General features: G+C 33.2%; 9 protein-coding genes, 1 non-coding gene and 1 pseudogene across 16 annotated transcripts; 7 read left to right on the top strand and 4 right to left on the bottom strand.

Moving 5' to 3' along the window:
- The first annotated feature begins 10,980 nt into the window (after positions 1–10,980).
- Positions 10,981–14,924, top strand: LOC111892519 (protein NDL1). The gene is made up of 11 exons (XM_023888564.3): positions 10,981–11,242; positions 12,458–12,557; positions 12,837–12,934; positions 13,048–13,136; positions 13,219–13,279; positions 13,368–13,454; positions 13,541–13,618; positions 13,715–13,771; positions 13,990–14,045; positions 14,177–14,312; positions 14,407–14,924. The coding sequence occupies exons 1-11, from the start codon at positions 11,183–11,185 to the stop codon at positions 14,632–14,634; spliced, it is 1,050 nt and encodes a 349-aa protein (XP_023744332.1). The 5' UTR covers positions 10,981–11,182; the 3' UTR covers positions 14,635–14,924.
- A 339-nt stretch (positions 14,925–15,263) lies between these two features.
- Positions 15,264–20,001, bottom strand: LOC111892520 (putative germin-like protein 2-1). 7 transcript variants are annotated; one of them, XM_042895419.2, is made up of 4 exons: positions 19,668–20,001; positions 19,308–19,368; positions 16,089–16,570; positions 15,264–15,911 (listed from the first exon to the last, which is right to left on the bottom strand). In XM_042895419.2, the coding sequence occupies exons 3-4, from the start codon at positions 16,204–16,206 to the stop codon at positions 15,376–15,378; spliced, it is 654 nt and encodes a 217-aa protein (XP_042751353.1). In that variant the 5' UTR covers positions 16,207–16,570; positions 19,308–19,368; positions 19,668–20,001; the 3' UTR covers positions 15,264–15,375. The 7 variants fall into 7 exon arrangements, with proteins under 7 accessions (XP_042751353.1, XP_042751352.1, XP_052627774.1 ...); XM_042895418.2 differs by having other exon boundaries at positions 19,314–19,368; XM_052771814.1 differs by having other exon boundaries at positions 16,089–16,517; positions 19,314–19,368.
- Positions 20,002–23,879: 3,878 nt separating this feature from the next.
- Positions 23,880–25,494, top strand: LOC111892576 (3-oxoacyl-[acyl-carrier-protein] synthase I, chloroplastic-like; annotated as a pseudogene).
- Positions 25,495–25,589: 95 nt separating this feature from the next.
- LOC128126051 (uncharacterized) lies at positions 25,590–31,853 on the top strand. The gene is made up of 6 exons (XM_052763774.1): positions 25,590–25,652; positions 25,733–25,812; positions 26,762–26,882; positions 27,003–27,011; positions 27,253–27,306; positions 31,353–31,853. Exons 1-6 carry the CDS (start codon positions 25,590–25,592, stop codon positions 31,851–31,853), a joined length of 828 nt encoding a protein of 275 aa, XP_052619734.1.
- Positions 31,854–34,544: 2,691 nt separating this feature from the next.
- Positions 34,545–35,075, top strand: LOC111892577 (uncharacterized). Its single transcript, XM_023888632.1, has 2 exons — positions 34,545–34,550; positions 34,653–35,075. Exons 1-2 carry the CDS (start codon positions 34,545–34,547, stop codon positions 35,073–35,075), a joined length of 429 nt encoding a protein of 142 aa, XP_023744400.1.
- Positions 35,076–37,222: 2,147 nt separating this feature from the next.
- LOC111892578 (uncharacterized) lies at positions 37,223–37,752 on the top strand. Its single transcript, XM_023888633.1, has 2 exons — positions 37,223–37,228; positions 37,330–37,752. Exons 1-2 carry the CDS (start codon positions 37,223–37,225, stop codon positions 37,750–37,752), a joined length of 429 nt encoding a protein of 142 aa, XP_023744401.1.
- Positions 37,753–41,474: 3,722 nt separating this feature from the next.
- On the top strand, positions 41,475–44,040 carry LOC111892636 (mitochondrial carrier protein CoAc2). The gene is made up of 7 exons (XM_023888694.3): positions 41,475–41,815; positions 42,437–42,519; positions 42,637–42,844; positions 42,968–43,094; positions 43,166–43,350; positions 43,444–43,563; positions 43,646–44,040. Exons 1-7 carry the CDS (start codon positions 41,636–41,638, stop codon positions 43,787–43,789), a joined length of 1,047 nt encoding a protein of 348 aa, XP_023744462.1. The 5' UTR covers positions 41,475–41,635; the 3' UTR covers positions 43,790–44,040.
- Positions 44,041–44,076: 36 nt separating this feature from the next.
- On the bottom strand, positions 44,077–45,574 carry LOC111892637 (pentatricopeptide repeat-containing protein At2g15690, mitochondrial). The gene has a single exon (XM_023888695.2). It carries the CDS (start codon positions 45,500–45,502, stop codon positions 44,168–44,170), a length of 1,335 nt encoding a protein of 444 aa, XP_023744463.1. The 5' UTR covers positions 45,503–45,574; the 3' UTR covers positions 44,077–44,167.
- Positions 45,575–47,055: 1,481 nt separating this feature from the next.
- Positions 47,056–49,904, bottom strand: LOC111892647 (serine acetyltransferase 5). The gene is made up of 2 exons (XM_023888704.3): positions 49,435–49,904; positions 47,056–47,792 (listed from the first exon to the last, which is right to left on the bottom strand). Exons 1-2 carry the CDS (start codon positions 49,804–49,806, stop codon positions 47,304–47,306), a joined length of 861 nt encoding a protein of 286 aa, XP_023744472.1. The 5' UTR covers positions 49,807–49,904; the 3' UTR covers positions 47,056–47,303.
- TRNAL-UAA (transfer RNA leucine (anticodon UAA)) lies at positions 49,117–49,199 on the top strand. The gene has a single exon. It is a non-coding gene; the product is annotated as a tRNA-Leu (tRNA).
- Positions 49,905–56,166: 6,262 nt separating the features above from the next.
- On the bottom strand, positions 56,167–58,361 carry LOC111892646 (protein EFFECTOR OF TRANSCRIPTION 2). The gene is made up of 3 exons (XM_023888703.3): positions 58,131–58,361; positions 57,261–57,617; positions 56,167–57,127 (listed from the first exon to the last, which is right to left on the bottom strand). The coding sequence occupies exons 1-3, from the start codon at positions 58,227–58,229 to the stop codon at positions 56,351–56,353; spliced, it is 1,233 nt and encodes a 410-aa protein (XP_023744471.1). The 5' UTR covers positions 58,230–58,361; the 3' UTR covers positions 56,167–56,350.
- Between the last annotated feature and the right edge of the window lie 13,728 nt (positions 58,362–72,089).

Raw genomic sequence — 72,089 nt, 5'->3', positions numbered from 1 at the left:
GAGATATGAGTTGTTACTATGAGTTGGTTGTACATTGATTGCACGAAAACGCATTCGGTAACTCGGTGTTATAAAACGTGCCTTTGTGTATGATTCAAAAAGTAGTAGAACAAGCCATGTGAGTCGAAGTTTATCCATTCCTTTTACCTTCAGGATAAAAGCGATATTTGTGGGCCCCTCGATGATTTGATGATGACAAATGGTAGTGCTCGGCCGGGCCAGGACTGATTTGATTTGTTCAATTAGTCAGTCGTCATAAATCGGAAATCGGGAAACAACAAATGGACAGAGAGAATGATTATAATCCATGTCTCAGTCCATATGATATCTAGAATGGAGGAATATATGATCCCTTATCTAATGGACAAGTCATTGACAAAGGTCAGAGTTCATCGACAAGGTTAGAGTTCGACAGAAGCTTTTGAGAGCTACGATTGCCAGTCGGTTCCTGAAGTCATACGCAATAATAGTTTTAGACTTATCCAAGTGGGAGACTGTTGGATTAATGTCTAAGTCCATAACTATAATTGGTAAGACTTGACCCGACCCGGCATGGTCCATTTGGGTTACATGGCATCATGCACTTGGATAGACTAAAATGAGAGAAATAAGACACTTATGGTTATTAATATATTATAAGTTCTAGTATATTAATAATAAGAAGAATAAGATTATTTAATTAGTATTGATCAAGAATTAATCTAGGATTAATTAAGTGGTCAAAAGAAGACTAATTAAATATATGGGTTAAACCATGGATAATCAAGTTGGGTTAAACCCATAGGGTGCTCCATGGAGGTTACATAACCCATGGGTCATGGAAATGAAAGGTCATGACAATTAGGGTTTACATGGTGTAACCCTAATTGTAACACACTATATAAGCATCATATTATTCACCGAAATCAGTCACTAGTGAGGGTAATAGAAGGGCTAGCCGATTTCATGAAGTGTAGATTTCTCTCAAGTTATTCCATGTGTATTTGGTGTTGTGTGAACCATTTGAGGTGTCACACTTGAGGCACTTGGCACTCAAGCTTCATGAAGACTTTTCTACATGGAAGAGGTATGTATTCTATCTTGTTATATTCATTATTTTGTATGCTAGATTAGGATAATACCTTGGATGTTCATATTTGCATGTATAATAGAGAAAACATAGATCCAAGGTATTTAGGGTTGCATGTACATTTAGGAGTGTTAGAATGCTCAAAACCCAACAAATTCGTGGTGCTATTGAGTTGAAAGGTCGATGATCGGCTTGGAGTAGTGGTAAGGATTCCACGTGAGAATAAACCATTTTAAGATAAATGCAGAAGTACGAGTTGTAAGAGCATGAGTTGATTGAGAAGTCAGAGTCTGCAGTGCAAGGGGTTTGTTCTGAGGCGTATACTGCAGTAGGCTTCGAGGACGAAGCCTAACTTAAGTGGGGGTGGGGGGGAGTTGTAACACCCTAAATTTCAAATTTTCAATGAAGGGCCAAAAGTGTAAATTTAGGAAAGGGACTCGACGAGTAGGTTCGCTTACTCGCCGAGTCGGAGCGGGATTCTGTCGTGGTCTAAGTGGCCAACTCGCCGAGTCGGCGGCTTGGACTCGACGAGTTGGTGCTGAAGAAAGAAAACCCTAATCCCGAGGGTTGCACCCTATTTAAAGGACTTTATGTCCTTCTCCCAGCCTCCTAATCCCCCTGAGAGTTCCAGAAACCCTAATTTTCGTGTGAGGCTTCATTATTGAGGAGATTGGAGCTTGGAAGAGGAATTTGGTGGAAAGAGCTTGAGGAATTAGAGGCTAGCATCAAGGGGCTTGTGTAGATCTAGGATCTACATCTGTTTTGGGCACATTTTAGAGGTAAGAAGCCATAATCTTAAGCTAATTTCCTTTTTGGTTCATCCTTGGTGTTTGATGTTGAGTTCCTTAGCTTGTTTGAGATCTATTTCGGGTTGGAGTGTAGATCTGAGGTTGCTACTCCAGATCTAGACTTATGATGGCCTATAATGTCATAAAGTTTCAGTCATTGAGTTGTTGGTGAAGCCCCTTTGTCTAAAACCCAAGCCCTAGTGTGTTTTGGGCTTATATCTCCTTGGTTTCATGTAAAGTTTGCAACTTTATGTGAGGGTTAGACTATAGAAGAGTGGATCCATGGATTTGAGCCCCTGCATGGCTCGGAAAGCCTCTGTATGGATTGAGAACCGGAGAGACTCGGCGAGTCACATGGGTGTACTCGACGAGTTATATGAACATGTGCATGGACTTGGCGAGTTGGAAGAACAACTCGACGAGTCTGTTAAAGATTGCCTTGGACTCGGCGAGTGTGTTCTTAGACTCGGCGAGTCTGGTCGCAGAACCCAACCTCTTTTGGTTAAAGCTTTGGATTAGTGAGTCGGTTGGCGACTCAGTGAGTTGGACAGGATGGAATTCCGAGATCCTTCAACTAGACGGGTCTTGGGGCGACTCGGCGAGTTGAGTCGTGTTGTGGGAGTTTTCTGTGTATAAGAACTCGACGAGTCAACGGGTTGACTCGATGAGTATAATCAAACAGGAAGGTTGACTTTGACTGAGGACCAAGAGTTGTCCAGTTTGATTTATACGGGTATTTTGGTAATTTTGGTATTTATGGAATTGGTTCTTTGGTAGTGTTTTGTGGTGGAGTTCGTGTTGACGGTCGGAGCAGCTTGGTCTTATCTCTTCAGTCGGCAATTGCAGGTGAGTTCTCCTCACTATATCGACAGGGTCTACGACACTAAGGCCGACCCTTTATCGGATGGAAACCCGGGTGTTGTTTGTTATGTTATTGCTCTGCTAGATCTGTATCCTGATATTTAGGATGGTGTTATGTTAGTGACTTGGTTAAGGTCAGTACCCGATATTTAGGGTAATGCTATGTTAGTGACCTGGTTAAGGTCGATACCCGGTATATAGGGTAATGTTATGCTAGTGACCGGTTAGGTCGGAATCCTGGTTAGGATGTTGATATGCTATGTGATCTGTTAGACTGTTTGTCTGGTTAAGGACAAACATGTCTATTTATCTGTGTTTTCATCTAACTCAGTTGAAAACATGTCTATTTGTGTCATATCACATATCACACATATTAATTACGTGTCTTGGTCGTGTTTGATACCTAAGATACGTTTTACAATTTGTGTCATGTTCGTGTTTGCCAAATTCGTGTCTGACGTGTATAAACGAAATGAAAACACCGATTGTCAGGTATAACTTTAAAGAAGTTATATCTTAATAGAAACTATTTGATGAATGATTAGTGTTGTATTAATAATAGTAACCTAGTTTGTTATGATATTAGTGGTATTTACTAACTTTGTTATGATAGTAGTCATATTTAAGTTTGTAAAATTTAACGAATTTACAATTAAAGGTCTCCGATTAATCGTCGTTTATGTCAATTAATCTCTTAACCTCATTCGACCAATTAGCTACCACCTAAAGTTTTTTACACAACTGAAAAAAACATCTCCCATAACATCTATTTGTTCGTCGTTTCCTTGTTAAAAGGTGGCCGCCAGAGTTGATTTGAAGAATGAGAAGTTAGAAATCGACGTTATACTATAAAGTTTGATAAATAGAGAAACCTATAAAAAAATTATAAATTGACAAAACATGAAAATAAGGAAAAGATGATGAGTAAGATTTTCTTATATATTCACTAGGTGTAAGACTCGTGTATTACACAGGTTGATTTAAAAAAAGATTAAACATTAAAGTGTAAAAAGAAAATATATTTTAATCTATAACTTTAGAATAAAAAAAGAATAAACGTTTTTATTGCAATTTAATATCATATATATTATATTTAATACTTTACATATATAAGTATATGTGACTTTAATTTTAAAAATGAAACAAACCAAAAATTAACAAGTGAATAATATTTATTTCAAAAATACCACAAAATGACAAGTATCAAAACTCATAAGAGATTGACATGTGACAAAACAACCTTCATTTATTAAGAAGGATTTAAGGGTATTAGACAAAAGGAACGAACCGCAAATATTATTAGTGTAGCATTTTCCAATGTTGTCCATAAAATGAGACTTTTAGAAATAGTAGTAACTAATTTTACAATTTTGTATAAAAACAATTAACCGTGTCAATAAATATCATTAAACATAAATATATGACTCACAAAAATATTAATTAGCTATTTAATAGTAAATAATTTGTCAACGTAATTTTCATTTGCTCTAATGCAGTGGACATAATATATGAATCAAAACTTTGTCTTTATCGTGTATTCAATATTAGTTTCTTAATACGAATAATATCATCGAACTTAATAACCTTTATATGTATATCATTTGAATATGACACACTAAATCTATTCAACTCATCAGGTGATCTTCAGTAGTGTTAGAAACATGATAACTTCATAGATTAGTTTCAAATCTGATCAGCTAAGGCAGTTCAAATCTGATCTTCAGTCTTCAACATCTGAACTTTAGTGTTTGGTAGAGCTATAACATATATCTTGAATATAAGTATTCAAAATCATCAACATATCTTCAGATAAACTAAATAAACAAACTCTGACATATCAGCTTGTTTAAGTTGTATTATTTACACTTGCTGTAACATCTGGCCCCTTGTGGTATGAAAAATTGAAGTAAAATATGATTTTTGGGTGGGACACGATGTGAGGGAAGCACCGTCACGTTGTGACATGGCCGTAATAAACGGGAATGATCATTTAGGTGTCACGACGTGACACTATGTTGGTCATGACATGACACCTGAGGGGAAAACCCTCATTTTTGGACTTGGACCCTATTTAAAAGAAGTGAGGGCTAGGGTTTCCATCACCCTCAGCCTCCATCACCCCTAAAACCCTCTTGAGAATTTTTTGAGACCGTTTGATGCTTTAGATTTCTTTTGAAAGAAGAAGAAGGCCTTGGAAGTATTGAGAGCATCCTGGCAAGCTTGAGACTTCATTTTGGGCATCTTTGGACCTTTGTAAGTCTCCAGGATCCAAACTTTATGCTTCTATGTTGCTAGATCTAAGTCCTTATCCCTTTATCTTCAAGCTTGAGTAAGTTGAAGTGATAGATTCCAAAAAGTTGGCAACTTTATGGATCCTTGAAGCCATTTGAGTGTTATATGGTTGAGATCTGGAATTTGATTGTGTATTGCACCTATGCATGAGATATTCGATAATATTTCTCCATGTTTGACCTATTTTGAGCCTTAGACTCATAATAAGCATGCGTGGCAAAAAATCATCGATCTTTAGATGATATTGGACATTAGGAAGTCTTTTGGGAAGATTAGATGGATGCCTTAATGGATTGAGAGTTGAATCCATTAAGCTGAGAAAGCTCGTCCTCAAAACGTGACGACCGAAGATTTCCTGATTATTTTGGACTGTTTATGGCTTAATGGATTGAGAGCTAAATCTATTTAGGTGTTTATTTTTTCTTGAAGAAAAAACTACTTTCAAGAATGTATTTCAAAAAAAATCATTGAAAGGGAAAACAAAATCAAAAAGAAAACCAAGATGCCAAACTGGCAATCACCTCTTTAAGACTTTAGTTATATAAATTCATATGATGTAAGTGTTAGGAAAATATAACACTTTAATCTGCATGAAAGAATAAATTGTTAATTTATACTAGACATATGTTTAACATAGTAACTCATAAAGAATTAAAGAGCCTAATTAGTGAACCAAACCAAATTGACTCGCATTTTCACCCCCTTCCTTGTGCGTACAAGAGAGAACCTTTGTGCCATTAAACTTACAAAACTAAGAGCTTTTGTAGTTATAAAGCTATTTTCTTTTCATCTTCCCACCTATGTGAGATAAAACAAAAACCCATTAAACCACTTATTTAATTTCTTCTAAACACCTTATTTTAACATGTAATTTCTCATTCATCTATAATCCATTTTGCACATATGATATATCAAAACGAAGGTATCACGAAGGAGAACACATACATACAATCATTTGATTGTTTTGATTTTATTTAGGGTTTGAAATTTGTGCTCAAAAAATAGTAAAAATCCATTTTTGAAAATTGGTAAACCAGTTTTTCCAACGTTTAAGTATTATAACTAGATAAAAGATCATGTTAATAAATAAAAAGTCAGATACTAACAACTCGATTTGATATTAATGATAAAAAAACATTTTCAAAATATATTCAACTATAATCACATTTCTTCATACAATTTATTTAAACGATATCACATTCTTCATACGCACTGCTACTAATTTGAACGTAATTTTTGTTAATTTCTTTATTATAGTATGCATCAATCTCTATGTTTACAAGTCAAAGCAACCTATTTTTTTAAGAAAAATGCTTTCAAATAACAAATGGAAATATAACCCAAAAAATGCAAAAAATGTGTAATTTATTCCAATAACCATCTTACAAAAAGGGAAGCTTTTTTTAATTTAGATCAAACATCTCGTATTCGTGTTAAGATGTAGAACCCATTATTTTATACGTATTTAACTAATATAATATAATAGCTTAATTTAGTATTAAGTAACAATAACAAACAAGCATAAGTATGTTTTTATATTAACTTTTTTTTTTCTAATCTAGAAATATTCAGATAAAAGTGCATGGATGTTAATCATTTTTTTAAACGACTAACACACGCATCTATTATATTACTTTTAAATAATCATTTTTTTAAACGACTAACACACATCTACTATATTACTTTTAAATCTATACATTTCATTCACCATTAGACTTAAACCCTCTACCTTTGGTTCTGTCAACTCCTTCCATACTGCTAGGCCAAATACCATTCGATAAGATGTTAAAAACTATTTATTTGCAAATCAATTATGCAAGTCGTATACATAAAAGGGTTAATGTCATAAAAACCATTAAGTTTTTAGGGTTTTGTCGGTTTTGCCTAAAGTTGAAATTTATGTCCGTTTTTACCCAAACATTTTCGAAAAAAATGTTCGGTTTTACCCTTTTATCGGTGATAACAAGTTTTCCAGGTTACCATTATATTAAATTCGCAAAAAAAAACCCTTAAGTTTACCATTTTTTTTTACGTTTTTACACTTAAGTTTATAATTTTTTTTACACTTTTACCCTAAGTATATTTTTTTTTTCATAATATACATATTCATATGATTTTTCTGCTTGAATACGTATAATATGAAAAAAAATACATAAGGTAAAAGTGTAAAAAAAAATTATTAACTTAAGGGTAAAAACGTAAAAAAAACTGTAAACTTAAGGGATTTTTGCGAAGTTAATATAATGGTAACCTGTTATCACAGGTAAAAGGGTAAAACCGAATATTTTTTGGAAAATATTAGGGTAAAAACGGACATAAAATTCAACTTTAGACAAAATCGACAAAACCCTAAAAACTTGAGGGTTTTTATAACATTAGCCCAACATAAAACTCAAAAGATCAAAAGGATCTATTTATGCTCTTCGTTGTTATGGCATCATAAAGCACATTGGCCAAGCATAATCACCTATCCTAGGATCGTGGACAAGTCGTTTAATAAATATTGTCATACACATTCTTTATCAACTTACCATGTTGGAAGATTTGATGCTAACTTATTGTGGTTTGTGGACTGCATTATTTGTGCTTAAAACTTGGGATATTCTTTCATATTTGATTCATTATTTTTCTTGGCATATGTTGTTTAATAATTGACATAAAATATGTTACAAGTGACTTGAAAAAGATCAGTAGGTTGGTTTTACAACAATTATCATATTAAATTTGTTGATGACATAAATACAACTTTCGCAGCTCACAAACAAATAGTAAACAAATATTTTTGATCAGCCTTGCCCCTTTTCATGGTTGACATTAATAACTTTAAAATAACAAATACTCTATAATGTTTTGACTAGACATAAAAGTTCATTAAATATTATATTAAAAGAAAAAAAAAAGATGAAAAAAAAATCGTGATAATAAAACTTTGTTGACATATATTTGGTAAATCACATAAAGTAACTATTATATTTGTTCAATGTTCATTTTAGGCGGTTTACTTTTATATAAAAAATATCATAATAATAATAACATGTTTCTTATGATTTCTTCCCAATAAAAAGTTAAGAACTAGAAGCGTTATGCTTTTTTTTATTCAAAGTTTCAAACTACCGAACTTTTTGACGTGTTCGGCAAAACTAGTTGGTAGCAGGTAGCGGGTAGCTTGTAGCTTGTAGCGTTTTGTTAAACGCTACATGAAGTAGCTTTTGGATTTGGAGCGTTTTGTTTAAACTAAACGCTAGAAGCTTGTAGTGCCAAACAAGACTTTCTATTCAAAACGGAGTGTTTTGTCCAACACTAGAAACTAGAAGCTCTCAAACGCTTCGTGCCAAACATGCCATTTATAAATCAGGGGTATGAGGAATAAAAACATTATAAGAAATAAATAATAAGGGCCAAATTTTGTAACAAACTAACCTATGACATAGTTTTAACTTGGGACTGTCTATGCAAAATCTAAAACAAACCACCATAAGCAATTTAAAAAAATGCTATCTTTCTTCTCCTTTTGGCAATCAAATACTCTCCATTACAAAAATTCCATAGAACTCGAATTGAAAGAAGGATCACCGCATCCAACCATGCTTTCACAAACCATCTAGCCACACTTAGGATTGACAAGATCCCACCCTCCAGCCACTTTAGACCAATCAAAATAGCAACGAGACACAAAATTGAAGATGCGGTCTCCATAAACGCATCACAAATGATAAACCAGACGCAACACCGACTCCAGTGTCATTTAATTTACTTCGGTTGGAAATCTGATGCAAATACACGTGCCAACCTACAATGTTAACTATTATCGGAACCAAAATGTTTGAACAAGTAGAATGATTACCAATCGCTAAAGTTTGAGAATCAATGCACCTAGGTACAACCTTACATAATCAATCTAAATTAAGGTCTCAAATCCATGTGTTCGGTTAATTAGTCAACACCACATCTTGCAGAGCTTCTTTTAGACCTTCACATTGCATGTTTCCTACTCCTTCCCTGGATGCCCATTAAGGCTCTAGCACCCGATCTTTGATAAGACAATTCTTTAGGGATGATAAATCGGACCATTGTTTCGTGTTTTTATTTGACACGACACAACACGACAATGTTTTATGTAACATGAACACGACATGCCACGATGTCATGTTTTGTTTTAATTAACACGAAAACGAACCAATTAAAAAAACAAACATGACACGACACGAAAAATATAATATAAAATAACAATTAGTTTATTTAATTAATACTTAATCATACATAACACGACAAACACGAAAAACATGAAAAACAAATACTAAATCGTGTCAATTTCGTGTCGAATTTCGAACACGAACACGACACGACACGATGTCATGTTTTTTTACACTCGACACGAACACATATTCAAATTTCAGTTTTGTCCAAATTTTATTTTGTGTTGTATCATCAACCATCACCCCTACAATTCTTATAACCATCCAATACATAAACTATATGAACCAAAAAAAAAAAAAATACTGCCACATCTCACATCTTCCAAAAATCTTGTAGAATCATTGTTACCAACCTTTTTTCCTTAAATATTTTTAACAAAGATACTTTTTTTCTAAAAATATTTTTATAGAAGTAATTATATTATTTCCAACATCAATGATTTTAGCGACTATAATAAAAAATCTAAAAAATTGAAAGCAAAAACTAAGTTGAAGGTAAGCTGTTTGCTTTCTTTTTAGGTCAGGCTCTATTCCAAAGTAAGCAAGGGGTATATTTGTGTTTTGTCTTAATTTCAAGGTTTAGGGGTAAATTTGTATTTTGTCTTAATTTCAAGGTTTCAAATGGCGTGAGATGTGACGTGACAACAATGTCAAAACTCAAGTTGACGTGACAACAATGTCAAAACTCAAGTTTTAAAAGCCATGACGAATCATGTCAGTTTTTTAGGGGAGTCATGTTGTATATATATAAAAAAGAAATCACATCATTATAGATTTATATAAAGCATATCAAATTTTAAGTAGAGTTATATCAACACCTAATAACAAAAACTCAATGTTCGATTTTGACAAAATAAACATGTCTTGAAAAAAATTCGCACCATAGCACGCATTGATCCATCTTGGCATGCGTCACGCCTAACAAAGTCGACATGAAAGTTTTTCAAGACGACATAATCAAGCCTCACGCCATAGCACACCGTAAAGCACATCATTACATATCTTATATAACCATGATTAATTTTAAAAAGTACAAATGTCTCATTCAATTACATATCCTATATAACCATGATTAATTTTAAAAGGTACAAATGTCTCATTCAAAAACATTTACCTCCCATAGAATCATAGATGATATCGGACTATTCGTTTTATTTGGCATGATCCTAATTTGAGTCGATTGAGATTGATTTGAACTTTTTTGATGTACATCTATTAAAATTATCAAAAATTTTATGTTTATCATTATCAGAGGTTTGAACTTTTTGATATATACTGCATAAGCATTGCGATATTTGATGTGTATTCAATAAAATTCCGATACACTCTATAAATACAAAATAAATTGTTATATGTTGTAGACAATCAAAAATATATTATTATTTTCATTAAGAAAAGAATGTCTAGAGCCAAAATTAGACAAACAATAACTGCACGACGTCGTGGGCAATCTAAGTGTATACTATTAATATCAAAACAACCTGAAAATAAAAGTTATTATATCTGTAGTAAAATAACAAACAATAACTGCACGATGTCGTTTTTCGCGTTGAAGGTTCAAGAGGCCAATATGTCGGTAACCATGGTTAAATGTAACCAAACGTCGAGTTAACGTCCGTTGTGACGGAGAGAAATCGCTATCAACCTCCGCGTCCCCATGTGAGCAAGAGAGAATACCGTCGGTGGAGGCTAACCGCAGCTCATGATTTATATTTATATTTAACATTTTTTTTTCTTGGCTTTTAATATTTATCACAGACAGATGTAGAGAGAGAGAGAGAGAGAGAGAGAGAGAGAACAAACAAATTATATACCGAAAAATAAAGGGAAGAAAGAATTGCTTCGTATATAAGCCACCGAAGCTTACAGCTTATAAATGATAAGAGAGGTACAGAAGAGTTTTTAGAGAGAGAAAGTAATACCCCAAAAGAGAAGGGGAAGAAAGAGAGAGAGAGAAGAAGAAGACGAAGAAGTCTATGGCGGATTCCAGTGATTCCGTCTCTGTTGATATGGAAACTATATATCTTGGTGGAAAGGTTTGTGTTTAATCTGAGTATTTTAATTCAAGATTTGTGTAATATGATTGACTCCATGAATACCTTTCTCAATATGAACTCATTCCTTCACACCCATTTGAGTTTTGGGAATATTTGGTCTGACTTTGTGTACTGAATGTAAGGTGTTTGTTGAAATGCCTGAATGGGTTTAACTAATTTTTGATAATCTTTGAGCTTGTTTATTAACTTTTCTTTTAACATAGATTTAGTGGATGCGTTTGATACGCTTTTGGGGATGACTCATCTTCATTCCCAATTTAGAGTACCTTTTTCTTGATTTTTAGGTTTTCTGTTTTGACCCTCTTTGTTGACCATACAATTTAAGCTGTAAATTTGTGACTTTTGCAATTGTAGATCTGTTTGACTTTTATTGTCATCGACAATGTTGAAACAACAAATTCGTGAGTATCTATATTCAAAGCAAAGCAGTTCTTGATTTCTGTATGTGATCAACAATTTATGATATAAAATCAAGAAGAAATTTTACAAAAATTAGTAAGATGGTGGTGTAATGGGTTCTAAACTTCTAATTACATTAAATCTTTCCCTTCATTTATATACATCCAAAAAAATCAGATTCGTAAAGCTGAATCTATATCTTTATTAGGGTTGTTCTTGTTGAATTTACACAAACCCCAGAAAACGAAGTTAAAAGGTTACTTCACTTTAATTAGTAACTTTGTCGTTGAATTACTATCATATTGATTAACTTGGCTTAAGTTTTAATCCAAGATTCTTCTTTTAATGGTAAAATTTTGCTATCTTCGAAAGCATTTATGATGAGTTGTCATTATCTTAACATGAAAGTCCAATTTATTTATATATTTTGTTAGGGTTACAAGTTACAATCTGTTTCTTGTTAGCTTATCCGTCAATATCAAAGTCAATGTCAAATTTAAACATCATTGAATCCCATCTTTATTTACAAACTTCAATTGACATTTGGAGAGTCTAAATTAAACGAGAGTCCAATGAAAACATGCCACTCTTCTTTGTTTTTATATTAGATTCCTTATAATATTATAAGCCGAATTCATGTGGAATACAATACAACAATGATCAAGAATTATGCCTTGATGCATCTTTCATTTAGTTGTCATCTTTCTTTTTCGAATAAACAAACTCCAATTTTCAATAGTTTTCAACGGTTTTACACTTCTTGGATTTTAATATTCTTTTAAAATTTATATTCAGGAGCATATCATTCGAACTGGGCGTGGGTCCGTGTCTGTGATCGTGTATGGAGATCAAGAAAAGCCACCATTGATTACTTATCCCGATTTAGCTCTAAATCGTAAGCATTAATAATTTCATGAAAAGACATAACAGAACAGAACAAGTTGTACTGTGTAGAACAGAACAGACCGTATATGGATATTTGGACTGGTACTGATGTCAATGGGGGCAAAAAGTACAATTTTTTTTGATAGGGACCACCAGACCACTCTCGATCTCTTGTCTATGCAAAAAGACATAAATGCCCTTCTTGTCTTTATCTTTGAGAATAGCGGTAACACAGTGCAACAGATGCCACGTCAGCATCTCATGTATTTTTTTCTTTTTTCCTTTACAGATATGTTGTGTTTCCAAGGATTATTCTTCTGTCCCGAAGCAGCTTCATTGCTCCTTCATAATTTCTGCATTTATCACATTAGTCCACCTGGACACGAGGTCTGTGAACGCGCCAACTCATATTTAATTTCTTTATATTTATATTTAAATTTTCCGAATTATATTATTAACGTTAAAATTCTCTTGTGGGAATTGTACAAGAGTTGTTGCAGTTAGGAGCAGCAGCCATCTGTTCAGATGATCCCATGCTGTCTGTGGAGGATCTTTGTGATCAGATTCTTGAGGTTCTCAATTATTTTCGGTAAATCATCCACCATATTCCTTTTTTTTTTATTATTATTTTTTTAATTCTTGATTCTTATAAAAAATTTTGTTTTCTTAAGGCTTGGTGCAGTGATGTGTATGGGGGCGACAGCTGGCGCATACATCCTTACACTATTTGCGGTGAGTCTTCTTGATTCAAAGTACAATGCTATGATTTAAAAAAAAAAAAAGTATATTGAAAAACTAAATTTGGTTTTATATATTGCAGATAAAATACAGAGATAGGGTTACAGGTTTGATTCTTGTTTCTCCTCTTTGCAAAGCACCATCTTGGACAGAATGGATTTATAACAAGGTTTGTTCTTTTTTGAGTTTTTTATTCGTTCATTTTGCATTAAATAATCATTTATTTACTAAATTAACATTACTTTGAATCTATAGTTGATGTCGAATTTGCTCTATTACTACGGAATGTGTGGATTATTGAAAGAATGTTTGCTTCAAAGATACTTCAGCAAGGTACATTCCAACTTCTTAGTTTTTATTATTAAATCTTTTTTATGAAATAATCTTTTAATAGATAAAAAGTAACAATATATCTTTTAACTAAATCAGGAAGTTCGTGGTAATCCAGAAATCCCAGAATCAGATATAGTTCAAGCGTGCAGAAAGGTTAGTCTTAAATATCATTTGTAGCCCGATATCTGTATTTATTACATAGGACAGAACAAGTTGTACTGTGTCTGATAAATTTGCAACTTTTTTGTCTCTCCCAAAAAAGGTGAGATACAGAAAAAAGTTGTACTATTAAAAAAAGCGGACATATACAGAACGTGTACTGTGACTATGACTGTGATTGTGACTGACTAATATAATTGAATATTATGCAGTTATTGGACGAAAGACAAAGTACGAACGTGTGGCGGTATCTTCAAGCAATTGATAGGTAGAGATTAAAAAAAAAAAAGCAAAAAGAGGTTGCGGTTGTATGTTGTAAATGACTGATGAGCACCATATTTGTTGGTCAACAACCAAGATTTTGACTTTTTGTTATTTTTTTTTTTTTGAAATGAGTAGGAGACCTGACATCACCGAAGGTTTAAAGAAGCTAAAATGCAGAACACTTATATTTGTTGGTGACAGCTCACCATTCCATTCAGAAGCCCTTCACATGACAGCAAAACTGGACAGACGATATAGCGCTTTAGTTGAGGTCATTAATTTTGCACTGTTATTATTATAAAGTATTTTGACTTTTAAAGAAAGTAGTGGTGATTAATTTTGACTTTTGAATTTGAGTTTTTCAGGTACAGGTTTGTGGATCAATGGTGACAGAAGAGCAACCACATGCAATGTTAATACCCATGGAGTATTTTCTAATGGGGTATGGACTTTACAGACCAAGCCAGTTCACAGGCAGCCCGAGAAGCCCTTTAAGTCCTTCATGCATTGCCCCGGAATTACTCTCCCCCGAAAGCATGGGATTGAAGCTAAAACCGATAAAAACCCGGGTTTCACAAACGGCCGAGAGGTAGGGCCCACAAAAGGATACAGCGTACAGTTTGTTGGTGAATCGTGATTTTTTTTTTTAATTTTTTTTTTTGGGGTTTTGGGATGGAGGGTAGATATATACATATGGGATATTATGTAGTATAGATGGGAAATGGGGAAAAATATTCTTTGAAAAAGGTGGGGACATAATTCATTTGTAGGGTTGGTGGTCATAAAACAGAAACATTGTATTTTGTAAAGGAGAATATGATGCATTTATTTATTATGAACAAAAAAAAAAGCAATAATACCTTCTCTTTTTCTTGGCTGTCAATGAACTGGCTTTTTGTTTGGGAGGTGTTGAGTGGAATATTTAGCAAATCCACATGATTGGTTTAAAGTTATTTTATTCTCTATAGCTTTTTTCTATTCTAATTGCTGTACCAATGTACCTTATCATCATTTTAATAGTCAACTCATTTGTAATGATTTTATCGTTTAACACGTTTCCAGGTAAATTTCTACCTAAATTGAACAAAAAGTAAAAACTAATAATTACTATTTTGTGTAAAACAATCATGATTCAATATAAGAATCACCTTAAAGTATGTATTGCTATCATGTTTATCTAGCATAATATAAAGTATATTGGTGTGGTGTAGGTGTGCACCAATTTTCTCAACTTCCCTTTTAAGCATGGAGGAATTACTTTTTTTGCAATAGAGAACAGAGGGACATAGTTTACTTCCCAACAATAATAACTACAACTTGAAATCAAACCGAAACTAAAACTTAACTTGCATGTCGCTAATAATATCATCACTAACTTGGAAGGCCTTTGCAAGAACATCAGTCGAAATATCTGGATTTGAACCGAAAACCACATTTGCTATAGGAACCACTCCAGGGTTTTGGCTACTCAAAGCAACCATCGCAACCGCATTCATGTTCCCAACATTCCTTTGGTAATGTACAAGATTCACAGGGAACACAAAAACATCACCTTTATTCAGTACTTTTGAGATATGACGATTATCAGGGTTTGATGTCACAAACCCAACTTCAATCTGACCTTCTAACACAGTTAAGATTTCAGTAGCACGAGGATGCATGTGAGGTGGGATGAGCCCCCATGGTGCAAAGTCGAGTCTTGCAAGTGAAATCCCAAGTGTGTTAAGTCCTGGGATTTGGAACACAAATGCCGGGGTCACACTTGACCCCAAACGATTTGACGTGTTACCCATCATGTGCATACCACTAAAGTAGAAGTCATTCGCTTGAACACCATTAGGGTTTTTGCAAGCAAATCCATTTACCCGTACTACAACAAATACACAACAAATGATCAATAGGCAAATAAGACAATCTTAATATCTAAATATGAAATAAGTTAAATTTAAGTCTTATTTAAATCTAATCAGTCAAAATAAATAAAATTGTAAATTTTGGTTATATTTATATATAACCGATCACATAAAATAACATATGGTTAACGTACCTTGACCGTTTATATCAGCAACACAAAAGTCTTGAAGAGGACTATGATCCGCGGCCCATGCCACAGTGAGAGCCAGAGCCAGAACCAGAACCATGATCGAGCCTAGACCGTGAGCCATTTGTGAATTGGGAGGTGGGTTCGTGAGGTGAGGCTATGAGTTGTGGTTTAAATGGTGATAAATTAGTGTGGTTTATATAGTGACCGGTTCACCAAGTGTTGCCGTCTTCCGGTTCATTTGAACCAGTGGTACAAATGCAAGCAACCAAATAGTCCCTTTTCATGGTTTGTTATATAATGGACCGGCCCTGTGGCCTGTGTTTGATTGTTTGGGGAGTTATATATTTTTATGCATGGCGTACAACCCTTTGAAGCAAAGGTTACCGGTCTACATCACGTGAAACGCATCTCTTAAACTAACGACTAAACGTCCTGCCATGCCCAGTCAAAATACGATGGAATGCCAACATGTCATGTCATGTTATCTATCAAAATATTTTAATTTTATTAACCCATACTCCCATAGCATACTCTTGCAATAACAAAAATTTAAAAGGCTTAGCATTTTTCGTTTTATATAAAATATTAAAATTTTATGTAAATGATTGAACACATAAGTTATTATTGGATAAAATGAAGGTCGTGAACCTTAAGTTAACACAAATACAAAAATGAAATTAAGAGTATATGGTATAATAGTAGTCTAGCCCACATGTATTATTGTATTTTAGTATGGGTCTCGGTCAGTATAGGCCTTCGTATTTTCGATATGTATTTACATGTGTTGTATCTTTGGTTATTGAATCTATGAGATTCATAACATTCCACATGTACACTATATTCAAGCATGAGAAGTTTTAATTTTTGAGGCTTCACAAATATCTTATGTAAATTAATTTGTGTTATTGTGGCCTGTGTGTTGCGGCCTGATGACAAATATAACTAGTGTTACTGTCGTCACCTGCTTCAAATTTTTAAATCTCGTATCTAGCAAATTTTTATATAACAAAACATATATAACATATCATGGATTGTTAGTATACAAATTTTGGCATAAACATCCTACATGATATATCAATGAACTTTACTACATTTAAATGCTTTATTAGCTAACTAAACTTAAAATAACTTTATAATTTGTAACTACACATGAAGTGGTACTATATTTATTGACTCAATAACTCTATGGTACACACCTAAAGTTTTGTTGTTCTCTGCATAATTAATACAACTCTTATAAAAAATAATCTACTCTTCATAACATAATGCTAATTAGTACTAAACATTATAATGTTGTTATCCATCTTATATAGCTTTATATATATATTTTTTAAAAATAACAAATCTTATATTAGAAATTTTGATTTTTTTTAAAAAAAATATGTTTATTTTCGATAATTAAGTTTTGTTTTCAAAATCTTTTAGGTTGAATTAGCTCAATATTATCCTTTAACTTCTCTGAAATAAAATTTACTTGTATTCTTATAAAAATTAGATTTTGTTACTGAAATCATACTTATTATTTGGTGAGAATCATATGTTTGGTCCCTAACTCTTCTTTATTTTTTTATTTATTTTTTTTTTTTACATTCAAACCGTTATTATGAAATGATTTTATTGTGTTCTTAGTCCCTCACAAATATCACAAATATAAAAGTACTATATTGTCTTTATATATATATTTTTAGTTTTTTAATTTCTTTAATGAATGAATTAATTTATTTTTTTAATTTTTTAAAAATAAGTTAACATGAATTTATAGATATATGGTGCCGCCACCAGAAAATAAGTTAAAAGTACTATCATACATACTTATAAAGCTAGCATTTTTTCTTGAATTTCATGCATTTGAAACCCCCGTTTTTTTTTTCTTTCACCACATTCATTTGAAACTCCCATGACTTTTCAATTTCTTTATAATAATAATTATAATTTAGTAATTAGGTTAAATAAGTATCAAATCTAAAGTGTATTCATATATAAACTAAATTTCAATACTAAAATAATATCTTTAATTCTACTTATAAAATTATGTTATTTAACTTTTAACATATTATACTTAATTTATTAGTTTTAATATATTGTTGGATGTAAACCATTATCATTTTAAAGGTATAATTTTTGAACAATTTGTATAAAATACTTAAATTATTAATTAAAATATAACGTTATAGGCTCAACTTAAATATAAATTTTATTTAACTTAAACAACCCAAAAATTATTTTATAAATAGTTAAAAGTGAAAAATTGTAGTGTCTTTCTAATAATGATTGTAAGTTAGTTAATAAGGTTAAATAAATATCAAACCTAAAGTGTAATCATAAATAGACTAAATTTCAATTTTAAAATAATATCTTTACTTCTATTTATAAAGTTATGTCTTTGAATTTTAACATATTATACTTAATTTCTTAGATTTAAAATGTTATTGCATGTAAACCATTATCAGTTTAAAGATACAATTTTTGAACAGTTTGGACAAAATACTTAAATTGTTAATTTAAATATAACATTACAGTGTCAACTTAAATATAAAGTTTAGTTCCACTAAAAAACCAAATAATATTTTGTAAATAGTTAAAAGTGATAAGTTATAGTGATAAAAGCAAAAACTAAATTGTATTCTCAATTTAACTAAAATATTTATTAAATATATGTTTATAATCGTTAAAAATTTTCAAATAAGTAGCTTAAAATAACTTACAATAACAATAGTTAAAAACAACTCTATATAAATGATTATATTGTTAGCTTTAAAATAAAAAACAATGTTTGATGTTTTAAATAATTATAATGATAGAAATTAAAACATTAAGCAAATAAATTTTTAAAAAATAATTAATAATAAAAACAACTATAAATAACATCAAATCATATATTATATTTAATTTTATTCATGTGTAACTCGCGGGTAGAAGTCATTCAAACGATTGAGATTATGAAGTTATAATAAATGTATATATTATCATATAATTCAAAATAATAAATATATTATATCAATTTAGTATATACAAATTATTATATCAAATTTAATAACAACGTTATTGTTATATTTAAAAAATCATATATTTGTAAAGACTTCAACTATATAGGTGTTTCTGCGCAACGCGCGGGTATTCGCCTAGTACTACTATATTGCCTTTATATTTTTTTTTTCAGTTTTTTAATTTCTTTAATGAATGAATTAATTTATTTTTACTAAAAGAACCAACAAACACTACCAGCACCTCTCCGCCGTCAAACACCACCTCTTCGCCGTCAAACACCACTACCAGCACCTCTCTGTCGTCCAAAGAAATTAAAACAAACCAATTTCAGATGCTCAAACCCTAAACCCTAACTGTGATGCAAAGTGCAAACAATCCATAAAAAAACCCTAAATCTAATCAGAATTAGGGAAAAACCAATTTTTTTCAAATCCATAAACCCAAAATCAGTTTGCTCAATATAATCTAGAAAAACAAACACAACCTTAAATCAGAGATTGCATTTGGTTTTACCATTGTGGTTTTATTTCGAACGAAGAAAAGAGAATAAGGCTAATGACGATGAAACCAGATGAAGAGGGAAGAGAAGAAGACCTTTAATCGTTCTTTAAAGCCAACACAAAAAGTGGAGACGGTGAAAGAATAGATGCAATCGACGGAGATGAAACCGATGCAATCGGGGGTTAAGGGTGTAGAGGTGGAGCAACAACGGATGATCTTGATTCTTGGACTTCAGGGTTTTACGGATAAGGCGACGGTGACCGATGGTTATGATGAAGGGCTTTTCACCACTGAGGAGGGGTTGGGGAAGGTGGATTTTAACAGTAGGAGGATTAGAGGTGGAGGGAGGTGGTGGCTTTAAAGACACGATGTAGTCGATCTAGTTCCGGAGGGTTAGAAGATAGAGGGTGAGAGGTGGATTTGCAATTGAGGAGATGTTTGGGTTAACTTTTTTTTTTTTTTATCACAAAAGTGATTTTTAAGAAAAATGTTTATTAGTTTATGGCTTTTAGGAAAAGTTGTCTTTAAAAAGTGTTTGAATAAAAAAAAACTGTTTTTTAAGAGTAAAATAGTTAAAAAGCTAAAAGCTAGGATTTTTCAGCTTTTTAAAAGCTTTACTTTTTCCTATCCAAAAAGCTATTTTAAAGAGCGCTTTTTAAATATACAAACATTTTTTTAGTTTATTAGCTTTTTGAAAAGCTAATTAGCTAATAAGCTCATTTCAAATGCTTTCCCAAACACCCACTGAGTCACTCAGTTGCCGACGGTGGCGGATGATTTTGGCGGTTGAAGTAGGATGTTTTAACATTAGGGTAGTTGTTATAAACTTTATTTACCAAAGTCTTGTACTTTTGAATTTATTTACCAAACTACTGTATTTTCTGATTTATTTTATTTAATATAATATTATAAAATATAGTGGACTCACTTTTAACACTAAAACAGAGAAATAACCATGGTTGTGCTATTGCCACTTCCTCTTCCTATCTTTATTGTCATCGGACGTCAAGATACAAAAATCATCTACATCGTTATTGTTAGGTGGTTTTGCTTTTCATTGGTTTTTATGACGGCTTTCCTCTGATACTTTGGCGATTTTCCTCCGTTATAGGCCATGGTCGATGGCTCTTCTTGTTAAACACAGTTTCCTATTTTTATGGTGTTATCCAGATTCAAAAACATGAAGAAGGCGGCATGTCACAACTAGCAAATTAGGGTTGAGATTTTGATTATTGTACGAGACAATTTCCTCCATGCAACCTTGCAACACCCCATTTAGTGAAATTCAAACTACAATGTTATTTAAGTTCATACGTACGTACATTGCAAATTAAGCTCAAACAGCCTCGTACAAGCCCAAAAACTTGATCCAATAGCTAAGTCCAATCCATTTTGGGTTTTGGTCCAAGAATTCTCGACCCAACACCCTATTGGGCCAAAAACCTTTCTTTGGGTCCTATTGGGCCGATAACCCTTCATTGGGCCTTATTGGGCTGGAAACTTCTATTGGGCATTCCATTGGGCCGATAACCCTTCATTGGACCCTATTGGGCTGAAAACTCTTTTTGGGCCAAGCCAAAAACCGAAAACCATTTCTTTTGGACCTTCCCTTGGACCGAGGGTTCGGTTATGGTTGAACAAAAAAAGGAATGGGAAAGAGGAGTTGCCACCTCATTTTTACCCAACATACACAATGGCTTTGGACCCCATGTATCCATACATGAATCCCATCAAACTCTAGAAAAGTCAACTCCTCCTTTCCTCTCTCTTAACTTCGACCAACCCCCCCCCCCCCCATACACACACACACCTCACAATCTCATTTCTCCTCACTTAGTCTCAAGAACTTTCTCCTACTTCTTCTCTTAAAATCTCAAACTTCTCTCATTCTTCCTCTAAAGTTCGTGGGTGTGTGTGTGTGTGCCATCTGCAAGGATCCTTCTTCCAAAAACTCTTAACCTTGGTAAGAACTTCATGTAACCATTGTAATTCTAAAACATTTTTATGATGCCAACTTCTTGTTTACACACTTTTGTTGTGTGTTAAGTTCTTAGAAAAACCCTTGAAATTTTCGAGAATATCTTCAAGTGGTGCAAGGCTAGGCATGAAATCTCTTCACTCTCCTTTCTTCCTACCACACGAAATCAACCAAGGTGAGCTTCATACCCCACACTATTTTCGTTTTTTCATACTTTTTTTTGTGGGGGGGGGGGGGGGAGGGGGGAATACAAGTCAAATCTCGTTTAACCATTGGATATTTGCATGTACCTATGTGTTATGTGTTGAAAATAGAACTAGAACTTGTGCAAAAAGTTTTTTTATCTTATGTTTCTTCATAAAAATCGTGGGTAATGTGTTTGTTAACACACACATACACACACACACACACACACACACATATATATATATATATATATATATATATATATATATATATATATATATATATATTGCATGAAAACTTATGGTTATGGGTTGTACACTCAAAAATAGCTAAAATATGAGTGTTGGGCTCAAGCATGTTAACTCTTGGAACATATACATTTTTAAACACTTATACTTACACAAATATTGGAATATAATAAATTTCAAGGTTTTTATATGCATTTTGTGAAAATTATGACATGCTAGAGTCACAACAAAATAGTATATTTTGTGTTACAAAACTCTTAAACGAAATTTTGGTGTGTTAAACAAACTACAAAACTTGATTATTTCACTAAAAAAAATTTACTAGTAAATAGTCGTAATATGTTATCATTTTAATGGTTTAAAAACTTAGAGGATTATGATATTTACACAACATATATTACAATTAGACAAGTCCATTAATGAATATTTATAAAAAGTGTTATAAATAATTTAACCAAAACGGTATACAAAACAGAATTATACGACAGAAAAATTTGCGTGTCATAATCGGTCCATCATAAAGCTTTTAAAAGTACAAGTTATAAGTTGTATGTCATAAAGCTGAAAACGCATGTCATAAAACGACAGTCATAAATTTTACACTAGTAATTGATGGGTTTTATACAAACAATCATATGTGTGCATGCAACCCTAATTTGGATCTATGTTTTCACTATTAGACCTATAACTTATGAACACAAAAAGAAACCTAACATGCATCTACTATTTTCGAAATTCACAAACAAGAATAGAATACATACCTTTTGTTGCTATATAGTAATAACAACTAAATCTTGAAGTTCCTTTGCTCTTGTGAACAAGTACCATAAATGTAGTACCTCTAATGGCTCACAAACACACTTAAGTGAGGGATGAATATGAGAGAGAGGAGGGAGGGTAACAAGCTCCAAAATTCGGCTCTACTAGGGTTTTTCCAAGGTTGGACGAATTCTAGTGCCTAAGGGGGTCTATTTATACTTGAGGCCAACTAGGGTTTCAAGGCGGAAACCCTAATCCTTTAGCTTAGGGTCAAAGCAAGTCCATGGACCTCCTATCCTTTAGCCTTGGACGAAAACTCCTAGAGCCTTCTAGGATTTTTGACCACTACTAGAAAACAGCCCTTTAATGACGCGCAAACAATGACACTCGCTGATAGAGGGCGCGCATTTGTGGGTGCCCTAAAAAATAATGTCAGTTTTGCAAAATTTAAAGGAGAGAGGATACGCATTTTTGCATGCCCTAAAATTAGTGTCAGAAAAGAAAAAAAGGAAATGCGGAGGGCACCTTTCATAAAATGTGCGTCATGTAAGTATGTCGCTTTATATTTTTTTTTTAATGAAACACGCCTTTTAGGCGGGAAATGATCAATCGACAAAAATCCCCAAAATTTTGGAAGACCCGCTCATTCTTTCCTCTCCACCTGCCGATGACCTTCATTTTATCTACTCCTTCTCTCTGTAAAACCTAGCAGCCGCCACCACCATAAACATGGTTTTATGTTGGCTTCGTTCTGTGTTGTAAGAACGTGATTCTGATCCTTCATTAATAGCTAAAGGGGGAAAATCCCCCAAAATTTTGAAGTACCCCGCTCACTCCTGTTCACCTCTACCCTACTCCATCTACAACGACTCTCCATGCTTACAAACCCTAGTGTAGTTGCGCTTCTAGCCTTGGTCCTATTTCTTCATCCGTTCAGCAAATAAGGGGAACACGACTTCTCATTCATCCCTCAACTTCATCTTCTCAATCAAGCAAAAAGGATTCTGGTTTTTTTCGTGTATCTGCATCATCTTGGTGGCGATAAACTCTCTAAGGTTCGTTAATCGTAACCCATTCCCGATTTTTTCTCCCAAATTTGGTAAAGTTGTTCGTTTAATTGAAGTTTCCTTTTTCTTTTCTTTTTTTGAATTTGAATTACTCTTTATGCAGATTGATAAAGAGCATGCTGGTGTCCTCGTTGGAACAGGAATGGGAGGTGTTACTATGTTTTCCGAAGGAGTCAGGGCTCTAATCGAAAATGGTCCTAGAAAAATCACTCCATTTTTCATTCCTTATGCGATTACAAACATGGGTTCAGCGTTGCTTGCTATTGCTATCGGATTTATGGGACCAAATTACTCGATTTCAACTGCATGTGCTACTTCAAATTACTGCTTTTATGCTACTGCAAATCATATTCGTAGAGGTGGGGCTGATATGATGATTGCTGGTGGAACTGAAGCTACCATTATTCCAATTGGTTTGGGTGGTTTTGTAGCGTGTAGAGCTCTTTATCATAGAAACGATGATCCAAAAACGGCCTCTAGGCCATGGGATAAAGATAGAGATGGTTTTGTCATGGGTGAAGATGCTGGTATCCTGGTATGTTAAATGCAAAAGTAGTTTCATTTATCTACTTTCTTCTATAATATAAAAAGCAAGGTAGATGGGTTTTTTTTGAAATAAGGAAAAAATTATTTTCTTCTATAATATAAAAGCAAGGTAGATGGATTTTTTTTTTTTAAAATAAGAAAAAAATTGAAATGGTGTTGTAGATGATGGAGAGCTTGGAACATGCAATGAAAAGGGGTGCACCGATAATTACTGAATATTTTGGAGGAGCAGTAAATTATGATGCGTATCATATGACTGATCCACGATCTGATGGGCTTGGTGTTTCTTCTTGCATTAAGAGTTGTCTTGAAGATGTTGGTGTGTCAGCAGAGGAGGTTTGTTTAATTGTTTTGTTTTTCTTTTCATTTGGATGAAATTGCTTTTGACTTAATGAGGTTAATGGATACATGACTTAATCTGGTTAACTATAGGTTAACTACATTAACGCACATGCAACTTCGACATTGGTTGGTGATTTGGCTAAAGTGATTGCTGTAAAGAAGGTATTCAAAAGCATGGATGGGATCAAAATGAACTCGACCAAGGTGAATTACCTATTTTGACCTTTGAAAAAATTTTACATGTCCATATTGACATCATTAATTATTATTTTTTCTTTTTATTGTGTGTGTGTGTGTGTGGGGGGGGGGGGGAGGGGGGTTAGTCTATGATTAGCCACTGATTAGGTGCAGCTGGAGTTCTGGAAGGCATTGCTAGCATTAAAGCCATTTAAACCTTGTGGCTTCATCCTACCATTAACCAATTTGTACGGTTTAATTTTGTATATTTTAACTAACTGTTGTTTTATTTTATTTTTTTTATCTTTTCTTTTTATGATTTTGTAACATGTCATGTTATTTATCTTTTGTGATTTTAGAACCCGGAGCCTGTAGTTGAGTTTGACACAGTTGAAAATCTAAAGCAACAACGTGAAATCAATGTTGGTGAGTTTTCTTGTGGTTTATGCACCTTTTTTGTCATGATTTGTGGTGTGTTATTATGAGTTGACTAATTCAAACTTATTATATAAATTGTTTTCATAATGTTTCAGTAGGGCTGTTGGAGTACTAGCCAAAAGTTGAGAAATCCATCTATCAGAATCATTTTTCCCACTATTGAGAGGGTAAAAATGTCAAGTTGTGGACTTTTGTAGGTTCCAACTATCATAATCATTTTTCCCACTATCAGAATCAGTTTTCATGAAATATTTTGTAGGTTCCAAAATATGCAATGGTAAATTTTGTTGGTCCCAGCATCTTATCTGATGTTACACAAGTCATGGAATGTTACAAGGTGATGGATGGTATAATCATATTAATATATATTATTATACACAATATATAATTTAAATAGTAATATTTTTGTGTGATCAGGAGGAGATTACTGGGCTGGTTCTTCTATGTATGCAGGCGGAGAGCTTAGAGGAAGCCATAGCTATTGTGAATAGAAATAGGTAAAGTCAAAAAGTTCATAAAAACGAGGTGGACAACTGGAATTCCCTTAAGATGTAAATTTAGAACTTTTTGTAGGTGGTTTCAGCAAGCATTGAATTTTATAATTTTTAATATAAAATTCAATCTGAAACTATTAGTTATTCTCTCACATAACTGTTTTTGGTTAAAAAAACAGAAACAATTTCTTATGTTTAATCAATGCAATTGGTTTGATGCTCCGTTTCTCATTTTCATAATAAGTTTATCTGTAGGTTGTGGATTGTGGAAGATGCAAATTTAAATAAGAGAAAATCAAAGACAAACTGGAAACACTTTTTGCAGGGGGGGCTATTATTTTATCGGGCATCGGTAACCACTTTTGGCTCTGTTTCATTGATTGATTGATAGATATCTATTTTTGTGATTAACCTTATCTTGTCTGCACATATATGCATCATGCATGATGACAATGTGGAATCTTTCAACATATGATGTGAATGATATAGTTCTAGGAACTTCATGAGTCTAAAGTCACCTAATGTTTTTTTGTGGGTATGTGATTGTGGAAGACTCAGTCACCTAATGTTTTTTTTCTTGTTTCTCTTTTATTGGTTTGCATTTCACTAATAAAATAACTCTATAAATTGGTTGCATTAATCTGTTTCTTGGGTTCTTTATGTAATATACAGACACATGGGATTAAATGAAACCCAGTTATAATGTCTTAAAGATTATAGTTACATTGTCTATTTCTTAAGGTTTTAAGGCTTAATCCATTTAGACTAGATGCGTGTGACTTGATGATCCAGTTTTTAATGTTATGTATAAGGATGTACTTGGTGGAATCATAGCACAATAAATGTTAAGGTTAAAGTTAAAGACCTAAAAATCTATTTAATGTTAAGTAGAAGGACTGTTAAGTTTGTAGAATGAATCTACAACTGAGTTTATAGATTTGGTGGTGGTCAGGGCTGCTGAAAGTTCGGGTGAGTCTGCAAATCCAGCTGTGGTTGGCCGGAATTTACAGCTAGCAGCCATGTTTGGAGTGTGGTATCTTTTGAACATATACCCCAACATCTTCAACAAACAGGTCAGAAATTAATTAAACTATGTTTTTGTGTGTTAATAAGAATAAATTGACAAGACTAATTTGGTTTGTTTCATACATGATACATGATACATGATACATGATACATGATACATGATACAGGTTCTTAAGGTTTTCCATACCCAATGACAGTGACCACGTTTCAATTTGGGTGTGGGACTGTGATGATTTTGATTATGTGGGCACTTAAACTTCATCCAAGACCCAAGAATTATATATCCCAGTTGCTTAGTTATATTTTTTACACTAGTTCATTCGTTGGTTAATGAATAAATGTTTGTTTGAGCAATGAGTATTAAGTAGGTAGGTATGTAGTTGACTTTATAAAATTCATGGTTGATGATGATGTCAGATTGTACCTGTGGTAATACTGGCAGCGACACACACAATATATGACAGTCGGCAGGTAATTATATCTAGATTAATACTATATGTTTAATAAAGTAAAATGGTGTTTATTAATATTATTAGCAAAATCATTGTCCTTGGTCCTTACTTACCATATACATTTTCAATTTTATCAGGTGCTATATACTCGCCTTGTGCTAGCTTAAATATGTTCTTTTTACTGTGTCACAAATAAGAGAACATTCTTATTTGTTGAAAAGACCAAAATGTCCCTGGAGTTTCTCAATAAATACATACCTGTAAATAATCTTAAGGCGTCCTCCAGGTAATTTTATGCAAGTTATGGGGAGGTACTTGTATCTCTCAGAATCTTCTTCTTACTATTAATGTCAACCTATTATTAAGGTTCAGTCATGCTTGTTCACAACTATTAGCTAGCAAACCACAATAGAAATTAGTTTGTAGAGGGTAGATTGACTCTTTATTTTACATCACTTGCGTCGTATATGATATGATGTGATATATTATATATGAGTACAAAACTATTTATTAAATTCTGTTGAATAAATCCATTTGACTTGTTGTAGACAATTTGTGTAGGATTTATGTGTTGTTCTTGATCAAGGGTTGGGATTGATATTGAAGCTAAGAGACATGATGATTGGTTGGATACATGAAGGGTTTTAGAGCTTCTTCAGATAGCTTATTGAAGAGTTACTGAAACAAGAAAGTGCCCCTTTATAGCAATGTAGTATTAGGTTATATAGTTAGGGAAAACCTCTTAATAACAATTTACAATCATATCCCTTTAATATCAATGAATTACAATTTTTTGACATGATGTTATTGGATGAAATTGATTTTTTGGTATATATTTGTTTCTATATTTTTGTATTATGTGTAAAAGAGTATCGTAAAGGCATGTCGTATATGCATATCGTAAATGGTTGCTGAAGTTTATGACACGCAAATGCATGTCATCTTCATTTATGACAGGGGCTCTAATGATACGCAATCGGTGTCCTAAAGGCGCGTCGTAAGGTTACGACACGCAAATGCGTGTCGTCTTTCTTTATGACAAGGCCTTCCTTGATATGCATTGCGTGTCGTGAATGAGCGTCGTAAATGCGTGTCATAAATGCACGTCGTAAATGCGCATCGTAAATAGACGACGCACAAAAGCGTGTCGTCTCTCGTTATGACAGGGCCTTCCTTGACACGCATTTGCGCGTCGTCTGAGCGTTTTACGACACGCATTGCGCGTCGTAAAAGACTGTTTTTCTAGTAGTGGACCCTTTCCTAATAAGGTGATCCATTGGCCCAAAGCCTCAACAATCAAATAATTACAAAACAGCCCCTGCACTTTTAATCTATTCCTTTAATCCCAAAATTAATTCCAAACTAATTTCTGATTAAATACTAATAAATAATATGATTCCAAATTAATATATTATTCATATAATATATTAGTAAATCAGATTTATACCCTAATTTATTATTCTTAACAATAAACCAACCTCTCTCCTCTATAGTCATCTTGTCTGGTCACCAGTGTGACGGCAACCCAAAAGGACCATGCTACTATCGGGTCAAGTACATCCCAATTATAGTTATGATCTTTGACACCTAATCCAACAATAATGTCATTGTCATTATTCAATAATGGGAGTTAGAGTTCGCGTAAATCTGTTAAGGTTCTTGTGAGACTTTCCTTCACTATACCTACATAGCATACATCGTAAGTCCTGTAGCTATAACTAGAGTCTCCTGGAGGGAGAACGAGGTAATTGTGTATAGATCTATACGGGGTTGACACCCCTACACTTGAGATGTTCGCTACAGCTAGACGGGGCCAGTCTAGGGTGACAAATTTCTTACCGAAACCGACGCCTGAAGAACGTCATGACATGCATATTAGTCACATCAAGCATAGTTGTAACGACTCACATAGGGATTAACAACATTATTTTGGATTTACAAAAAGTATACACTTTACTGGTTTTGTAAAATACAAAAATACGCTTCATTTTTCAGTACACTATTACCACCACTCCGGTCTTAGGGTTTAAGACTACAGTTTTTCATACAATAGAAAATATGGGATTTTCTGGGGACCTACACTTTACAACTACAAACAAAAAGAAAACAAAGTACATGCATGCAATTATTCATAGTTTTAAAACGAGACTTACAAACCATTTTTCACAGAAAATATCGGATTTTCTGGAGCCTTACAAATTTTTTTTACAAACAAAGATGTTACCAACCCTTTTTCTTACAAAAATGCTTATGAACTCACCAATATTCTATGTTTACGCTTTTCAAACTTCATACATAATGTCATTTTGTGTAATTTCATGGACATATACAACATGTAAACAATGTAAGTGTGTTATCTTAATGTATGATGTTTGGTTGTTATGTTTCATTCATATTCAATTGTTGTGCTACTATACAATGACGTCATCCGCCCTGAGACGTTTCCATCGTCTTGGTTCGGACATTTCTGTTCTGGTACTATACAAAGTACATGCATGCAATTACTGTTCTATGAATCATAAGTAATCAAATATTATATTTGAATCTAGACTTATGACATAAATCATTGTGTGTTGGAGTTTAAGTATATAGGAAAAAAGTGATGTATGGTTCAATTAAGTTCATAATTTTATATATGATAATCAAAAATTACAAATTATAACATTCCACATGTAGACTATGTTAGCGCATGAGAAGTTTAAATATTTAAGACTTAACAAATATCTTATGCGGATGTAAATTATATTTGTGTTAGTGTGTGGCCTAACGACAAGTATACCTATAGTTACTACCCATGGGGGTTGTCACCTGCTTCAAATTTTTAAATCTAGTAAATAGGTCACAAAATTTTGTATACCATATCATGGGTTGTTAGTATATAAATTTTTAAAAAAAGTATCCTACATGATATATCCACGAACTTTACTACTTTTCAATGCTTTACTAGCTAACAATTTGTTTTTTTTAGAAAGAAACTTTATAATTTGTAACTACACATGAAGTAATACAATATTCATCGGCTTAGTAGGTTAGTAGGTTTAGTTTTGACAATTTGGTAGCTTCAAATTAGTCCAATATTGTCCTTTAACTTCTTAAGAAAAAAAATTCACTTGCTTTTTTATAAAGTAGAGTAAATTACTAAAATCATTCTTATGGTTTGATTAGAATTACATGTTTGGTCCCTAATGTGTTTTAATTACGGACAATCCTTATGGTATGATTTTATTGTGTTTTTAATCCCTCACAAACATAAAAAATACTATCTTTCCCTTTATATTACTTTTATCTTTTTATCTTTTTTTCTGTTTTTAATTTCTTTTATTTATTTATTTATTCTACAAAAATAAGTTAATAAAAATGTAAAGATATAGGATGCCACCACCACAAAAAGAACCGAGAACCATCACCACTACAAGAACCAACTCACACCACCACCACCTCCCACCACCTCCTCCGCCGTCAGACACAAATACAACTAGTTGAGTTTGAAAAAATTAATATCACTTCTCACATATATTTTTTTGCATAAAGATTTAAAGTTTATAAACCCGAGACGGTTAATATCCATTCAATTCTCTAAATAGCATGATCCCTCTTTTATATAACTATGTCAATTCATTCAATCTTGAGTTTGAATAAATTAATAAACACGAGCCAATTAATATTAATTTCAGTAATTTAGTCTGAATAGTATGATCCATGTTGTATATCACTATGTCATATTTATTCAATATTGAGTTTGAATAAATTAATAACAGTCCTCACATATATTTTTTTAAGTATATAAACCCGTGGGTTAATATCCACTCATTTCTCTCTCTCTCTCTCTCTCTCTCTCTATATATATATATATATATATATATATATATATATATATATATATATACTTTAAACATTAACCATGTTTGTTACTTATATGTAAAGAACTACAGACATAAATTACATGTTCTTCAAAGATACAATTTCGTAGGAAATTCAACTCTTTATTACTAATAAACATATTTCACTTGATAAAATTACATCTTAATGTAGTAGATGGTGGTAAGTGTTGGCTGCCAACTTTAGGGACTGATAGTTCCCACGAACGGAGGAGTGAAAGTTGTAGTGACTGGTGGTGGGGGTGATGTGCCTTTGGGAAATAAGGGAATAAGAGGAGGGAGTGGAGGCAATGGAACTAATGGAATTAGAGGCGGAAATGGCACTGGTGGAATTAGTGGCGGCAATGGTGGGAATGGATTTAGAGGAGGCAATGGCACTGATGGAATTATTGGAGACAATGGTGGCAATGGAATTAAAGGAGTCAATGGCGGCAACGGATTGAGAGGAGGTAATGGAGGCAATGGAATTAGTGGAGGCAATGACACTGATGGAGTTAAGGGAGGCAACGTTGGCGATGGCATTGAGGGCGTTAGAAGAGATGATGGGGCGTCGGGGAAGCCATTTGATAGCATAAGTGGAGGGACTGGTGGCAAGAGGCGACCTGCTACGGTTGCTTGGAGGTTGCTGGAGAAAATGAGAGTTGCAAGGAGAGGGAGAATGACAAGGGCAGTAAAAGCCATTTTGTGAATTGGAATGAAGTCTTTGAAGAAATTTGTGGTTATATAGGTGTAGGCCATTAAATTTCTATTACTTCCCCTCTCTTTTAAAACAATAGAAAATATATTTCTTTATATTTTTTATATGATCAAATATTTTAGGTTACACGAACGTAAATAAATATACGTTGCATATAAACCATTAATAACTAAGAAATTGTATTAATTACTTTAAAAATGTATATATAAACACCACCCATAGTCTTGTTAGCGGTTGCTACCAAAACGAAATAGATTATCATATAGTATTGCATTATCTGTAAAAGAAAATAATGCACGTAAGGATAAAAGCATTCTATTTAGCGTTTACTTAAGACAAAAAGTGAATCGTATTCAAAAATAGCAAACAAGTAATAATAGGAAGTTACATATTGCAAACATGTGTTTTTTGAAGATTGAGTTAATAAATGTTATAAGTTCATAATAAAATGCGGTATCTAACTATAGAAAATTATTGTTCTATTAATCGTAAGTAATCAAATTTTATATTTGATTGTAGACTTATGAGATAAATCATTGTGTGTTGGAGTTTAAAGTATATAGGAAAAAAGTGATGTCTGGTTCAATTAAGTTCATAATTTTATATATGATAATCAAGTATTACAAATTATAACATTCCACATGTATACTATGTTCAAGCAAGAGTAGTTTTAATATTTTAGACTTCACAAATATATTATGCGGATGCAAATTATATTTGTTTTAGTGTGTGGCCTAACGACAAGTATAACTAAAGTTACTACCAAGTAATAATAGGAAGTTACATATTGCAAACATGTGTTTTTTGAAGATTGAGTTAATAAATGTTATAAGTTCATAATAAAATGCGGTATCTAATTATAGAAAGTTACTGTTCTATTAATCGTAAGTAATCAAATTTTATATTTGATTGTAGACTTATGAGATAAATCATTGTGTGTTGGAGTTTAAAGTATATAGGAAAAAAGTGATGTCTGGTTCAATTAAGTTCATAATTTTATATATGATAATCAAGTATTACAAATTATAACATTCCACATGTATACTATGTTCAAGCAAGAATAGTTTTAATATTTTAGACTTCACAAATATATTATGCATATGCAAATTATATTTGTGTTAGTGTGTGGCCTAACGACAAGTATAACTAAAGTTACTACCCATAGGGGATGTCACCTACTTCAAATTTTTAAATCCTGTAAGTAATTCGCAAAATTTTGTATAATATATCATGGGTTGTTACTATACAAATTTTCGTAAAAATTTCCTACATGATATGCACGAACTACTTTTAAATGCTTTACTAGCTAACTAAATTTAAAAAAGAAGAAACTTTATAATTTGTAACTACACATGAAGTAATGCAATATTCATCGACTTAGTATACACAAATAACGTTTTGTTGTTCCTTGCATGATTAATACAACTCTTATGAAAAATTATATACGCTTCATAACATAATGCTAATTAGTATTAAACATTGTGACGTTATTCGTTCGACATAGCTTTATGTTTTTTAAAAAACTTGGCAAATCTTATATTAGAAATTTAGATTTTTTAAAAGTTTGTTTACTTCCGATAAGTAGTTTTTGTTTTCACAATCTGGTAGCTTGAATTAGTCCATTATTGTCCTTTAACTTCTCAAGAAATAAAATTCACTTGCTTTCTTATAAAGTAGCCTAAATTACTAAAAATCATCATTATGGTTTGATTAGAATTACATGTTTGGTCCCTAATTTGTTTTTACTTACAGACCATCCTTATGGCATGATTTTATTGCGTTTTTAATCCTTTACAAACATAAAAAATACTATCTGTCCCTCTATTTTTCTTTTTTCTTTTTCTTTTTTAAGTTTTTTAATTTCTTTTATTTATTAATTCTAAAAAATAAGTTAATAAAAATGTACAGATATAAGATGCCACCACCACTAAAAGAACCGAGAACCATCACCACTAAAAAAACCAACGAACACCACCACCACCGCCTCCGCCGTCATACACCACCTCTTCCGCCGTCAAACACCACTAGTTGAGTTTGAATAAATTAATATCAGTTCTCGCATTATTATTTTTTGAATAAAGATTTAAAGTTTATAAACCCGAGTCGGTTAATATCCATTCAGTTCTCTTATTAGCATGATCCCTCTTTTATATAACTATGTCATATTCATTCAATCTTGAGTTTGAATAAATTAATAAACACGAGCCAGTTAATATTAATTTCAGTATTTTAGTCTGAATAGTATGATCCATGTTGTATATCACTATGTCATATTAATTCAATATTGAGTTTGAATAAATTAATAACAATCCTTATATATATATATATATATATATATATATATATATATATATATATATATATTGCATATAGATTTGAAGTATATAAACCCGTGTAGGTTAATATCCACTCATTTCTCTCTCTCTCTCTCTCTCTCTATCTATCTATCTATCTATATATATATATATATATATATATATATATATATATATATATATATATATATATATATATATATATATATATATATACACTTTAAACATTAACCATGTTTGTTACTTATATGTAAAAAATCGCACACATAAATTGCATGTTCTTCAAAGATACAATTTCTTAGGAAATTCAACTCTTTATTACTAATAAACATATTTCACTTGATAAAATTACATCTTAATGCAGTAGATGGCGGTAAGTGTTGGCTGCCGACTTTAGGGACTGATAGTTCCCGCGACCGGTGGAGTGAACGTTGTAGTGACTGGTGGTGGGGGTGATGTGCCTTTGGGAAATAAGGGAATAAGAGGAAGGAGTGGAGGCAATGGAACTGATGGAATTAGAGGCAGCAATGGCACTGATGGAATTAGTGGCGGCAATGATGGCAATGGATTTAGAGGAGGCAATGTCACTAATGAAATTAGTGGAGACAATGGTGGCAATGGAATTAAAGGAGTCAATGGCGGCAATGGATTGAGAGGAGGTAATGGAGGCAATGGAATTAGCGGAGGCAATGACACTGATGGAGTTATGGGAGGCAACGTCCGTGATGGCATTAAGGGCGTTGGAAGAGATGATGGGGCGTCGGGGAAGCCATTTGATAGCATAAGTGGAGGGACTGGTGGCAAGAGGCGGCCTGCTGCGGTTGCTTGGAGGTTGCCGGAGAAAATGAGTGTTGCAAGGAGAGGGAGAATGACGAGGGAAGTAGAAGCCATTTTGTGAATTGGAATGAAGTCTCTGAAGAAATTAGTGGTTATATAGGTGTATGCCATTAAATTTCTGTTACTTCCCCTCTCTTTTAAAACAATAGAAAATATATTTCTTTATATTTTTTATATAATCAAATATTTTAGGTTGCACGAACGTAAATAAATATACGTTGCATATAAACCATTAAAAACTAAGAAATTGTCATAATTACTTTTAAAACGTATATATAAACACCACCCATAGTCTTGTTAGCGGTTGCTACCAAAGCAAAATAGATTATCATATAGTATTGCATTATCTGTAAAAGGAAATAATGCACGTAAAGATAAAAACATTCTATTTAGCGTTTACTTAAGACAAAAAGTGAATCGTATTCAAAAGTAGCAAACAAGTAATAATAGGAAGTTACATATTGCAAACATATTTTTTTTAAGATTGAGTTAATAAATGTTATAAGTTCATAATAAAATGCGATATCTAACTATAGAAAGTTACTGTTCTATTAATCGTAAGTAATCAAATTTTATATTTGGTTGTAGACTTATGAAAAAAATCATTGTGTGTCGGAGTTTAAAGTATATAGGAAAAAAGTGATGTATGGTTCAATTAAGTTCAAGTATTACAAATTATAATCAAGTATTACAAATTATAACATTCCACATGTACACTATGTTCAACCATGAGTAGTTTTAATATTGGAGGCTTCACAAATATCTTATTCGGATGCAAATTATATTTGTGTTAGTGTGTGGCCTAACGACAAGTATAAGTATAGTTACTACCCATGGGGGTTGTTACCTGCTTCACATTTTTAAATCTGGTAAGTAGGTCGTAAAATTTTTTATAACATATCATGGGTTGTTACTATATAAATTTTCGTAAAACATGTCCTACAAGATATCTTCACGAACTACTTTTAAATGCTTTACTAGCTAACTAAATTTAAAAAAGAAGAAACTTTATAATTTGTAACTACACATGAAGTAATGCAATATTCATCGGGTAATTATACACGAATAGCGTTTTGTGGTTCCTTGCATGATGAATACAACTCTTATGAAAAATGATATACACATCATAACATAATGCTAACTAGTACTAAACATTGTGACGTTGTTATTCGTCTGACATAGCTTTATGTTTTTTTTTAAACTTTGCCGGTCTTATATTAGAAATTTTGATTTTCTTAAAAGTTTGTTTACTTCCGATAAATAGGTTTTGTTTTCAAAATCTGCTAGCTTGAATTAGTCCAATATTATCCTTTAACTTCTCAAGAAACTTGCTTTCTTATAAAGTAGAGTATATTACTAAAATCATGCTTAGGGTTTGATTAGAATTACATGTTTGGTCCCTAATTTGTTTTTACTTACGGACAATCCTTATGGTTTGATTTTATTACGTTTTTAAACCTCACAAACATAAAAAATACTCTATTTCCCTTTATATTTCTTTTTTCTTTTTCTTTTCTAAGTTTTTTAATTTCTTTTATTTATTTATTTATTCTAAAAAATAAGTTAATAAAAATGTATAGATATAGGAGGCCACCACCACTAAATGAATCGAGAACCATCACCACTAAATGAACCAACTCACACCACCACCACCTCCTCCGCCGTCAAACACTACCTCTTCCGCCGTTAAATACCACTAGTTTAGTTTGGATAAATTAATATCAGTTCTCACATAGATTCTTTTTCGTAAATTTAAAGTTTATAAACCCGAGACGGTTAATATCCATTCAATTCTCTAAATAGCATGATCCCTCTTTTATATAACTATGTCATATTCATTCAATCTTGAGTTTTAACAAAATTAATAAACACGAGCCGGTTAATATTAATTTCAGTAATTTAGTCTGAATAGTATGATCCATATTGTATATCACTATGTCATATTTATCCAATATTGAGTTTGAATAAATTAATAACATTCCTCACATATTTTTTTTGCATATGGATTTGAAGTATATAAACCCGTGTGGGCTAATATCCTCTCATTTCTCTCTTTATACTTTAAACATTAACCATGTTTGTTACTTATATGTAAAGAACCGCATACATAAATTGCACGTTCTTAAAAGATACAATTTTGTAGGAATTCCAACTCTTTATTACTAATAAACATATTTCACTTGATAAAATTACATCTTAATGTAGTAGATGGTGGTAAGTGTTGGCTGCCAACTTTAAGGATGATGGTTCACGCGACCAGAGGAGTGAAAGTTTAAGTGACCGGTGGTGGGGGTGATGTGCCTTTGGGAAATAAGGGAATAAGAGGAGGGAGTGGAGGCAATGGAACTAATGGAATTAGAGGCGGAAATGGCACTGGTGGAATTAGTGGCGGCAATGGTGGCAATGGATTTAGAGGAGGCAATGGCATTGATGGAATTAGTGGAGGCAGTGGTGGCAATGGAATTAAAGGAGTCAATGGCGTCAATGGAGTTAGAGGAGGTAATGGAGGCAATGGAATTAGCGGAGGCAATGACATTGATAGAGTTGAGGGAGGCAACATCGACGATGGCATTGAGAGCATTGGAAGAGATGATGGGGCGTCGGGGAAGCCATTTGATAGCATAAGTAGAGGGACTTGTGGCAAGAGGCGGCCTGCTGCAGTTGCTTGGAGGTTGCTGGAGAAAATGAGAGTTGCAAGGAGAGGGAGAATGACAAGGACAGTAGAAGCCATTTTGTGAATTGAAATAAAGTCTATGAAGAAATTTGTGGTTATATAGGTGTAGGCCATTAAATTTCTGTTACTTCCCCTCTCTTTTAAAACAATAGAAAATATATTTATTTATATTTTTTATATAATCAAATATTTTAGGTTACACGAACGTAAATAAATATACGTTTCATATAAACCATTAATAACTAAGAAATTGCATAAATTACTTTAAAAACGTATATATAAACACCACCCATAGTCTTGTTAGAGGTTGCTACCAAAACGAAATAGATTATCATATAGTATTGCATTATTTGTAAAAGGAAATAATGCACATAAAGATAAAAACATTCTATTTAGCGTTTACTTAAGACAAAAAGTGAATCGTATTTAAAAGTTGCAAACAAGTAATAATAGGAAGTTACATATTGCAAACATATTTTTTTAAGATTACGTTTGTAAATATTATAAGTTCATAATAAAATGTGGTATCTAACTATAGAAAGTTATTGTTCTATGAATCGTAAGTAATCAAATTTTATATTTGATTGTAGACTTATGAGATAAATCATTGTGTGTTGGAGTTTAAAGTATATAGGAAAAAGTGATGTATGGTTCAATTAATTTCATAATTTTTTATATGATAATCAAATATTACAAATTATAACATTCCACATGTACACTATGTTCAAGCATGAGTAGTTTTAATATTTGAGGCTTCACAAATATCTTATGCGGATGCAAATTATATTTGTGTTAGTGTGTGACCTAACGACAAGTATAAGTGTATAACTATAGTTACTACCCACAGGGGTTATCACCTACTTCAAATTTTTAAATCCGTTAAGCAGGTCGCAAAATTTTGTATAACATATCATGGGTTGTACTATACAAATTTTCGTAAAACATGTCCTACATGATATATTCATGAACTACTTTTAAATGCTTTACTAGCTAACTAAATTTAAAACAGAAGAAACTTTATAATTTGTAACTACACATGAAGTAATGCAATATTCATCGGCTTAGTATACACAAATAACGTTTTGTTGTTCCTTACATGATTAATTCCACTCTTATGAGAAATGATATACAGTTCATAACATAATGCTAATGAGTACTAAACGTTGTGACGTTGTTATTACTTATTCGTCTGACATAGCTTTATGTTTTTTAAAAAACTTGGCAAATCTTCTATTAGAAATTTAGATTTTCTTAAAAGTTTGTTTACTTCCGATAAGTAGGTTTTGTTTTCACCAATTGATGTTTTTTAATTTTATTTATTTATTTATTTATTCTAAAAAATAAGTTAATAAAAATGTATAGATATAGGATGCCACCACCACTATGATATTTATTTATATAGAGAGATCAGAAAAATCCCTAAATTTTGGCCTTAATAATAGAGCAGTCATCCATTATTTTTTTACAATTAAGAACATAATATCAGTAAACGTTTTCAAAAAGACCATTATAAGTAGTACTAGGGTCATTTTGCAAATATTTTCCGATTTTTTGTGTTTAATTACAAAATGAAAAACAAAATATAATTTTTTCATTAATAAGATCAAAGTTCACAGATTTTTTAAGTTTTCCTTTTATATATCCTGCAATTATTTTCTCATAATATTAGGTTACTAGAAGATACAAATTAAATCACCATCCCGTTCAATCAAACACATTATTATTTATGTATGGCATATTGTTTCAGAGAGATGCAGGGTTTGGTGTGGTTTCAGGGTTCCAACCAGCCAACATTAACGTGCGATTGTTCATCTCTGAGAAAGAGAGAAATTGTGTGGAAAAAATTGTATAGGTAGTAGGTATTTATATAGAAAAATAATAATTAATTTTAAAGTTATTTTTTAATTAATTTGATCTTATTCAAACGGTTTAAATTGAAACGGTATGATTTTTACACGTTTCACCCGGTGGTAACGAGCACAAGATGCCCCACAACGAGAAGAAACAAGAAGGGGTGCGGTATTCCTTCCGTTACGGCGTCGTTAAGGCGTGTCCACGTCGGCTATAACGAACACTTATGTGTCTATATTGATCGCACTAAAAGTTTTAGATAAGTATAAAAATTTGAAACCACTGGTAAATACTTTTAAAACTATAACTATATGATAAATATTTTTTTGAAAACACCATTTTGGTCAAGTTGGTTAAATAAGAAATTTAGGCACTGTTTGTTTACCTCTTAATTGCAAAATTAAGAGGCAATGTCTTAAAAATTCAGATTCAGATCATTTGTTTGCATCTTCTTTTTTATCTCTTAAAATTATAAATGCCTCTTAATTTTTCAGATATTGAACAAAGTCTGAGTTTTTAAAAAAGGATGTGTTTCCTATTTTGCCCTAAACCACGATCGAACAAAACACGCCTCATGTTCTCTTGTTCTCTTCTGTGTGCGTCTGATTCCCTTCGCGTATGTTTCCCTTCACCACCAAATATCTGACGACGACGCCCAGTCCCCAACTCGCTCCTTCTCCAACTCGTTTTTTCGGATTGTGCCCTAAAGAAGGTTCGTTTCTCTTCCTCTGAAAATCGAAAATCGAAATCAGAATGTGTTCGTTTATCTTCTTCTGTTTCTTCCTTCTTTCCCCCAAACTTGAAAATCAAAATTCAAAATCAGGTCTTGATGTTATACTATTAGTTTTTTTATTTGTTCAATCAAAATTAGTTTTTGATGTAATGCTCGATTTTGATGTTAAATGCTCGAATCTGAATGTGTTCAATGGATATGATGAAATGTTGATGTTGAATTTTTTATATTATATGCTCGATTTTGATGTTGAATCTGAAATAGACCACAAAGATACATATGTTTGGTGAATGAAACTATATATTTGAACTTTGAACTTTAAAAAATCAAGTTTGAAAAATATGTTGCTATTTAAGGAATTTTTTTTCAAACTTTGAGCTAGGGATATTATTCATATCATATGGAGTTTGATACACAAGTGATGATGCACCATTATCTAGCAATTATGCATGAACTTTGTGTGAAGTGAAAGAAGTTTATACAAGTTATAACAATTAGAGATTTTACAAATTATCGGTTCTAGGAATATACTTTGAAAAGTTATGATGGATTTTGTATGCAATTTCTATATATATATGTTTAAAGTGGTTTTTTGGAAAGGCTTGAATTTCAACCCAAGCCTACTTATGTAAAGATCATACTTTCGATTTTACGTTAATGATTATATAACTTTCCGTTGAGCTTATTTGTTTCCTTGTTGAATTTGGATTTACAGGTTGAAATGTTTGAAAGAAAATTTTGAGGGGCTATCGTGTTTGATGTAACGATGGAGAATGAGTGCAAATCGATCATCAACAGTTCCGTTGCAAGTTCGTTGTTATTTATGTCTCAACATTCAATATCAAATATGTTGTTTTTTAACTTTGAAATCCTTCGAATATAAAAATGATGTTATTTTTTGTAAATGTATCTCAAAAAATCATTATAATTTATTGGAGATAAAATTTTGATTTATGTAAATTTGGATTTTATAGGGTTTTTATAACTATTCAGCAAAAACAAAGGCAAAATGTTAAAACGGTCATTTTTCTAATTTAACATGAAAATTCATAGGTTTCAACCAATTAAGTTAAAAATTCAAACCCAAATTCAAGATATTAAAATATCAAATCTTATAAACTCAAACATTCTTACTTCTTAATAATTTACCACGTATATAGCCAATTACTCGTTGTGCACCTATGCCAACAATTTACCACCTACGGTTACGGCCTACGTCATCCCCATCTCCTTCCCCTCTCCAATCTCCAAAAAAACAAGAAACGTCTCCTCGCCTCTTTCCTGTCTACGCAGTGTTCTATAATAGGAAAGGAATCTTCCTTTCTTTCTCTCTCTAGAATCTAGAGAGAGAAAGGTGTGCGCCATGGGGGAGAAGGTACAGAATGATAAAGATGGCGTATCGTACGATACGAATACGACGCCCCGGGAAGGAGTCGTAGAGGGTATGCCTTTGTTTGCTAAAGAGCTGATCGCCGGTGGTGTCGCCGGAGGAGTCGCGAAAACAATTGTTGCTCCTCTTGAGCGCGTCAAGATCTTGTTTCAGGTATGCTTTTTGCCATCAATTATGCTTCATAATTGCAGATCGTTGTCGGTGACAATTCACAGTTTTGTTAATATCTGATGTGTTCAATTTCATTTTTTATTATGTTACTATCTAATTGTTCATAAATTTGGGCAAATTTTGATTCTAATTTATTTAGACCCAGGCTGTGATGATGAATTTGCGGATTAATGGTAATTTCATACTTTTGATTGCCAATTTTGACAATGCGATAAACCGAAACAGAAAATCCCCTTTTGTGAAGACAAATTGCACTTATATCACCTCCACACCTATTCATTAAATAACGAACACTTCCACCTCCATTAATAAATGATCACAGCATTTTAAAGGTTTCCCATCAAAATTACTTGGTCTACAAATTTCTAGCAATGTCATTAACATACAAAGCAATTTTCATTGCTATGATACGTTTGAAGTACAATACCCTAATCATAATTTAAAAAAAAAAAAAAAAAAAAAAAAAAAAAAAAAAAAAAAAACACTGTTGTAATAGAAAGATGAAATTAAGATGCTACAAGACACAAATAAATGAAACCACATTCTTGTTTCTTTCATTTAGTAACAGAATCTTTTTTTTACTCTTATATTACAATATTACAGACTAGAAGCGACTTTCACAATATAGGATTGTTAGCATCTTTTAGAAGGATTGCAAAGACAGAAGGCCTTTTCGGGTTTTACAGGTTGGAGAACAAATTTCTATCGACCAATTTGAACTCCAAAAACTTTTTCTTTTTCTATTTAATCTAATAATATATATATATATATATATATTTTTTTTTTTTTTATTATATGCTCAGAGGAAATGGAGCTAGTGTTGCGAGAATTGTTCCTTATGCAGCCTTACATTATATGGCATATGAACAATATAGAAGACATATTGACTTTAACTTTCCTGGAATGGGAAGTGGTCCAGTTGTTGATCTGTTAGCAGGATCATTATCTGGAGGAACTGCTGTTCTTTTTACTTATCCACTTGATTTAGTTAGAACCAAATTGGCTTACCAGGTATACAATCATAATTCCCACAACTTTATTTTAAAAAAAAAAATAGCTACATACTTTTTTAATATCCAATTAGCCATAGTTTGAGTGTCTAACTAGCCCAATCATTTTCATCTGATAGTACAGGTTGTGGATACTCCCAAATTGAACATAAAAGAAGCCATGAGTAGCGAACATGCATTCAGAGGAATTAGGGATTGTTTTTCAAGAACTTATAGAGATGCTGGGATTAGAGGGTTGTATCGTGGTGTTGGTATGAATTTTTTTAATTTCTCATACAAAATAAGTTTTTATTTTTTTATAAAAATTGATTTTTTTTTGTAGCTCCATCACTCTATGGAATCTTTCCTTACTCGGGTTTGAAGTTTTACTTCTATGAGAAAATGAAAAGCCATGTCCCCGGTGATTACAGAAAGAACATGATGGTCAAACTTGCTTGTGGGTCCGTTGCTGGTTTACTTGGTCAAACTTTCACTTACCCTTTGGATGTTGTCAGACGCCAAATGCAGGTAATTGTTTAAATCTAGTATATGTATATGTATGTATATAATCAAAGTATGAGATTATTAAGAATCAAGATGCATGTTGTTTGAGTATTGTAGGTTCAACGTCTACAAGGCTCAAGCTCACAACTGAAAGGAACAATGGGAACGCTTGTTATGATTGTCCAAAAAGAAGGATGGAAACATTTATTTTCAGGATTGAGCATCAACTATCTCAAGGTGAGATTGTTAATTACCCGAAAGGGCGAATTTGTACAAAGTTAGGACTTAACAAGGAAATTTATTTATTTATTTTTTTCAGGTGGTGCCTTCAGTTGCAATTGGATTTACAGTCTATGACACCATGAAAGTATATTTAAAGGTCCCACCACGAGAAAAAGTCATTGTTGAAATGGCCACAAACAAAAGAGAGACACAAACAACAACCTTGCCCTCATCACAATAATTACAATTTTAACCTGGTATTCTTTTTTCTAATTAGTTTTAAGGTAATTGAAAATTGTATATTTGATTCTTTTGTAATCTAGCCTAGGTTCTATTCCAATGTATAGGCACAACTATCCTATCCCCTCTCTGCAATGATTTGAGGGTGAGCTAATAATCCCTGAGATTGAGAATAATCCAGGGCTATATATATATATATATATATATATATATATATATATATATATATATATATATATATATATATGTCAATATCCAAACAATGTACATACAAATAAAGATTTGTAATTGTATATGTAACATCCATATTTGATATTTATATTTCAAGATAGTTAACTATGTTACATGTCAACATCCAAACAATGTGCATATAAAAGATTTACCAATAATCTCCACAAGAGCACATACCATCCTTAAAATGATGAAACCTTTTGTTGTCTCTTACGATGAGCTCCCTCCCAACAATCTTGGACATGATCTTGATAGCATTATGACAATCACCACATATCCTTAAATTCTTGATGATCCTAAGAGTTGTTCTTGCTGGAGTACTAATTAAACCATATGCAATTGCTAACCTTTCACTGTGGTGCATCAAGGCTTGTTCTTTAGCTTCTTGATCAATGTCATGAAGCACATATCGGGTATCCGGAACATACCCTGCATCTCTCATTTGACCATTTAAACCGTTTAGTTTTTCGTTTGAATCTTCTTTGTAAGGATCTGGATTTCGGTATTCATAGACTTTGTTTTTCTTCCCTTCAAGCATATTAGTTGCAGATTGATTGAGTAAAGGAATTTGGTGTAACACACTTGATGGTTGAAGGAATGCCATGGCTCGATCTTCAAGATCAATATCACCATGGATTTGAGCAGAATTCATCAATGATTCCCATATTTTGTATGTAGGTTTAATAGGAATATTTTCAATGAACTCAAAAGCTTCGTTTAGATGCCCGGATTTCCCCAAAGCATCGATTACCCCTAAATAATGATCAATTTCTGGATCTAGATTGTAGTCGTTCTTCATTGATTTGAAGTGTTTGAAGCATTCTTGAATTGAATTAACACCGGCACATGCTGATAAAAGTAATAGGAAAGTCTCCTTGTTTGGAGTTAACCCCAGCTCTTTCATCTGGTCGTATAACAACAAACCTGCATTGGGTTCCCCGTTATCTGTGTAGCCCTTTATCATTGAATGCCATAAGTTTAAGTCGTCTCGTTCACGCATTCTGTCGAACACCCTGCGTGCATCCCTCATGCTGTTGCATTTTATGTATAGACCTATCAATTTAGAGTTCAAATTCACAAAACCGTAGTATGGAGATCGAATAAGAAGCTGCTGGACCTTCTTCCCCAGTTCAAGATCGTCACATGAATCCAAAACAAGCTCGAAAACATCGGAACCTGCTGGCACACCTTGAGACATAAATTCAATCGTTTCTTTAATCGAGCCATTTTTGCATAGCTTCATTAAATCCACATCCGGTGGCGGAGATGGGGCGGTGTGTTTTTGTTTTGAGTTGTTTTTGGGAAGAGGTGGTGGTTTTGTGGATGTGTTGAGGCGGCGATTGGTGGTGCGTGTGGTGGCATCGTTTCGGGATGCGGTGCAGAGGGATTTGGGAGTAGGATTTGGAAGGTGAAATGGAAATTTGAGGTTGGGCTGTTTTGGTATGCCAAATTTGAATTTGATAGAAGAGAGAGATGACGCCATTGGAGAGCACGAGCTCTGGTTAGACCATTAAACCAGATAGATGATAAAGGAGGAAGAAAATATCTACAGGTACGCTGTCGTTTTATACATATGTTTTTTGTACATGAGGGGTGGCCAATCGTTTTAGTTGTTTTATATTCATAAACTAACATTTACCAACTTATTGTTAAATAAAAAACTTATATACATAAAACCAGAATTAATTTCTGAAAATGAATTTCTTGTTTAATCAATTTCATTGAAACCTAAATCATCAAAGAAAAATTTTGAACTTTGTATTAGGTTTTATTTGAGTGTCAATTTAAAGTGATTATTGTAACTTCAAATTGTAAAAAGTACTTTATATATATATATATATATATATATATATATATATATATATATATATATATATATATATATATATATATATATATATATATATATATATACTATTCATTGAAACCGAATTTGATTCTTAATTACTATTTTTTATAAGATGATCTGGTTTGAAAAAACATATAATCGATAGTTGTAAATAACAAGTATTAATATAGTATAAGTTTATTCAACTATCTATAACTTTATCGGCTGGCTATTCCATTAAATGGTTTTAAATATGTTCAACGACAAAATTTTAAGAACTTTCAATTTTTATCTTTGAAGAAAAAAATTTGAATTATGGTTTAGTTCAAAACTTTTAGTTTAAACAAAAAAAAACTCATAGGTCAGATAACTAGTAACTTTTGTTTTAGTATTTGTGCAATTTTACAGATTTTAAAATACTAAAAGCTAATTTTACTAAACAATTTTACACAAATAAAAACTAGATTCAATTTACAAATTTCAAAATCCTAAAGCTAATTTTACCAAACAAAGATTAACATTTAAAGATTAATTCCAATTTATTTGGTTTATAAGTTGATAACTCATATTGGTTGAAAATATCTTCTGGGAACATAAATACAAATGTGGAGCGCATTCGTTTCCTAAATGGATTATTGGATCCTCAATGTATTTGCTTATAGGTATTTGTTATATGTTGCTTACAATATATTACGTGAAATGATTTGTGTACTTAATATGTATTTAAAAAAATGTTGAAAAGTCTGTAAATTATGTTCATATTCAGATAGGTTACTTTTTGATCTCTTTGAAAATGAAACTTGATGGTGCAATATCATTTAACCATTGATTTTTGTAAATTTTTATTTACTTACTGAGATATAACTTTAATGGCTTAATTGAATCAAAACATGTGATGGTTTTTTGTTGAAGGTTGTATAAAATTCAAATTTTATGAAATATCTACAATTATAAACTGTCGAGCGGATCCAAACCAGTGTGTTGTAGTTTGAAGTATATATCTTTATAGATTAATAAATTTTTTCTTATCATTATATTATGATTTATATATATATATATATATATATATATATATATATATATATATATATATATATATATATATATTGTTTTCTCATCTATGGTATCTACGAGTTATAACCTAGTTTATATAAATAAAAACTACATAGCTTATGACTATTTGCTATTACCAAAGATACCCCTAATAGTAAAAGCCCCAATCATCACTTTGGATAACCATAAGTCCAAGCATCCCCATAATGTTTATACATTTGGCTAGCAACCTAGCAACCATCCAAATAGTTATGTAAATTCTAACCAAAAAATAATTATTAGACATTCTAATTTCTATATGCATGATACACATCATGTATCAACAAACATTTTGAACCTTATTAACCAATACTTTAGCACCACTCAAACAATTCAGACAAGTCCACAAACCATTAAGACATATTCAGATAGTGTAATCAGACCAATCTGATATAAACGAAGTATGATCCATAGACATCCCCGGGCATTCATCAAGCTTCGATGCCTCCTTCCCTTCCACCACCCTCGCCGGATTCCCAACCGCAGTGGCTCGTGGCGGCACTTCAATCAGAACCACCGACCCCGCACCAATCTTTGCTCCGGCGCCAATCTTCACGTTCCCTAAAATTGTCGCTCCGGCACCAATCAACACCCCGTCTCCGATCTTCGGATGGCGGTCGCCGCCTGCTTTTCCGGTCCCACCAAGAGTCACGTGGTGGAGCATTGAAACATTGTCGCCAATAACTGCGGTCTCACCCACAACGACACCTGTCGCGTGGTCGAACAATATTCCCTTCCCGAGCTTAGCACCCGGGTGGATGTCAATGGCAAAGACATCGGAGATCCGGGATTGGAGGGCTAGGGCGAGTGGTTTTCGGGATTGAGTCCATAGTTTATGAGACACCCGCTGAGCCTAATCAAATGAGAAAAACTATTTATTAACAAAAAGTGGTTGCAAATTGCAATGTATCCCGGACCTGGAGGTCAAAATTAGTCAAGGGATAATGTATCCCTGAGCATGAGCAGTTGCAAACTGTTGTGGTCGGCTAAAAGGTTACTGGAAAAATATCTTTTTTTTTTTTCTTTTAGAATGTAGTATATTTCTGAATACTTCTCTACACATAAACGAGTAATCTGTAAACGAATTTGTTACTTTTGAATCGTCATACACATATTTTAATTTAATGCAACGATAGTAAACCACAAAAATGAAAGTGCTTCACTTAAATAATCACAATCTGAAAGCAAAAGTTGATTTCTGTTCTTTGCTATTAACCCTATATAACTAATCATAATCTTTTGAAGTACTCTAATTGAACTTTAAAAAAAAAAAAAAAAATAGTAATAAAGTCCATGAAGCTTGGCTCTTTTAACGAAGAGTCATCTATTTTTGTTGCAATTTAGCTTTAAAAACCGGTAAACACTTGAAAAAAAAAATCTTTGTTCCCGTCTAATGCCGGTTTTCAAGGTTTTTCTGAAAAATTTTAAGGACTAGTTTGAAAATAAAAATTAGATATGATTTTTTCGTTAATAAGGTAAAGATTTAAAAACTTTATTGAAAATTTTTCTTTTTATATCTACTAAATTAATGAAGAAAACTCATATTTATTCATTAGAAAACTAAAAAAAATATCACCTACATCATTTTCACTAAAAAAATCATTTATATATATATATATATATATATATATATATATATATATATATATATATATATATATATATATATATATATATATATATATATATATCATTTTTTGGATTTTTTTTGTTATTTCTTCAATAAATATTAACTAAAATCATAAATATATATCATTTTTAACATATGTTTTTATAACAATAAAGGTATACATGTCCTAGAAAATTCAACAAGTCACTTTATTTACACCTACAACCTGAAAATTCAACAAATATGGTAACACGTCTCCTAAAAATGCACTTCATACGAATGGCTTTTTGAAATAAATTGCAAAAAAAATGGCTTTTCCGTTAATAGAGCCAAAGTTTATGGATTTTATTGCGGGTTTCATAAAAAAATGCAAAAAGTATAAAAAGATAATCAACTTTAATCAATTTCTTTTACCAAAACAAAAGGCTAAAGTCTCCCAACTTTTGTTAAGGTCAAGAAACTTAAATAAGTAAAGTAACTTTCAACTATTTCTATTTTGGTCGTATGTTTTTTCGGAGAAAACTACTTCTGATATTAGATAGACTTAATTAAGAACATCGTACATCTAGCTGGTTTGCCCGAGAGGTTAAGGGGGAAGACTTAAGATCTTCTGCACATAAGTGCGCATGGGTTCGAACCCCATAGCCAGCAATTACATTTATTTTTTTTACGGATTATATTACAAGTAAAATCAAATGACCATTCGTTATTGTAAGTGGTTATATCATCAAATAAACATTCTTAGATTATTGATTAACAAAATTTAAAATCAATTTTTTTATAAGCTTTGGAAGTTATTTTTTTAAGTGATTATCATAAAATGATCAATCTTGATTATCTTTTTGCAATTCGTATCAAATATTGTAAAATTCAAGAGAAACTGAACCTGGCAAGCAAGGAAGCCTTTGTAATTGAGTAGGCAATGAGAGAACGAAACGCAAGCAGGGTCACGGGACCTGGCGGCGCGTAAGTCCGCGACGGCAGCTGATCGGAGGTCAGGGTCGCCGGAGAACGCGTTGAGGAAGAGATCGTAGAGCAGAGTTGACAGTAACGTGGAGGAACAAAGCTTATTACCTAGGTGGAAAGAGAGTGAGCGATCCAGGGAGGAGTGAGAGAGTATGGTGGAATATAAGTAGCTAGCCAACGCCGGTTCCGACTCGGCGTCGCGGCGGGCCTCCGCCTTGATCTCTGCCCATACCCACTGTGCCTCATCCGCCGCATCCGACTGCGACGGGTGTCGGGATTCACCTACTGGCATTGATTACAACACGACGTCGCTTTTACAAATCTATTGAGAATTTATCGTGTCTAACGATGGCGTTCGGAGGAATAGAGACGATAGAGGGCGATTTTTTCAGATTTATTTTTGGACAATTAAATTGAGATAATGAAGTGTACACGTGGACGGTTTAGATTGCTGTCTATATACCAAAAAAAAATGGGTTTAATTAGCACGAGTTGTTATACGGAGATAAAATAAAAAAAAATTAAATATGAAGATTTAAATAAAAATTTATTTAAATTTGAAATTTAAAATTTGTATTTAAAAAGAAACATATTAATAGTATATGAGTTGTAATATTATAATTTAATTATTATTTTCAAATAAGGCAATTATTAATTAAAGTATAAATATGATGTGTTAATTAAAAAAAATAAACAATTAGAAAATGACATATGAAAAAAACATTTATTCAAAAATACCAAAAAGGGAGCTAATATTTCCAATGAAGACTTTTAATATTTCCAAGGAATAATTAATATATGGACTATTTTACCCTTAATCAAATTTAATTTAATTTTAAATAATGAATAGAAAGAAAGATCTTTCCAAACTTTACCTCCATTTTTTACGTTACGTGATCAATTCCAAATATAATTTTCAACAGAATAACAAATTATCTTGCCTCATTATTATATATCTTTCTTAGAAATATTTAACTAATATAATACATTTATATTTTGTTTTGTTTTAATTTATTTCTTACACCAACAATGAACAAACTTTTGACGGCGAAATATGGATTTTAGTGATTCTAAAGTCAGGTTTTTGTTGTTAAGCAACATGGTTCAAAAATAAAAATGATCATAAGATGTGAATAAATCAATTAAGACTACTAGGTGTGAGCAACATGTTATTACATGTTATCACATATAAATTGTCCACCTCATCACCTTAGTTACATTTTGGTATTATAACACCAAATGTGGAAATGAGCAACACCAAATAACATGTGATAACACATTCTATTTTCTATTTTTTTAAATTTTTTTCTGAATGTTTTTAATTTCTATTATTCTAATTTGTTTTATTTTTTAATTTACTTCATATATTTCTAATTCGTTTTATTTTTTTTATTTATGTCATATCTCTATAAAAAAACATAATTTCATTAAATAGTAAATTAAAAATATCATACAAACCAAAAAAAAAAAAACACACGATAGTCCTAATAATTAAAAAAAAAACACCAACAAACTATTCTTCGTCGAAGTATTTGCTCTCGATCTTTGCATTCATCCTTTGTATCACTTCAGCTCATCTCGGTGGTAAATTGATTCGTTTGTCGTAAGAATTGTCAAATCCTTCGATATACGACCTTCTTCGGCTTCTTTACGAAGGAAATTCAAATGCTCCCGTTGCAATTCATATCTTTTATTTGCGATTTTCGTGTGGGCGTCGAATTATTTTTCATTTCGTCGTGCTTTCGAAGCCGACTTTCATTCTCTTGTGCATGTCGTTGCGCGCGCTTGGCTTTGTCGTTGTTGAAATAAAGTATCAACAACTATTCTAATAAATATAGATAAAACATAAATTGTATATAATACTAACAATTACCTAGGATGTGAAGTAAAAAGAGTAGTATTGCTTTTATGTTTTACTCATCAGTTAGGAAAAAGAAGAAAGAAGACAGAAGGTTGTTTTGACTTGACTATAATGAACAAACAAATAATGAGAATACATATAATGAAGTCTTACGTAAGAAAAATTTTCCATCATTGGACTATAAAAAAATCATCAAAAATAAGCTAAAGTGGCACAAAATTGCAATAAACACAATTCAAACATCCTTACTCCATTAAAAGCTTAAACTAAAAAGCAAACACACACAAGTTTCTGTGAGAAATTAAACTCAATAAAAAACACACACTAATTTATCTCTCTAGTTTAGAAGATGAAGAATCTTAGGATCGTGACTAGTTTAGGTTAAAAAAATCTTTTCTTTCTTATTTTTTATTCTTCATAATCAAAGATGACGAATCACATGGTGTTATCGGATTCTAGGATCGATTCAAGCTCACATATCTTTTGAGCCGAGAGGAAGATGTAATAGAGCAGCAACACAGAACAAGGAAGAAGTTGGACGTCGTTCGTATTGTTCGTAGTTAGGAAACAAATCTTTTTTTATCTCTTTAATATCAAAATTTAAAAATAAAGCAAATCACGTTTCTATCTTTCTAATATAGAAAATTAAAACTAATATTGACTGAAGGGTAAAAATGTCCACCTTTTAATTTTTCAGTGGATGAATTAAAATGCCAAGTGGAAAAATCAGCTCCCTACCAAAAAATGACATGTGTCCAAGTTAATGAAGAAATGACATTTGGCAAAATTATTTTTATTTATTAGAAAGGATGTTTCATTTAAATCGACATATTATTCAATGATAATGATGATATCTAGACAGAAAATAAATTGATATGTATTGGATAAAAATATTAGTATATAAAATTGACATGTATAAATAAAAAAAAATGTTTTCTATAAATTAGTTTTTGTGAGAATTTTTATGCGGCTTTAAAACAGCTCGAAAAAATAATTTTTGACAATTTATGTTGATTTTCTCATTATGGTTACTCAATCCTTGACAAATCCACAATCCACATCTATTTTGAAAATTAATGTTCATAAACGTCACGACGACCATTATAAACATCCGTCTTGATTAGAGGTGTTTGAACAGGTTAAAACAAGTGACTATTTGATTTACTACAACGTCAAATAAGAAAGTTATGTACAAAAATTATACCTACAATATGATTTATAACGAAATCCTTATTCTAATAAAAAAATAGTTTTAATGTTTTTTTGACATGTGTCATCCTATTAAGCCTCCTAATTAATGCATATTTTATTCTATTTTTGACATGTGTCACCCTTTTAGGCTTATTCATTAACTAGGTCTGAAACCCATGTATTATATGAGTTTATTTAAAAAAAAATAAATATAAAATTTTAACAATTTGAAAATTTTGAATTTATAAGAAAAATGAGGAATCTTTTGAATTATTAAAATTAAAGAGGCTTTAATGTATTAGATACATTACATATATAAACCATTTCTAATAAATACTTTACATATATATATTACCTTACATACTAAATGTGGAATTTTAATTTAATAAAATGAAAAATACAATAAAATGACAAGTGGAAAATAGAAAATCTAAAAATGTTAGAAAATACCATGTATCCAAATGAAGGAGAAAATGACATGTGGCAAAAAAAACATTCATCTATTATAGTAGATGCATGTTATTTATCAACCTATTAATTCTCAATTTTAAATTTTAAAATTTAAATTTCTCACTCTAATTACATTAATTTAATTACATTAGAATAAAAATTAAATTAAAATTAATACAATTTATAAAGTGATGTAATTTCATATATTTATTTAAATTAACAATTATAATTTTATATAACTAAAAAAATATCTCCTACTTAATAATTTATTTGAAATAATTGATTGATAATTTTAAGTTCTCACTATAATAGTTTAATTAATTTTATAACCATGGTTTTCACGGGTTATCTTCTAAACTAGTTAAGGATATAAAACAAGTGACTATTTGATTTGTTTCACGCCTATGATCTTCAACTATCGTTGATTTTATTTGACGTATATGATATAATTGATATTCCGTGGACATCGAGAAAAGAATTGTCGGACTCATTAACCTAAAAACGAAATATGGGCCATAAATGAACCTAATATGGATAAAAATTTGGGCCAAGAGAGTGGACCGTACTATTTAACCCTTATAAGTTGTAACGTCTAATATTCCTCTACAAAAATAAATCAACCCTTTTCTCTTTTATTTTTAAAAGTTGATTCGTATACAAAAATGGTTTTTTATATATAATAATTTATGAATTAAAATGTTGTATTGTATAACTTTATAAAATATAAATTATTATATATGAAGAAAAATTCTTGTAAACCACTTCTCATTATTTTTTTATATCAATATTAATAAGCATATATATTTTGATTGCAACTGTTTGCTAACTAGTTATCAAGTTCGTTTTCTGCTAATGATTTAGCTTCACTTTTTATTCTCGAACCATTATCATTTCCAGCTAATTAAAATAATGAGACCTCTATATCTAACAATTGAAATCGTTTTGCTTTAATATTATCGACACGATTGTCCTAACGAGTAAATGACAACGGATTAAGAGTTAAAATATTTCACATTATCCTTTAAAATTTATCATGTCTTGATGAAATTGGCAATATATATATATATATATATATATATATATATATATATATATATATATATATATATATATATATATATATATATATATATATATATATATATAGGGAAAGGTTATTTGGATAACAAAAAAACCCTAAAAATCATAAAAATGCATAAAAAAATACCTAGAGATCACAAAACTTTTTTTTTGACATTTTTTATGAAAAAATCGCAGGTTTTTAAAGAAAATTGCTGGAAAAAAATTTGAAAAAAAAAAATTGATTTTTTATTTTTTTTAGCGAATTTTTATAAAAAGCTGCGATTTTTTATAAAAAAAATTCAAAAAAAAGGTTTTATGATCTCTAAGTATTTGTTTTATGCATTTTTATGATTTTTAGGGGTTTTTTTAGGGTTTTTTGTTTTCCATAGAACCTAAACCTATATATATATATATATATATATATATATATATATATATATATATATATATATATATATATATATATATATATATATATATATATATATAAAGTGACATCAGGGTTTGGGCATAGATTGTGGTAGTGGTGGTGTTGTATAGAGATTGTGGTGTGACTGGTGATAGTTGTCGGCAGTGGGATTAAAGAGATGATTGTGTTTTTGTGGCGTCTTAAGGTTATTTTAATAACTAATGGTAATTAATAACTAACAGAAAGGAGAAGGATCATTTTAGTACACCGAAACAAACGCATATTAAATTTATAGGTTGGATTTTTTTTTTAAAACCTCATCCGAAAAAAAAACAATCAGACCGCATAGCCCATTTCTGAAGTTGAATAAAACTTTATTTGTTCTCATTATTTGAGAAAACTTTTGGACTGTACTTCAAAATGGTATCCATGTTAAATAATATTCTTTTTTTCATTGAGGTATGGATCATTAATTATCAATACAGGGATTTAATACATAATGATTTCTAACCCAACGGGTTATCGGGTGGTCCGAACCATACATAAAAAACTGTATGAACAGGACCGGACTTTTGGCCGAGCCTAGCCTACACGCCTGACCCGTGCTTTATATAGCAACCCGGCGGACCAACTTAGGTTTCGGGCCTTAGTGGGCCAAAATTCATATGTTCTGCACGGATACCTTTTTCCTCGGGGCTTTTGGTCCATCCTAGGCCCAACCCAAGCTCTGCACAATACCTTTTTCGTCGAAGTTGGTTAGGTTCGGTGTGCATAGTGAAGATATAGACAATTGAGATCTTGTTTACACCACACAAAAAAGAGAGAAGGATGGACGAGGTGATAAAAGGAAGTGTGTGAGAGAGAGAAAAAAAAAACAAAGAACAAATTAGAATGATATTATAGTCTTTTTATGTTTGACAACGATCAAAATAATAATAATAATAATAATAATAATAATAATAATAATAATAATAATGATGATGATGAAAAAAAACTACTTATGTAAGTTGAATAGATTTTGCATTTTATCCATATATTGTTTTGAAAATCACATTGGATCATTTTTGAAATTTACTCTAATACTTTTTCATTTTTGAAATTTACTCTAATACTTTTTACTTACATTCCAAGTTATTTACAATTTAATAGAAACATATTTCTATTTCTTATTTTGTAACCATTATTTAATAATAAAATTGATGCATCGTTATTAATTGTGTGCCTTTAATAAACCAAAATGACATTCAAATGAACGGAAAACAAAAACAAAAGCTCAAGATAAACCAGGCTTTTGGCCCATTTCCTGCCTTCGCAAAAGCGTGGGGCCTTATCAATAGCTCAAGTCATTTGTTGACCGGCCTTTGACCTAGGCCGGGTTCTTTTGCCTTTGGGTTGGGCCCCCATTTATGTAGCTCTAATTTGATCGCAGTTTGCAACGAATAGCTTCAAAATCTTCAAACAGACGTATCGAACCAAATTGCTTCTCTATGGATCGAACAAGGCAATCCCTTAAACGTAAGGAGTTATGATAAACTAATAAATCAATAAAATCAAATGGAGAATAGGTCATAGGATGTATCAGCAATCCTAATCCTAAGTTTAATGATATTTTAGTCATGTTACAACTTTAAGAGTCCTAAAGTTTTCATACAAAATTCAACTAAACTGAAACACGACACTCAAGCTCATAAAAACATTTTATTAAAAGAAACAGATCATTTTCATAATGTATAGTTTTTACTTTTTATATTCATATCTAAACAACACACTTGACACATTATTTTTAATAAAAAAGAATCAAATCATATCAATTATATGTATACAACCTTTCACACTTCACATCCATCGATTGAGAATCACCCATTAATTTCGGCCCTGATCATGTTGCCAGCAAAACTTACTATTTTCACCTGCTTTCCTTCTACAAAACGAACCACTCACTGTAACCCCTACACAAGTCAACGAATCCACACCAATTTTTCCATTGACCATTATGCCCTTGTGTCCTTCATAACTCTTTTGCATTTTTATTCTCATTCCTTTGTGTTCCTCACAACGTTTCCTCCCTGCAACAGGCATTCTTGTACATATAGAACCATCATCATCAAGGGTGACCCCACAACACACCTCTGTGTCTGTATTAGTACCAGTAAATAAACGGGATTTTACTTTTACAGATGCGTTGACTTTCATCCCTTTATGGTCAACGCACCTCTTTCTTCCCTCAACTGGAGGCCGAGTACATATAGATCCGTGACCCAATGCCACACCACATATTTGTTCATCATCACTGTTGTTGTTTGTATCATGATTGTTGGCTACTAGAGAAGGGCGTGATCGGGTGAATTTGAAGATTCTTGTGAGGATATTTGTGTCATTCTGCTTGGTGTAGAAGTTAGATCCGTTTTCCAAAACGGGTGGGTCGCAATGTTTGATATTAAGACCCACCTTTTTTGGAGGAATGAGATGAAGCTTTTTGAAAACCCGGGATATGGGAACCCTTTTAGTGTTGGAAGCGGTTTTAAGCTTTTGATGGATGTCAACAGGGCGGCGTTCCCCATTCATCCCTCGGTTCCATGCGTAATCGAAGGTTTTTAAAAGCTGGGTTTCTGTTTTCTCAGCATCCTTCTTATTATCCATCTGTAAAATCCAAATCAAACATGGAAATTTTCTTTTAATGATTATGCATAAGATAAAAAAAAATTGAGCCAACGTAACATTCTCCATCAAACAATAAGAAAAAGGAAATTAAGAATGAAAAGATGTTATTTACCGGAGCCCATCGAAATGCAATTGCAAAGCCGTAAGAGAATATGTCGGAGAACAATCCAAGGAGTTTCCGGTCAGTTTGCTCTCCGTTTGACCAGCCATTCTCCAAATGAGCACCATCACGGCCATACTGTTGAAGTCTAGTTCTAACATTATCAGCTTGTCCGAGATAAACAGGAATTATCCTTTTGGAGCTAAGTTGGCTACTAGTTTTTGATTCTGTTTGTGGGAGTGAAACAGCTATCCCAAGCTCATAAACCCCTGGACAAGAAGAACAATTTGGAAGATTGTGAGTCCTGTATCTCTCTGCGCCTTCTTTGCTCAACAAATAATCTTCCCAATCACGAGGCCCAATTAGGATCTGGAAATTAAAATACATAAGTATGATAAAATTGTTTTGGAAGTATGCCAAAATTGGAATTCAAAGTTCATTCAGGAATTCTAGAACTCAGATCGTTACACTTACACCATGTTCTTCGTATCAAAAATCACACATATATATGGAGCTGAGAACTACGTTTGCTGATGGATAACTCAATTTAATAATTGAAATCAAAGTAAAAAAGTTTCCTAATTGGTGCACGCTATTCGATCTTCTTCGAAAGCAAATTATAAATATGGAAGTATATAGAGAGAGAATTATAGAAATCAAATGTAGGAGAATCGATGATGCCAATCACTGTACCATTGTTCATTCATATCCACAATCAACAAAAAAAAGTGAGTAATTGAAGAATTAAACTAAATCGGAGCTGAGAACAATCTGAGATTGTGAATAATTACAATCCGAAATTGAAATTCAAAGTAAAAAACAGTTTCATAATTGTTGCTCGCAATCCAGATCTAAAGAAAACTAATAGAACGAGAAGATTACCTTCCATTGCGAGAAAGCAGAATCATGTTTGGTGCGCTTACAGTCCTCTCTCTTCAACAGCGGCACTGTGGAGGCGGCGTCACTGAAGGTTCTCCCCATCGCGCTCCGCCCTCGCGGTTGTCGGAACTGCCCGTTAAACGGCGATGAACAGTTCTCTAGGTACTTTTGAAAACTTCATAAATGGTCCCAAAGCTATTCAATGGTTTTCATGTTTTCACTTTAACAAATACCTTTAACTTTTTCTGTTAAAGGTAACAAACTATGTAAAACGATTTTGTGTTTTTGGCCCTATTAAATAATTTTATTTAAATGTTGTTATTATTATTGTATTTGTACATTCCATTTAATAGTCTATAATTTGTTCTATTGTTCTAGTTAGTTAAGTAACTTTTGTTATTATTTTAATATAATTAAATTATTTCATTAACTTTATTATTTAATTATTATATTATTATTTACTAATTTTAGTATGACAAAAAAATTGTTGTTAGAAAGACTCAAATTTAAAAAAATTAAAAAATCAAATGTGTTTTTTTTAATTAGTTTGTTTTTATAAAAAAATATATTTGAACAAAACAATTGATTAATATAACTGATTAAAACTTAAAATTTATAAAAAAAAAGGGATATCTCCAAAAAAATCTCAATATTTTGGTCAAATTTTTAATAAAGTCTTAAATTTTATTTTTTGAATAAAAAGACAAAATTGCAAAAATGGTCCCTATGGTTGACAAATTTATGTGTTTTTGGTCCAAAACGAAACGTTGGTGCACCACTGGTCCAAAATTGGATATTTCTATCGTTTTTGGTCCTTATGGTTAACATTATTGTGTGGTTTTGGTCCATACCCTACCTGAAATGACAAAAATTGCTTAATTTATTCTTTTTTAAATTTCTTTCTATTAATTTCTTATTATTTCAATTAAAAACCAAGAAAAAAATGTCAATTACCCACCCACCCTCCTAATTTCTTTTTAATATTTAGAACCACCACCATCTGGTCACCACCACCGACGGATCGCCCTCCTCCTCATCGGAACACCACTGTTCTCCTTTGACACCCAATATAATACATTTACAGTAACCTCCATAAACCACCCTTATACCGCTACCAACAGCCACCTATATCACATACGAACACCTACCAAGCCACCACTGTCATCGGACCCGCCATCTGCCATACAACGATCGTCATTAAACCACCACCATCGAAAATCGTTACTAAACCAAACCACCTACGTCACCGCAGGAAAAACGAGATTTGCAATGGAAAGTCAGAAAATTGGATTTGCGCCATGTTAAAGGATGGTGGAGCTTGATGTAGCTTTTGGGTTTTCAGTCCTTGTCCTTCATCTTTCAGTGATGAGGGTTTTCAATCGCCACCACCACCTTTTTAAGCATTTTTTGATCTCCTAGCCCCGCCACAACCATCAATCTGTTTCGTTCAAGATCTGAGGGCAGCGACGCCAGGGAAAATGGGGAAACTGGAAAAGAAAGATAGGTGATAGATCCTCGAGCCATAGATATGAATATATCTAAAAATCGAGCTACAGAGCTGAACATATACGAAGTCGGCGAGCATGGTGACGACTCTTGGCTGCATCCGACGATGGATTTTGCAATGGACATTGTGATTCCAGTTTTGTAGGTGAAGCCTTCAAAGAACATTAATCAGCGGTCGGGGTGAGAGGTGTAGTAGTGGTTGGATGTGAGGCGGGTGAGGGGTGAAGTAGTGGTCGGAGGTGAGGCGTTGATCTTGGGGACGTTGACAGATACATCCTTTTCTTGAGCTTATTTGTTTGAATTTCCTCCCATTAATCTCCTTTCTACCAACGAGAATACTGATCAGTTCACACGAGAGAGAGAGAGAGAGGGCGTTTCTGTATTTAGTTAAACACATTAATATAAATAAAAAAAATAAAAAAACAAACTATAAGGGCATAATGGTCTTTTTAAGTAGATAGGGACCAAAAACGGTAGAAAGATCCAATTTTGGACCAATGGTGCACCAACGTTTTGATTTGGACCAAAAGCACATAAATTTGCTAACCATAGGGACTACTTTTGCAATTTTGTTGAATAAAAAAGTCCTGAATTTTTCACCTTTTGAATAGAAAAACCCAAGAAACCGGCTAATTTATTCACTTTATCCCTTTTTGACCTGTTCACTAGGTCATTAGACCAAATTGTTAATTTTTCGAAAATAATGGGACTTTTTTGCAAATTTTGTCAAATTTTTTATATAATGTATGTACTTATTTTTTACATATCTATATCTATTTCTATGTATTTTGTATTTTTTATGTTTTTATATGTATATATTTACATATTTTTATGTATTTTAAATGTATAAACGTATTTTTCACTTATTTATATGTATTTTTAACCTATTTACATATTTTTTTATGTATTTTTATGTGTTATTTTTTATGTATTTATATGTATTTTATATATTTTTATGTATTTATGTATTTTTTTTAAAGCTTTTTATATAGATGTTTTATGTATTTTAAGTGTATAAATGTATTTTTCACGTATTTATATCTATTTTAAGTATTTTACAAATTTTTTATGTATTACATATTTATATATTTTTTAAAGTTTTTTATATAGATGGTTTTGTATCTTTATGTATTTTAAATGTATAAACGTATTGTTTTACGTATTTATATGTATTTTTTTTAAGTATTTTACATATTTTTTGTGTGTTTTTATGTATTTTTTTATGTATTATGTATTTATATATATATATATATATATATATATATATATATATATATATATATATATATATATATATATATATATATATTTGCATATTTATGTATGTTTTAGTTTTCTTATATAGATATTTATTTATTTTTATGTATATTAAATGCTTAATTGTATTATTTTTACGTAAAAATATATAAACACCTAAAAATAATACAATTAAACATTTAATCTACATAAAAATACATAAACATCTATATAAGAAAATTAAAAAAAAAATACATAAATACCCAAAAGTACATATAAATACATAATACATAAAAACATATAAAAACACACAAAGATATATAAAATACTTAAAAAATACATATAAATACGTAAAACAATACGTCTATACATTTAAAATACATAAATATACAAAAACATCTATATAAAACAATTTTAAAAAATGCATAAATACGTAATACATAAAAAAATATGTAAAATACTTAAAAATAGATATAAATATTTAAAAAATACGTTTATACATTTAAAATACATAAACATATATATAAAAAGCTTTAGAAAATACATAAATATGTAAAAATACATAGAAATGCATGTGAATACATAATACATAAAAAATAACACATAAAAATACATAAAAAAATACGTAAAATGGTTAAAAATACATATAAATAAGTAAAAAAAAAATACGTTTATACATTTAAAATACATAAAAATACGTAAATATATACATATAAAAACATAAAAAAAAATACACAAATACGTAAAAGTAGATATAGATATGTAAAAAATATGTTTATACATTATAGAAATTTTTTGACAAAATCTGCAAAAAAAAATCTCATTATTTTCGAAAAATTAACAATTTGGTCCCATGACCTACTGAACAGGTCAAAAAAGGCTAAAGTGAATAAATTAGCCGATTTCTTGGGTTTTTCTATTCAAAATATGAAAAAATCGGAACTTTTTTATTCAAAAAATAAAATTTAGGAATTTATTAAAAATTTCCCCAAAATATTAGGACTTTTTTGGAGATATCCCAAGAAATACTTAAAAAGTTGTGATCGGGGACCATAAAATCCATGAGACCATAAAGCCTAAACTTAGCCGGTTATTCTTTTTAAATATTTAATAGTAAATTTAAAACTTTATTTAGTTTTTCGAGATTTACATAAAATGATAAAATATGACAAGTTTGTTACATTAAATTATCACAAAATACTTAGATTATGTTTGATATACTAGCTGAAAAATTAGTTGTTAGCTGAAAAACTAACGGTTAAATAAAAAGTTAGCTTATAACTGAAAAGCTAGCTGATAAAAAATAATGTTTGGTAAACTAATTAACTAAAAGATATAAATGATATAAAAAATATTTAAAATAATATGTTTCTATAATTAATTTATGGGTATATTTGGAAAAGTTTAAAAAAACTTTTAAAAAGCTAGTCTAAGTAGTTTTTAAAAAAATTAGTTTAAAAACTACTTTTTAGATTGTCACGCATAACAACTTAAAAAAAACTCAAAAAATAAATTAGCTTATCTGCTAGTTATAACGCACCAAATTAATGAATTAGTAAAACTAGCATCTTAAACTTTTTTTATTAGCCTAAAGGAATTTGATAAACAATTTAATGGTAGTTTTATAATCGTACGGACAATATAAGTATACATATGTACAATACACCATATTTTGGTATTCATAATAATTCGAACAATCCTACAAAACAATGATTTGTTTAAGTTCTTGTGCCTAACGTGATAACCATTGGATTATCCAATCAAATTATTTGTGTAAACCCACACGTATAATCAAATAAATTTTATAGAAAATGAATTTCTAAATCCTAAAGCCTTAGACCTATACTTTAACCCTACATGTTAATATACCCGGATAAAGATAAAGAGATCAGAGAAAACTACTAAATTATTAAGCTGACACGGATAAAAATAAATATATAGTAAACTCAAAGAATACAAAAGTACATGTTGGCAATCAGAGATGCAGAGTCCAGAGGCAGCAACAGTGTGACAACAATGCTAGATTTACATGTTACGGTGGCTATATCCGGAGGCAGATGCAGTGGCAGTGGCGATAGTGGCGCTACATCTGTATGCGGTGGCGACAACTGCAATAGCGACAACTAGATATTGATTAGCGTCGTGAGGCAAGAACTGGTGCTTCAACGAGGACGATATAGCTTTTCAACGATGCCAGGTTCCAACAAATTTAAAATCGGAAGTAGCTGGGTTTCCAACAAGATTCAAAACTCCGACATCATTTTATTAGAGAGATTTTATTTGGGAGGAGAAAGAAAAAAAATTGAGAAGGAAAACAATTGGACATGAAAGGCATCTTTGGCGACTACTAGAGAAGGTCGTCAGAAGTGGAGGTTGACAACAAAAGGTTGTGGTCAGTAGTAGCAGCAGAAGGTTTAACCTAACGTTCTGATATCATGTTATATTATAATGTGCTTATCTGTCAAATGAGAATTATAAATACATAAATATAAAGAGAATACATAAACTTTAAAGGACCTTAAGTCCTTTCCTCCAGTTGTAACATCCATAAAAATCAAGCCAAATTTAAACTTTTTAAAACATTTCAAAACCAATAATTATTACAAAACTTGTTTTCAAAATAGTTTAGTGTCAGAGTATCCCAAAATTAAATCATGAAACATAAGAAGGTGTACGATCACGACTTCGCCTTCACGCGATCATCAGAAGTACCTATAACAAAATCAACAATTGTAAGCCCGAAACTTAGTGAGTTCCCCCAAAATACCAACACCATACATATATAACCATATCATATAAACAAACACAACATGCATAATGAGCCATCAGTCTGACTGGATCGCCTCACAGGCCATCAGTCTATTTGGACCGCTCTCCGAGCCATCGACACGTCTGGACCACCTCTCAGGGCCTTCAGTCTATCCAAACCGCTCGTCGGGCCTTCGACCTGACTAGTACGCCCTAACCAGGTCTGCAGTCTATCTGGTCCGCCCTGGGTATCTTGGCCTACAGCACAAAGCAGAACCTGCCTCAACCTAATCCCTCAAACCAACAATCATGTGCACATAAATATCATATGCTAGCTAGCAAGTACAGATAGTCATATAGATCTAGCAGATCACTAACATGGCAACCATCCTATAACCAAGGTACAGATCTAACCGATTATTAACATATCAACCATCCTATAACCAGGATACTGATCTAACAGATCACTAACATATCATAATCCTATAACCAGGATACCGATCTAACAGATCACTAACACAGCATAATCATATAAACAGGATACCGATCTAACAGATCACTAGCATAGCAACCATCCTATAACCATGATACAAGTCATAAAGGTCTAGCGTTGGTGCCTTAGACGTTGTTGATATAGTGAGAAGAACTCACCTCACACTACTGAAGTCCCGCAGACAAAACCCTAGCTATTGGATGATAGATTCCCGAACTGTCAACATCAAAACAACACCCAATTAATAATTGGGCTCCAATACATAACCATAAGTCCATGCTTGGGGTAAAAGACTACTTTACCCCCAACCTAGCTTGATTCAAGCCCAATGCCCAAAATCATACTCCAATGGCCCAAAAGTCAATCAATGGACCAAAGCCCAACATATGGCCCAATTTTCCAAATTGGGCCCAAACCCTTCACATGGGCCTTACCTTAAGGCCCAACCATCTATTTCGGTCCAAACACTTGGCATTCCAATGGTCTAATATCTCATAATCATCAAGGCCCAGGTCCCTCACATAGGCCTTAGCGTAAAGCCCATCCAAATATTTTTGTCCATTTACTTGTTATTGGATAGTCCATCAATAGCCCAATCACCAAAGCCCAATAGAAAGGCCCAACTCAAGGCCCAAGCAAAATTAGGGTTTTCACATGAAATGACAACTAGGGTTAAGTGTTTCTTACTTAACCCGTTAAGGACTTAATCCATTAATTTCATCACTATACTAGGTCAAACATACAACGTGGTCGGGATTAATTCATGATTCCAAGCCAATGGTCCAAACTTGTGGGTCCCGACAATTCCAAATTAAGAAACTCCAAATTAGGGTTATCTAAACCCTAATTAGGGTTCCCAACCCAATCGCGTGCCCATTAGTCAAATGGTTAGGTTTTTACGTCAATTATGCTTCATTAGGTCAATTAGGGTTAAATAAGTTTGGCACCACCCATTACCACCCCGGGTAGTGGCGCTCAACGGCGGCTCACGGCGGCGGCCACTACTTCGTGGTGGTTGTTATGATTTTAGGATAAATGTGTCCAAGCATCTAAACTAACAATCCAAACACACAATGCACACCGCCACCCAACATGGCGGCTGGTGACGGCAGCCACCACCTCACGGTGGTGGTTATGGGTTTTTCCTTGATTATTTTGGCCGTATAATACATTTTACATTGCAATATCCGAATAATACACACACACATAAAATAACACACACACAACCGCTCTGTAGCGGCAGGCGGTGGTCGAAGGTGCTAGCCACCACCTTAAGGTGGTGGTGGTGGCTCTCTTGGAATTTATGGTCATGCATCACACACCCACACACTTATATTCTTAAATGAGTCCATCCACCCACTTGGTGGCGTACGGCGGTGGCAACGGCACGGAAGAGCGGGCAGCAACGGAGTTGACGACGGCAGCCACCATGGTTGGCCGCCATGGTGGTTCTTCACGGGGTTTTTCTGGCCAAACGAACTTCCACAGTCGAACACCAACCACAATACACACGATCAGAACACAACGAGCTGCTACAATTGATTCATGGCAGTGGGCGACGACGGAGTAACGACGAATGGCGGGCAGCAGCAGCGGCTATCGGTGGCAGTTGACGTTGGGACGCATCAATATGAGAGATTGGAGAAGGGAACGAACGGGAAGCATGGCGAACAACAACGTCATAAGCAACCCCGCACCTCCGATCTTCCCGGCTTACTCACGTAGGCAGTACAGCAGCGTGCAAACTCGACTTCGAGTTTCCAGCTATGTCGGCGATCTTCCGTTTACCCACGACATCTGGCAACAAGGTTGTAGTTGTGGTGCTCAAACTCGACTAGGCAGTGGCGTCCAGTGATGAGGGATACAAGGTTGGTGGCGCCGGAGGGAGGGAGGTATAAGGGTGGCGGTTGGTGTATGATATTAGAGTTAGGGTTAGGGATGCATGTGGGTTATGATGTATATATATGGAGGCTAATGAGGGTGATGGGTTCAAAACGTGTCCATCTTCAAACATTTGCATATATTACACGTTTGGTCCCTCTACATAAGAAATCTTTTCAACTTAAGTCTTAAAAATTACCATGCAGCCCCTGCTTAACAAATTCTTTTCAAATTAGGTACATAATTTTCCCTTTTAGCCCGATTTATCCAAAATCCTTTCATATTAAGTTCAAATGATAGCAAACACCCCCTGAATACTGAGAATCTTTAAAAAATAAGTCCTGAAGTTACACTTTTTAACCCCCGAAACTCTAAATCATGTCATTTGACTCCCCGAAACCAACACCCAGATAAATATTATGGATTTTAGGGCTACAATTCATTCACTAATTTTATCTGTTTATTTATTTAACAAACAGGATGTTACAACTCTCCCCTACTTAAATTAGATTTCGTCCTCGAAATCATTCCTTACCATCCCTTACACGACCGATGGCTTGAACGACATGGCCATAATCCCGTGCAATCCCAGCCTTCCCAAGACAATCAAAACCAAGCCTCACAGGGTTCTAAAACCTGAAGATAAATGAATTCCTTGCAATCTTATCACATATTCTAAATCCTAAATCTGCACTCTCGAGATTGTATGGCTCCCTGACAGACCGTCGATACTGAATCATTGCCGAATTTATTGCTCTTAACTCCCAACTGGCTACTCAACTTCTGATAACTTGAGGTTCTTACTAGAATACAGAGTCACAAACCAAATTTCCCTGCAGTACACTTATATTTGGCAGAAAACTCATCCGGAATACCGAATTCCTGCCCGGTTGCTGAACCAACGAGCGATCTTACAGTCGCTCCACGCGATTCCCGAAGGAAGCTTCGACTAGCAATAATTGCCCTAGCTATATCGCCACTCATGGCTCCATCAATCCTACCGGTCCATCCAACCGTAATAGTTTGGAAACCTTTCACCACTGAATCTAATGCGAAAGTTGAATGCTACCAAAATAACAATAGTCTTACATCATGCCCGGTCTCCAACGACCTTCCGTTTCCTGATTCCAATCATGTTGTGGTCTACCCACAATCTTGCGAACTAGCCCACCCTAACCTAATCATCTGAAGGAATTCGTGAATGCTACGGTTACCCCCGCAGTCTTACAACATGTTCGTCATAACACAAACGTAGTCTGATACCTTACCCTCAATCTATCAATCCAAAAACCCGCAGAGTCAATCACACACTCGATCGAAGACCCGAACCGAACTCAATTCATGAATAGAACCCCATCTTGATTCCCCAAATTCTGCTATCAAGTGCCAAGCAGATGCAATTCACATGCTGGGAAATTTTACCGAAATCCAAACTCACACAACCCTCAAACCAAACAGCCACTTGGGCCTCCTTTCTCCCTGATGGGGATGCGAAACTTATCCTAGTTTCAAACTGCTCATTCTTCTGTATCCTGGGATAATTCTCCCCCACACATATTCGACCAAGTCTTCACAATACATGAAAATTGGAGAATTCCCATTCCTTTTCACTTTTCAACGATCCTTCTGATGACCACCAACTCTTTCCGACTAGTGCTCCCTTACTAGCCAATCACAAATGATCACACACTTCTAAGAACTAGACGAACACTTCCTGAATCCCAGTGAAACCGACAGTCCCTAATGCCTGAATGATCCCACACTCAAACCTCGCAGACCTAAAGATAGATAGTCCGACTAATACCTCAGCAACGAGCTACTTCCCATTGGCGCTTTCATCCGCCAATCAATAACGGTTACTAAAACCAATGAATCCTGACAATGCTGAATAACCATCCTGTGGGACCTTGTCCACAGACCTCCCACATAATACCCCTCTTCCCAATGTGATCCAAACAAATCTCCCGCTCTCGGGATCTAGAAATCATATCATTTAGAGTCTCGCACCCTGACTCACTCACCAACTCAGTCATCCACAACTGAACTGCAGTAACTGAAGCAACCTTTGCCCTAAACCGGGCTACAAAATACTCCCAAGACATAGTCTCCAATCCCGAAAGCACAATAGATCGCTCAATCCATCCCGACCGCCCGATACAAGAGATCCAAGGCGAATTGGATCTTAGCTCTTATGGGTAAGGACGGTAATCGCTTACGCCTTGCAAGATACTCATGTCACATTTACCCACCTGTGCTCACCAACACTGAAATACTATCGCCAACCCCTGCGACCAACTGACCCGAGCTGAAAATACAACCTAACCTAGGGGTCATAAGCCTGCTTACTCCTTTGAACTTAGAAAACTGAAAGGGCACAACCCTTGCCCTCGAAAACAAGATTCCAATCCATCAATCAACCCTTCTACTTCTAGCTGCAAAACTCGAGCTGATCATAATCATCACTCCCTTCCTGATCCCCGCGACTCGCACCTCAACCTCGAACAAAAACCCCAAGCCACAAATCCAGAACTCTTATGCCAGCCTCTCCCGCTCAACCCACAGAATGTAAGAAGTAAGGAACGTCTCCCTGATCCCAAGTAATTGCATCCCTCCGCTCATCAGAATATGTCCCAGTAACAAGTCCCGATACTAGAAAGCTCGACCAGCTCCTCCCCTACCACCGTTACAGTTGTTGAAGCTGTTGCGGCAACCATCTCAAGAATGGCTACATAGCGCTCGTCAAAGTACTCAACCATGACAGCCTTAATAGACCCAAACATCTCTGGAATCTGACCCCAGGCAATCTCCCTGACACAATCCTCTGACAATACTGGCTTATCCTGGCTGCCTGCTCCCAATCCTGACCCGGATCCGGTCTCAAGACGTCTCGTAACCACCATTCTGATAATACACCAGAGAGATCTCGGATAATCCATATAATAACAGGGAACCAATTTCCCAACTATACCCTAGGGGTTATGACTTCCTTGCTATGCGTATGGGTCATGTGCTTTTAGTAGTACGGGCCCATATTGCCTTCCACACCTACCCATATTTGTCTCAAGTATCATCACCACGCCCTAATAATATACATAAACAAAGCGAGCACTCAATCCTCACTCCTAGAGGAATGCTAAATATCTCATAACTGGCCTACCGGCCTCGCACAACCCACCCATGAAACTTTTACCAACCCTACAGCACTCGTGTATGCTAGTCATACATAACACTGGATCCTATAGACAGTCGAATACCCGGTCCTACTCTAAGCCCAAAACCAGACAAGGAACAGGAAATAAAGCTAAACCAAATATTCTTAGGTTATAGAATCTTAGTTATGTACAACTATTATGCATACACTAAGCAACTACAATAATTATGTCAATTTCATGTAAGGAAAACCCTAGGCTATCACATATAATCAGGAAATTCTATCATGCAACTCCTGAAGATCCCTAGCCTAGTACTAGCATGCTGTTCTAACATATCACAAAATCAAATAATCCGTAAGGTATTTTGGGGTCTATTCGCGAGTTCTGGCTGATCGTACACTTACATCCTCCTTTACATTTTAAAACCATTTGAAAAATCATTTTAAAATTTTGTCCTTAGTTTGAGACTGGAGAGACACGAGTTTTTACTCAAATCCACTCAAACCAAGGCTCTGATACCAACATGTAACATCCATAAAAATCAAGCCAAATTTAAACTTTTTAAAACATTTCAAAACCAATAATTATTACAAAACTTGTTTTCAAAATAGTTTAGTGTCAGATTATCCCATAAGCAAATCATGAAACATAAGGAGGTATACGATCACGCCTTCGCCTTCCCGTGATCATCAAAGTACCTGAAACAAAATCAACAACTGTAAGCCCAAAGCTTAGTGAGTTCCCCCAAAATACCAACGACATACAGATAAAACCATATCATATAAAAAAAATAAAACATGCATAATGAGCCATCAGTCTAACTGGACCGCCCCACAGGCCATCAGTCTATCGGAACCGCTCTCCGAGCCATCGACACGTCTGGACCGCCTCTCAAGGCCTTCAGCCTATCCAGACCGCTCACCGGGACTTCGCCCTGACTAGTATGCCTTAATCGGGTCTGCAGTCTATCCGGTCCGCCCTGGGTATCTTGGCCTACAACACAAAGCAGGACCTACCTCAACCTAATCCCTCAAACCAACAATCATGTGAACATAAATATCATATGCTAGCTAGAAAGTACAGATAGTCATATAGATCTAGCAAATCACTAACATGGAAACCATCCTATAACCAGGGTACAAATCTAACCGATTATTAACATAACAATCATCCTATAACCAGGATATTGATCTAACAGATAACTAACATAGCATAATCCTATAACCAGGATACTGATCTAATAGATCACTAACATAGCATAATCATATAAACCAGGATACCGATCTAACAAATCACCAGCACAACAACCATCCTATAACCAGGATACAAGTCATAAAAGGGTCGGCCTTGGTGCCTTAGACCCTATTGATATAGTGAAAAGAACTCACCTAACACTGCTGAAGTCCCACGGACAAAACCCTAGCTGTTGGATGACAGATTCCCGAACTGTCAACATCAAAACAACACCCAATTAATAATTGGGTTCCAGCACATAACTATAAGTCCATGCTTGGGGTAAAAGAATACTTTATCCCCACCCTATCTTGATTCAAGCACAAGGCCCAAACTCCCACTCCAAAGGCCTAAAAGTCAATTAATGGACCAAAGCCCAACATATGGCCCAATTTTCCAAATTGGTCCCAAACCGTTCACATGGGCCTTACCTTAAGGACCAACCATCTATTCTGGTCCAAACACTTGGCATTCCAATGGTCCAATATCTCATACTCATCAAGGCCCAATTATGGCCCATTTATGGCCTAATTTTCCAAATTGGCCTCAAGTTCCTTACATGGGCCTTACCCTAAAGCCCATCCAAATATTTTTAGTCCATTTACTTGTTCTTGGATAGCCCAATCACCAAATCCCAATAGAAAGGCCCAAGTTAAGGCCCAAGCAAAATTAGGGTTTTCACATAAAATGACGATTAGGGTTAAGTGTTTCTTACTTAACCCATTAAGGATTTAATCCATTAAGTCCATCACTCTACTAGGTCAAACATACAACACGGTCGAGATTAATTCATGATTCCAATCCAATGGTCAAAACTTGCGGGTTCCGACAATTCCAAATTAACAAATTCAAAAATTAGGGTTTTCTAAACCCTAATTAGGGTTTCCAACCCAATCGCGTGTCGATTAGTCAAATGGTTAGGTTTTAAGGTCAATTAGGGATTCATTAGGTCAATTAGGGTTAAATAAGTCGGACACCAACCACTAACACCTCGGGTAGTGTCGGTCAACGGCGACAGCCACCGCTTCGTGGTGGTTGTTATGATTTTAGGCTAAATGTGTCCAAGCATCTAAACTAACAATCCAAACATACAATGCACACCGCCACCCAACACGACGGCTAGTGGCGGCAGAGGGTGGCAGCCATCACCTCACGGTGGTGGTTATGGGGTTTTCCTTGATTATTCCGGTCGTATAATTCATTTTACATCGCAATATCCGAATAAAACACACACATAAAATAACACACAGAGACACACATACATCCGCCCTGTGGCGGCAAGCGGTGGTCGGAGGTGCTAGCCACCACCTCACGGTGGTGGTGGTGGATCTCTTGCGATTTCCGGTCATGCATCACACACCAACACTCTTCTATTTGTAAATGAGTCTAGCCACCCACCTGGTGGTGTACGACGGCGGCAGTGGCACGGAAGAGCAGACAACAGTGGAGTTGACGGTGGCAGCCACCATGGTGGTTCTTTACGGGTTTTTTTCTGGCCAAACAAGCTTCCACAGTCGAACAACAACCACAACACGCACACACGCACGATCAGAACACACTGAGTTGCTGCAACTGATTCATGGCGGTTGGCGACGGCTGAGTGACAGCGAATGGCTGGCAGCAGCAGGGGCTATCGGCGGAAGTTAACATTGAGACGCATCAACATGAGAGATGGGAGAAGGGAACGAACAGGAACCTTAGCGAACAACAACA

This window comes from Lactuca sativa, chromosome 5 (assembly GCF_002870075.4).
Source record: "Lactuca sativa cultivar Salinas chromosome 5, Lsat_Salinas_v11, whole genome shotgun sequence".
In the NCBI taxonomy this organism is placed as follows: domain Eukaryota; kingdom Viridiplantae; phylum Streptophyta; class Magnoliopsida; order Asterales; family Asteraceae; genus Lactuca; species Lactuca sativa.
Note: the sequence above shows the minus strand (reverse complement) of the source record. Positions and strands in the feature narration are given on the sequence as shown.

Coding starts and splice junctions, on each gene's coding strand:
- LOC111892519 (XM_023888564.3), top strand. CDS start 11,183: ATGGCGGATTCCAGTGATTCCGTCTCTGTTGATATGGAAACTATATAT. Junction 11,243..12,457: donor CTATATATCTTGGTGGAAAG/GTTTGTGTTTAA, acceptor ATTTATATTCAG/GAGCATATCATTCGAACTGG. Junction 13,772..13,989: donor TAGTTCAAGCGTGCAGAAAG/GTTAGTCTTAAA, acceptor AATATTATGCAG/TTATTGGACGAAAGACAAAG.
- LOC111892520 (XM_042895416.2), bottom strand. CDS start 16,206: ATGGCTCACGGTCTAGGCTCGATCATGGTTCTGGTTCTGGCTCTGGCT. Junction 15,912..16,088: donor TGCTGATATAAACGGTCAAG/GTACGTTAACCA, acceptor TATTTGTTGTAG/TACGGGTAAATGGATTTGCT.
- LOC128126051 (XM_052763774.1), top strand. CDS start 25,590: ATGGTAAATTTTGTTGGTCCCAGCATCTTATCTGATGTTACACAAGTC. Junction 25,813..26,761: donor GCTATTGTGAATAGAAATAG/GTAAAGTCAAAA, acceptor GGTGGTGGTCAG/GGCTGCTGAAAGTTCGGGTG. Junction 27,307..31,352: donor CAATATATGACAGTCGGCAG/GTAATTATATCT, acceptor TGCCAACTTTAG/GGACTGATAGTTCCCACGAA.
- LOC111892636 (XM_023888694.3), top strand. CDS start 41,636: ATGGGGGAGAAGGTACAGAATGATAAAGATGGCGTATCGTACGATACG. Junction 43,351..43,443: donor TTGTCAGACGCCAAATGCAG/GTAATTGTTTAA, acceptor TGAGTATTGTAG/GTTCAACGTCTACAAGGCTC. Junction 43,564..43,645: donor TGAGCATCAACTATCTCAAG/GTGAGATTGTTA, acceptor TATTTTTTTCAG/GTGGTGCCTTCAGTTGCAAT.
- LOC111892637 (XM_023888695.2), bottom strand. CDS start 45,502: ATGGCGTCATCTCTCTCTTCTATCAAATTCAAATTTGGCATACCAAAA.
- LOC111892647 (XM_023888704.3), bottom strand. CDS start 49,806: ATGCCAGTAGGTGAATCCCGACACCCGTCGCAGTCGGATGCGGCGGAT. Junction 47,793..49,434: donor AAGGCTTCCTTGCTTGCCAG/GTTCAGTTTCTC, acceptor TCATTTGATTAG/GCTCAGCGGGTGTCTCATAA.
- LOC111892646 (XM_023888703.3), bottom strand. CDS start 58,229: ATGGGGAGAACCTTCAGTGACGCCGCCTCCACAGTGCCGCTGTTGAAG. Junction 57,618..58,130: donor CTGCTTTCTCGCAATGGAAG/GTAATCTTCTCG, acceptor TTTAATTTCCAG/ATCCTAATTGGGCCTCGTGA. Junction 57,128..57,260: donor TTGCATTTCGATGGGCTCCG/GTAAATAACATC, acceptor TGGATTTTACAG/ATGGATAATAAGAAGGATGC.